This window comes from Sturnus vulgaris, chromosome 16 (assembly GCF_052056855.1).
Source record: "Sturnus vulgaris isolate bStuVul1 chromosome 16, bStuVul1.hap1, whole genome shotgun sequence".
NCBI lineage: Eukaryota > Metazoa > Chordata > Aves > Passeriformes > Sturnidae > Sturnus > Sturnus vulgaris.
The window spans coordinates 526,340-591,812 of NC_142258.1; the positions used below are offsets into that span (position 1 = coordinate 526,340).

Consider the following 65,473-nt stretch of genomic DNA (forward strand, 5'->3'; position numbering starts at 1 on the left):
AGGGCCAAGCCTGATTAAGCCTCAAGTGCCAACAGAAGATGACGAGTCCCTTCCTGACCCTGAGCAGGGGCCACTGCCTACAGGCAGCCCCCTCCGTGCTGCATCCACCCCATCACCCCAGATAGAGCACATTAAACTCTCTGAACAAGCTGCCACGAAGCATGAACTCTACAGCTCCTGGCACAACATTTCCAGCACTCCTCAACCTACTCAGGATCATCCAGAGCTTTTGGGAAATTTGGGTGTAGGACATCTTCCCTTATTTCTAAAGATAGAAAAATGGAACAAGTTTTTCCTAGACAAAGACATTTATTAAAAATTAGTCTGAAATAAATCCCCAAAGATCTTTTCACTGTCCTTGCAGAAATGAAAACCAATTTGAGGTGAGTCCTTGAGCAGGGGCCAGCTGCAGGGAGAGCACAGCTGGCACTCCAGCCCCTCATGGTAGCAAAGCCAGCTGCAGGGAGGGCACAGCTGGCACTCCAGGCCCCTCATGGCTGCGATGCCAGCTGCAGGGAGGGCACAGCTAGCCCTCCAGGCCCCTCATGGCTGCGATGCCAGCTGCAGGGAGGGCACAGCTAGCCCTCCAGGCCCCTCATGGCTGCGATGCCAGCTGCCAGCCTGCGGGGAAGGCTCTTGGCAGCCTGGCGGAACTCGTCAGGCTTGGCCTTCAGCAGAGTCACAATGTTCTGCAGAGTCCGGGAGGGCTGCAGGCCCAGGGCATCCATCACATTGATGAGATAATCTGCAAAATTCAGGAAAAATTCCTATTTAACTTGCAATAGACACTGTGAAATGAAAGTTATCCTTGTTCTTGGTGGCAGAGGGAATCCTGGCACCAGCACTGGCTGGAATGCACCAGAGGCAGGAGCCCTGCAGGGTGACAGCAGCCTGTGTGTGACAGGAGCTGTGCCCAGCACAAAATGCTCACCAATGTCCGTGGTCAGCTGCTTGGTGGAGTGTGCTGTGAGCTGGGGGATCTGCAGGATGACCTCACAGTACGTCTGCATGGTGGCCCTGGCGATGGAGCCCAGCCAGTAATCAGCCACATTGTCCAGCTCGGGCAGCTCATCCCCTGCACAGAGACAGACAGCCCCTGTCAGCTCATCCCCTGCACAGAGACAGACAGCCAGCCCCTGTCAGCTCATCCCCTGCACAGAGACAGACAGCCCCTGTCAGCTCATCCCCTGCACAGAGACAGACAGCCAGCCCCTGTCAGCTCATCCCCTGCACAGAGACAGACAGACAGCCCCTGTCAGCTCATCCCCTGCACAGACAGTCAGACAGACAGACAGCCCCTGTCAGCTCATCCCCTGCACAGCCAGCCAGCCCCTGTCAGCTCTGCACACACACAGACCCCGCCCTGGCTGTGTCTGTACAACACAGAACCATAACTGGTTAATAACGCCTGAACTGCTCCTTCAGGACATCTAGGCAGAGTTTATCAGCTGGTTTTGGAGCAATCAAAGCAGCCCTGTACCCTCCCTGTGCTGCACACCACTGACACGAGCTCCAGACCCAAAACACCTGGGTCACTCTCCAGGTAAGTCACTTCCCAAGGGCTGATGGGTGACCAGTGGGACAGGACACTGCCTGGCACTTCCCAAGGATCCTCTTCCAGGAGCACTTTGCAAGCCACAGCAGTGACAAGGATTCACAAGATTCACAAAGATTGACAAGAGTTTTTTTCCCAGCCCTAAAGGCAGTCTGTGTTCATTAGTGTTCTGAAAATTATCAAGCCACTACAACATGTAAACGCTTGAAGGTGACACAATAATAATGCAAAAGCCTGAACTAAGGAGGGTGTTTTTGGAAGGTTCCAGGAAGACTGCAAATACCAAGCTCTATGCTTTCCTCACTGTCTGTGGAAATAACAACACCATAAAGAGACCAAGCCCAGCACACCATGCCACACTGCCAGCCTGCAGGGAAGGGCATTAGGTGGCTGCTGCAGTTACCTGCAGCAGGATTAGGGACACAGCAGGTAACAGCCCCCTGGAGCATGAACAGGAGCCAAAACCCAACAGAACTCCTGAAACCCCAAGCCATCGTTTAAATGAACACCAAACTCACACAGACCAAGCCAAAGCTACCAGTCTGAATGAAACCAAAAAACATTTTACTCATGATTTAGAGGCTCCTCCTGGGTTTTACCAAAGGATTCTTGGAAGAAACAGAAATAGGAAAGGGATCTCCAACGGTTTTGTCACTGTAACACATCCCACCCGTGTAATGTCAGGATGGGAAAGCTTTCCCCAGGCACTCCAAGCCTTTGGTGTCACCCTACCTTGCTCTGGGGGGTATGGCAGTTTTCCAGCATGTAATGCCAGTTCCAAAGCAGAATCCTCTTGAGTGACAAATGGCTCAAGGTGCAGAGGAAGAGACATAATGTATTGCCCAATCTAGAATAAAAGCACCAAAAGCTGAGTCACTGAACAAATGTGAGGCAGGTCCTTTCCTAGGAAAGAAAGTCACCTGCAGTAAATACAACTGAAAGCAGAGAGCTGAGCCTGACAGCCACTCACTCATGTCCAAATTGGCTCTCGTGCATCATTACACTTGGTACAAGAAACAGTTTTTCACAAGGTCAGAGAAGCAGTCACTGAAACACTCGTGGTAAGAAAGACCTGTACAGAGAACTGCTACTCCAAGCAAATCTTTGCTCTCTGGAGTGTTCCCAGCAATTTGTTTTCTAAAGCAGAGTGACAGCTGAGTTCCCTTACATTGCTGATATATTCCAGAGGGGTCAGGCTGAAGTTTGGCAGGTCATCTGTCAGGGTCTCACCAATGCCACCAGAACTCCAGCCCTGCAAGGCAGAAAGTGCAGGATGAGTTCCTGGTTCCCAGAGCATGAAGCCTGTCAGTATTTCAGAAAGGGGTGACCCAACAACATGAACTGTGACTACCCAAGGGATTCTAAGAAGCAAAACACAGATGGTGAGAAAACTGTTTATCATGTTATCCCTCAGGCCCAAAACACCCACCCTTTTTCTACCCAGCTCCCTGTGGGAAACATGCTCACAAGGGTCAGAAAAGCAGCACCTCAAACAAACACCTGAGCCTTCAAGCACCTGTGCTGCAAAGGCTGTGGGTGAGGGAAGGGGAACTCCCACTGCCTGCAGCTCCTGGGAGAAACGTGGCACCAGACAGAACCATTCTGAGCAAGACACAGAGAAGCAATGGTGACACAAGGGACCCCCCAGGGACCCCCTGGCTGCCCAGCTCAGCCCCAGTGCCCCCAGTGCCCACCTCCATCCTGGGCAGCAGCAGCAGCTGCTGTTTGATGCGCAGGAACACGGAGTCAAAGGCCAGCTGGTGGCACAGCTGGTTCAGGCGGCTCAGGGCTGCTCGGGACGAGGCCAGCAGGTTGTGGTTGCTGGTGCCTTTCTCCTGAAAACACACACAAAAAACATCTGCAGACACTGAAGTGCCACGGAGGGGATGTGGTAAAGTGCCTGCAGAGGTTTTGTGAGGCCGTCCCTGTGCAGCAGAGCTTTGCTCTGGGATGGCACAGCCTGTTTCCCTTGGAATCACCTATTCCAAGACAGAAGCTGCCACTGTTCCCTGAACTGCAGGACAAGGAATCAGCATTGCATTCCAGCCTCCCCTGCCTCTGGCAAAGCTGCCTTTTACTCAAAGGGCACAACTGATGCCCTGGATGGAATTAAGTTCTACCTGAAGAGTACCTGTGGAACTGGGCAGTTTAGTCAAGGTTTAAAGTCAAACACATGACACTGAAGGCAGAAGCACAAAAGTTGCAGGTAAAAGAATCAAAACATTTTGAGGAAATAAAACTCATAAGCTTGAATTCACTATTCCATGTGACCAATGATGGCAAACATAACTTAGATCCATGAGAAGATAGCTAAAGTCATTCTATCCTGTTCACAGATCCATGCATGAATGATCCTGCAGAATTCTGTTTCAGACTGGACAGGGCAGCAGAGTTTAAGTGGCAGAGAAAGCCTCAGAAGGTGTGTGGGCTCCAGAATTTGAGATGGCTCCAGCACCACCTTCCCAATGCCTGCTGTGATAAAATCTCTCTCACCTGAGCTGATAAGGGCATGTTCACAAAACAGAGCCAGGATGTGGGGAGAGATGGAATGAGTCCAGACTTCCTGGGTTTGGACATTTCATCTCTCTGTGTATCAGTGTCTCTGTAGAACACAGCCCAGGGAAAAGCTGCAGCCCAGCATGAAAAGTCATTAGACTAGAGGGGGAATCCAGGTGTCATCTACCCAAAATGGACCCAAGAGCACACTGTAACAGGGGCAGGCTCCCCAGGCACCAGGCTACCTTCAGAGTGTAAAGTGTTTCCATAAGGCTGGCATACTCAGATGGGTTCTCCTTCAAGAGATAATTGTATTCCTGCCAGGGATTTTTTATGGAGCTCTTCTTTTCTGCAGAACTGGTGTCTTGAAAGCCAGAAAAACTGCAAGGGCTGTAGGAGTCTGAGAGATACTTCCCAGCAGCTGACAAAATCCTGAAAACAAGTACACAAAAGTCACCAGCAGAATCTTCTGGACTTGACAGTCCTGTCCTCATGCTGGCCCAAGGACCAGCACTTCCCTTGAGTGGCTTCAAGGGAAAGCATTCACTGACAGACTCCAACTGCAGCCCATCCTCTCATCCACTGTGCCATCAGCAGGTGCTGAGGGCACAGAGGGGTTTGTGCTCTGGGAACAGCAGAGCAGCAGGGCCCCACTGCAGGCTGGGCTCTCCCTAAGCCACACTGAGCATTTCAAGGAAGCCCAGGCTGAGCAGGGCACTGCTCACAACAAGGAGCAGCAAGATCCCTGTGCTGCCTGTGCCTGCACTCCTCAGGTTACAGGGAGCCCATCAGGTCAGGCACACCTTTCCTCATTTCAGCACATGATTCATGCCCCATTTACAAAGGTGAGGATCTTGCCAATGTGATCCAGTGGAAAATTCCCTCCTGAGCCCCATCTGGCAGCCCATTGCTGGCAGACAGGTGTCCAAGGAGAAGGGTCCTTGGGACTGTCTCAGGAACATGACTGGGCAGAACAGTCTATGTCCCACCTGTGACATGTCAAATCACGGGGAAGGGGAATCACTGGTGCCTTTCCCTGCATGGCCCATGCAACCAAAGCACTTTGGGCTTTGTTTTCTTTCAGCTTGGTTCCTTCATTGGCAGCTCATGAATTGAGGTGACCAGTGCTCACCTGTTGGCCAGCTGCTGCTCAAAGTCTCCACACTGATGAAGGAGCTCACCACAAGTGGAAATTATCCTGGGAAAGAACAAGACAAAAACACACAGTGAGATTTGAGGCAGATAATGGCAGACACCCCTCAGAGAACCCATCTCGAAACCTCGCCAAGTAATTATGAAATGCCATAACAAACCACAGCCCACACATCTGTCAAGAGTCACTCTGCTGATTAACTCTGCATCCATTTGATAATACTGATTTTTTGCTATTTCTTGTCATCGTGGAGAAGGCCAGCTCAGTGTCACTGGGAAAAATTCTAAGAGCTGCTAATATCACAAGTGATACGAGGTGCAGCCTTACTCCAGGCAGGGTGGGGAGCCCCACAGCCCTCCCTGTGCCAGGAGCAACCTGAAACCCAGGAGTGAGACTGGTGCTCCCTGCAGCACAGCGAGCTCAGCCCTGTGCTCTGCACTGAGAACTTGTGTAAACTGACCCCAAGCAGTTCCTTTTCAGCTTGGATACAAAAATCAGCTCTGAGCAAGACACACAAAAACCAAACCCTTTACCGGACAGAGCTCTGGAATGCAGTCCAGTCCTCCTGGAACGGGGAATCTGCCACCACATCATCCAGCTTGCATTTCTTTCGTATGGACTGCAGTGTGTTTGTGAAGTCAGATGTGTACCTGCAGGGAGAAAAGGAGCAGAGAGAACAGGCTGGAGAGCAGCACAAAGACATGTCCTGTGATTTGCTCCATCAGACCTCTGCAAGGGCTAAACAAGAACCAGAAATACTAAAAGGAGAACAGACACTATGACTCCACTCCAAAGAGGTGGATGAGCAGAACTGATCAGCCACAGCACACCCAAGCCTAGACCAGAAGACAAGGAGTGTGAAAGATGCTGTGTGGCTGCCTCAGTTTGCTGCCTGTGGATTCCCAGGAGAAGGAAGGAGTAAAGGCATTTTAGTTACCACTACACTGACCATCTCCTAGGAAAGACCAGGAAAAGTTTCTATGGCTCCTGCTACCTCAACATCACTTGGCCCTTACTCCAGGAACATGGTGACAACAATCTCATGAATTTGTTTTCTCAGTTACTCCCCAGATGAGAACATGGATAAAAAGAACATTCTGTATTCTACACACACCCGTTTTTCTTTTTAATAATGCCCATAAGCTGGAGACAGGTACATTGCTCTGTAATTGCCTATAAAGAAGGTGAGATCAGAGACTTGTATTTTCCTCTTTCCCCTTCCCACAGGGCAGTAATACCTGATTCATGCCTTGTGAGCAGCTCTTTCAGTATCATGAAGGAATAAGGAGTAAATCAGTATAGGAATAGGAAAGTGACACTTTAAGACAAGAACTAAGAGTGAACCTCACTCCATGGGGAACCTCACACTTACAGGCAGATCCTGAATGTGAGGTCACTTGTCCCAGTGACTGCATATTCATAGAACCAATAAGGTTGGAAAAGAGCTCAAAGATGATCAAGTTCAACCACCAGACTTGTCTCCCCACTGAGATCTACTTTCATCCGCCTAATCTGCCTTATTTTGTTTTGGGAAACATCTCCTTCAAAAATATTTATTAAAAATGAAGACTTTGCCCAACCAGAATAGAAAATAGCTGGCAAGCCTTTGATTTAGCCATAAAATCTTCCATTTTTCCTCTAGAACACAGCCTGTGGTGGAATGAAGCAGCAAGAGGGATATTGATGGCTCAGGGTAGTCAGAGACCCTTTCTGCTCTCAGCCATTTCCCATAAACTACAAAGTCCTTGGCCACAAGCTGCACACTCACTAGTGACTCGGGATAAATGGAGCAGTACCTAAAGGCACCTTACTTTGAGAACAGGGCCTTGAGGGCCTTCAGCAGCCCACACACCCCCAGGCCATCCGTGAGCTTGAGGCAGTTGTCGACGGCTCCGCCCGCCAGGATGAAGAGTTTGTTCACCGAGTGGTTCAGTTCCTGGACACAATCAATCACTTCCCAATGCTCCTGAATAACAACAGCAACAACAAAGCTGAGCCTGACTCTTCTTCCAGGCAATAGAGAAAACACACCTTGTGCAACACAGTGCCCTCTGCTATGCTCCATTCTTGTCACACTCCTAAGGCAGAACCACCCTGGTGCTTCCACCCTCCTGCCCATGGGCTGCAACAACAGCCAGGCTGCCAAACCCTCTGCTCACAGGGGAAAAACAGCTCTGCCAACAGCAGAATCTCCTACAAATAAAAGGAAATATTACCAAAAAGGAGAGGGGCAAAGAGAGCAGTAACTATGACAAAGACCCCTGTGTTTAGTGGAAGCTTCAGCCCCTCCCTGGACAGCTGAGCCAAGACTGGTACATTACCAAGGGCACTGCACTGATCTGGATGAGCAGATTCTCCTCTTCCAGGTCTCCATACTCGAGCTGATAGGGCTTGTATGGAGCAAACACCACTTCCACCAGCTCCATCACCTTCACCAGGTTCTGCTCCTCTACAAAGAATCAGACGTTTAGTCTACAAAGACATGAATCTGCTACTAAAAGCCTCATTTCAAGCTAGATGCAGTTCTTTCACTAGAGCATGCTGCCTGCACAGGCTTGGAATGCTGCCCAACAGCTTCAATCTCAACTACACAGATTGGGTTTTTTATTTTTTTAGAAACAAGATTATTATCTCTACCTGCTTCCTAAAATCAAGATGTTCTACCTCAACAAGTGCCTCAGGAAAATTAACACTCACTGACCCAAAACAGGGTGACAAAAATCTATCAAACATTCCAACCTACAGCAGAAGAATTGAAACCATCTGAGAAGTGAAACACATTACTCCCACGGCATCAGACAGGGGCAATCCTCATTTATCAGAGAGCCTACTTCACACTTAAAATAATTGACACTAATTCAATTCACTCAGCACTACCGTGCCAGTGCTCATCAAGCAGAGCTGAATGTGAAGCACAGACTCAGCCCTCAGTGCCATGCCTGAGCAGGAGCTGCCAACCCAAACACCAAGCAGGGCTGAATGATTATTGCTCAAATCACAACTGGACACCAGCTGCTCTCACAAAGCTCTGCCAAGCTCAAGCCTGCAGCAAATCAAAGTGACTTTGAATCCTGGGTATCTTGGAAAGACTTTCACATCCTGAGGACAGGAAAGCAATGGAGCAGCCTGTCCAAAGCCAGACATTTTTAAGACCAGACTGAGGAGAATCCCAAGCAGCAGGGTCTGAGCTCACAGCAGATCCTGCCTGGAGCAGGAGACTGGACCAGATCATCTTCCAAGGTCCCTTCCAAATGGAATTATGCTGTGAATCACAGCTGAGCCCTCCCCTCACATACACAGGCAGGAACTGGTTTGACTCTCCTCAGTTGAGTCACCTGGCATTTCCATTCTTGAGATATTTCTTTTCTCAAATATCTTACCCCACACTAAAAGAGATGGAAATAAAGGCTTTGAGGGTTTTTTTTAAACACACTCAGATATCAGTTCAACAGTGGTCTTCCTATTCCATCATCTAGAATCTGGCATTATTTTTCCAAGTTCTTTTTAATAATTTCTATAATGAACCATAAATTATGCTAGAAAATTACTGACGTGTATGCAACCAGACAGACAACAGACACAGTCACACTCCCTGACATTGCCCAGCAATCATAATTTACAGGATCAAGAAAGAATCTGGGTTTAAACAGCTCAAGACAATGTTATGAGGAACCAAACACAGGAAGCACAGCATCAGGAACGCTCCATGAGCTTTAATTTTGGATTTTCCTATAGCCAGCCTTTGAAGTGGCCCCACCAAATTCATAAGGGTCTATAAATAGCCAACAGCTCCAATCTGGTGTAAACCTGTGCAAACACAGCACCTCACTGCTGTGTGGTTTGTGGGATTTACTTAGCAATCATGACCAAAATGACAAATGTCCCAGGGAGGAGAAAGCACTGGGCAGATCTGGAAACACTGGGCATTGTCACTTGATTAAACCCTAAGCCAGCAGCAACAGAAAAACTACAAAATCAAATACAAGCATCCAATGGATGCAGCCTTCAAGCAGGTTCTCTCTTGTTTAGTGAGGTGTGACAGTTCCAGGAAACTCCTCAACTTTTCTGCTTTGTGATCTCTCACAATGGGTCTCACTGCCTCCCTGGAGACATTTCCTCGTCTGGGAGACAGAAGAACCAGTAAAGCTGATAAAAGGAGAAGTGCTAAATGCTATTTACCCTGCAGAGCCAGCGTGCTCAGGACAGGGCTGCTGCAGGAAACTCAGTGTTGTGTCAACAGCTGGGGTGTGAGACACACACAAACACAAAGCTGCAAGTGCCGTGGAACTGGGCACTGCTTAGAAGAGAAAATCCCTCCCTCCACCTAAAACTAAACAAAATGCCACAATGGACTTGACAAAGCACAGGACGACAGCATTCAGTGGCAGAGCCTTACTGAGGTTTGGCAGCATGGCCACCTCCAGCCCCTTGGCGAAGTGCACGGAGGCGTCGTGGAGCTCCAGCAGCTGGGCCAGCCTGGCGTCCTGGGCTGTGCTCTCCATGGCAGTGCTCAGGCACACGGGGATGGACGGCACCAGGGCTCCCAGGGTCTGAATCAACAGCACTGTCACGATCTCATGGGGGTTCTTGAAAACCTGCAGCAGCAGAAGAGCACATGACCTGAGAGAACACGCAGCAGCAGAGGGCAGCTTCCAAACCTGAAACACCTCACAGGGGTGGAAAACACTGAACCCTAGCACACAGCACAGCCTGACTGCAAGGCCAGGGCAGTACTCATTTACTGCTGTGCTTTGAGTACAGGCACCAAGAACCCACAGCACAGGCACAGGTCAGAAACTGAATTCAGAAGAACACAGGCACTACAGTGATTCAAAAAACACCTGGCAGAAGAGGGCATTTGAAACAGAGCACTCAGTTTACACAGGTGTGTTGGGAAACAACACGAATCAGTAAAATATGAAGAAAGAACTATATCACAAAGCAAATCACTGGTCAGATAGGCAGAAGTCAGTAGTGGAAAGGCTGGAAAGCCTGTAATCAGCTGAGAATCAGCCACTCCACTAGCATAAAACTTTTTACAGCCTTCATTGTGACTTTTGCATCTGCTCATTTGCTTTGAAAGCTGAGTTTACCATCAAAAAGGTCCAGAGTTTTTCAGAAAGCAGAAGCAACACAGGAGACTGAGTGACACGAGCTGTGCCCCACGTGCCATTTCTCACAATCCCCAGTTCAAAGAATATCTGCTAAAATGTAACCTGACATCTGACCTGTAAGTCACATCGAATTATTAGGTAGAAAAAAATACATTTCAAGGAAACACTGAGCTCCTCTGCAGCACAGGCCTTGCACTGACACTGGCTTTGTGACATGCAGATAAGAATCTCTTACCCTTCATGGATGAAAAACTCTTCAACAATATGAACTTATTTCTTCATTTCACCAAAGGACAAAAACCTTTTTTGATCCTACATTATTCTTGGCAGGGAAAAGAAGCACACAGACTCCAAGGGGTGACAGCAGAAGCCCTCAGATATCTCACACAGAGCAACATGCATCAGTCCAGTGTGACCTTGAGGGCTTCCTCCAGGCCAAGTGGTAAAGCAATTCAGGCATTTCAAATGTCTTGCAACAGAACACACTTACAACGCCAACAAATGAGTTTTAACTTAAGATACAGATGAAAGTGATAGGGCAGCTTTGATGTCAATAACACAGCAACCTTGCTGCTGGTGGGGCAGCAGGGCAGGAGGCAGTGACTGCACCTGTGCTGCCCACTGCAGCTGGCAGTGCCAGGTCCCCAGCAGGGTGTCATAGAGCTCGCTCAGCTGCCGATGCAGGCTCAGGTCACTCTGGCACAGCTCCTGCCACACGGCCACCAGCTGCACCTGATGGGGAAGAGAGAATTCTGAGAAGGAAACTGGCAGGCCACGGTTTGCTTTTGTTAAGCCAAACCCAGCACTCCCCATCCACAGCACTTCTGCCAAAACATGAGGCTCACCCTTGCTCCCCTCTCCACGTTTCAGCACAGCACATAATTCAGCACCACAGAAGGAAAAGACTTTCAGCATAGAGCTTGAGGCTTCTTAGTGATTCAAAGATTTAATTAACATTGGTATTTTACTCATAAAATGAGATTGCAACTGATACCCCCACATAATAGTTGAAATACTTGGCAAGCCCCAGCCTTGAACTTAATCCTCAAAAGTCACAGTCATGTGAGAAATTTGAAGCTCAGGTTATGGCTACAGAACTGTCTGGAATTCCAACTTTTAATCTTACCTGAAAAGAGTTTACAGAAGTCAGCAGCTGGCACTTTGCAGTAATAAAGTTACTGCTGACATAGCCACATGCACAGAAAGCAAAGCAAAGCCATGAGGCAGAGAGAAATGAAGCAGAACACACAGATCCTGTGTCTGCTGCAGGGAGGGACACAGGCACCCCAATGGAGAATCACTCCTGCAGCACGGGGAGAAAGCAAAGCTGGCCAGAGCCAGCAAGAGAAGTGGAAGAAGGAAATACAGAGAGGAGCAGGAGCCATCCCCCACCACAGCCCAGCTGAGATCCGTGGGGCTGCAGCTCCCTCTGCAGTCAGAGCCCAGCAAGAATTCCCACTTTCATTCCTCGATGTTAAAATGTTAAAACTCTTACCTTGTGACACTTGTAATAATAAGCCAAAAGCTGCGGCATCCGATCAATTTCGGTGAAGACTTTAACAAACATTTTTGCCTGATCTAAACAAAACAAAATAACAGCATCAGCCTCCAAGCTGAGGGCGAGACGTCAGTCTGAGCAAGAAATCCTCTTCTAAGGGAGCAGGCACAATGGACTACACAGAAAGAGACAATCTCTCATTTGCTTATCTTCTCAAACAGGACGAGAACTGCCTGAAACCCCCCTCAAACAAGACCAGGCAGCAGGCACAAGGAATGAATTCAACCAGAACATAGTACTAACACATCCAGTACTAAAGCCAGATAAAGCCAGAGCATTTCCTAGAAGGAAATAATTAGTTTCTAGAAACAAGCCAGCAGTTACAAACCTAAAGCATACCTGACCTCAGCCTTGCTTTCACCTGTCCTCAACATGATCCCTGTGCCTCAGACAGACTCATGGCACAGAGCTTAGAAACACAGGCTCCTCAAAAGTCTGGTGTGTGCCCCAGATCCCTCCAGGACCTCAAGATGCACAAAGGTGAGTGTCAACAACCAGAACAACTACTTTTCGGAAGTGATGACAGCAGCACAGGGAAGGAACAGCACAAAGAACTGTCCAAAAGGACTAATTTTCTAAGGAGAATTTATAAAGCTGCTTTTACAAAGTAGTAGGAAGTCAGAATGCTTCCAAACAAATTTCCTTCCTGATTACACCAACATCACTATGGTAACACTGAAACCATGATAACATGAAAACCTTTCAGAGCTCTTCTGCTTATTTGAGCAGCAACTCCATCTCACACATCCACATGGCCCACAACATCCTGTAATCTTCTTGTTCCCTGTAGTGGCCACAGGTACTCCAAACTGTAGGAAAACCAAAGCAGCCCTGGCCTGCAGGCAGCTGCAGAGCCCAAAACATTCCAGGAGAAGCTCAGGACACCAACTCTCCACCCCAACGGTGTTTTAAAAATAATAAACTCCATGCTGTCAGTAAATGACACCAGGAGCTACTGACCTACAGACTGGGAGTTAAAAGCAGCAACAATCTGAGGGCTGGCCATGGCCTCCAGGCGGTTCTTCAGTGCCTCCAGGTGCACACACTTCTCTGAATAATCTGGTGTGTCCACCAGCATGGCCAGGCTGCTCTGCATGCTCGTCAGCTTGGCTGAGATCAGGGACACGTCCTGCCACAGGGAAAGGCACCCGTTACCCAGGGCAACCTCAGACAGCATCAGCACCAGTCACAAAGGCCAATTGATTCAGTATTTACCTGTGTTTTAAGAGTCTCTTCAATATCTGCACTTAGTGTGCTCCATTTGTCTGCTTCCTGAAGCGACTCGGCAGCCAACTGCATCCTGGACTTCACTTGGTCAATCTCCACCAGCACCTGAAGGAAAAAATACAACTTTACGTTCCCCATTGAAACAAAAATGACTGTCACAGATACTTGGGAGTTACTTGCTGCTTGAATTTTAAAAACAAAAAGGGGTGAAAAGATTATGTTATTACAAGAAGATGGAATGATTTGAAGGAGTAAAAGATGTAAAATCATCTTTCAAAGTTAAATAACAGAAGGTTAGTTTGAATTGTGGCCTTGTCCTTTTAGTATCCACTTTGCCTGAAAATGCTGTGCACTCCAGGCAGAAATCAATGTCCCAGGCAGGCAGCAGCAGCTCTGAACCAACACGTGAGCAGCTGCTCCTCAGGACATGCAGACTGCACAGGTCTGTGCCACACCCACCTTTCCACCATTAACGTTGAAAGAAGTGGTTCTGTCTATCTTAAGTTCACAAGATTATTTCATATGAACAACTCTGTAGCTTTCAGAATTTCACAAGCTGCAGACAAACACTAAGAACTAACCTGCATGGACTGAGCTGTGTCTTCTTCAAACTTCTTTATATCTTCTTTAACAAGGATCATCTGCTCCTTCAGGAATGTTGCCTCCTGTTTCAAGACCTCCACTTCACGGAGGACTCTGGGCATGTTTTGGAGAGCCTGGTGGCTCGTTTCTGCAGAGCACAGAGCAGCCAGTGAGGAGGGCTGAGAGCCCCTGCAGGAACAGCTGGTTTTCAATAATCTTATCTAACCTTTAGGACTTGAAAAAACCCAACGCTAGACAACAAAGCAAAACATCAAACAGCAAATCTTCAGCTGTATCTTTAAACGTTGTGTTTTATCATGGGACCATTTAGGTTTAATGGGATCATCGAGTCCAGCTGTTCCCAACAGTCCAGTCCTGTTCCCTCAGCAGTGCCAGGGTCACCACTTGTCCCCAAGCGCCACATCCACACGGCTTTTTAATCCTTCCAGGGACTCCAGCACTGCCCTAGGCAGCCTGTGCCAGGGCTGGGCAACCCTTGTGTTAAATAAATTTACCCCGTTATCCCATCTAACGCAGCGCTGGCAGGAGCTGCTGTTTCCCAGCATTTAACGCAGAGGTGTTGGTGAACAACTACAAGGGCCAAGAGGATCGCTCTGCCTGGGGCAAGGCCGGGATGGCCCAGGTGGCCTTGGGTGGCCCGCACAGGTGTGCGTGTGACACCCGCAGGTGCGGGGACACACGGGCCGCGCTGGGGCCGAGCAAACCCCGCACCTTCCACGGCGTTGTTCACCTCCTGGATGAAGAGCTGCAGCTTCATCACCAGCGTGGCGGCGTGCGCGTCCACCTTGCCCGGCGCCTCCTCCTGCTGCACGGCGCGGAACGCCGCGTTCACCCAGCCCTTCACCTCGAACTCGTCCGACAGGAACCGCGAGAAATCCATGGCGGAGGGGACACCGGGGGGACACCGGGGGGACGGGCCCGAGCGGCTGCGGCCCAGCCCCGCCGCGAACCCGGAAACGCTCACAGGGGTCGGGGCGGTCTCGGGGCGGTCCCGGGGCGGTCCCGGGGCTGTGTGGGGGCGGTCCCGAAGCGATGCCGGGAGATCTCGGGGGAGTCCCGAAGCGGTTCCTGAAGCCGTCCCGGGGTGGTGCCGGGGCGGTACCGGGACTGTGTGTGGGCGGTCTCGGGGCGGTCCCGAAGCGGCCCCTGAAGCCGTCCCGGGGTGGTGCCGGGGCGGTCTCGGGGCTGTGTGTGGGTGGTGTCGGGGCGGTCCCCGGCCCAGAGCCGGTTCCGCAGGGCTCGTACCCAGCCCGGTCGTTCCCCGCGGCCCCGGCCCTGTGTCTGCCAAGGGTCACGGCCCCCAGCTCAGAGAAATCCATCAGGGTGTGGCCCTTGATGCGCCGTGGGGCTCCTTGGGGAACAGAGACAGAGTCAGCAAAGGAACGGCACATCCATGGCTACAGGTGTGCCTGAAAGGGGAACACCTTGGGACTATTGTCTGTCAACTATAGGCAAGAGAAAATGATGGTCACACACAGTATTTCTCCTGCCCCTGTGACGTCATCGCGGCGGGGTCAAGTGGTCAAGCCCCTGATACGTCACCGCCCGGGCGTCACGTGACTACGCCCCGGTAACGTCACAGCGTCGGCGTCGCCTGGCCACGCCACCGAATACCTTACTGCCCCAGCTCCATGTGGTCGTGCCCCCCTGTGCCGTCATTGCTCCGGTCACTTGATCACACCCCGGTTGCGTCACCGGCCCCGCGGCACGTGGCCACGCCTCCCTCTAAGTCACAATGTTGGCGTCGCATGGCCACGCCCACGTTTACGTCATCGCGTCGGCGTCACCTGGTCGCGTCCTCTTCACTGCCGGAGAGGTCACGTGGCCGGGGGGGCGAGTACACGTGACAGCGGGCCGGTTCCGTGTGACGTCACACGATGCCATCATGGGGGCGTGGCCAGAAGGGGCTGTGGCGGTCCCGGGGCCGTGTCCGGCCCCGAGGCCGTTCCGGGGTCTCTGTGCCCAGCCCGGTCTACCCTGGTGCCTCCGGCCCCGGGCACAGCTCTGCTCCTGCTCACCGCTCCCGGTACCCTCGGCTCCGGGAAAACGAGGCCGGGAGTGCCCCTGTGTCCCTGCAAAAAACTGGCACGGGGAATGCTCGTGTAGATTCGCTTTTGGGGGTTATTTTTGGTTGGGTTTTTTTGTTTTGTTCTGGGTTTTTATTCAAAAAGTGAAGGGGAAGTGGCCCGTGAAGCAGCAGGAGCCGTGTCCATGTTTAGCACGGAGGCTGCGGTGCTCTCCAGCAGCTCCGGTAACGCAGGCTCGGCTCCAGCCTCAGGCTGCAGCAGAAGCAGCCGCTGCCCGCTCCTCCTGCCGGCACGGATCCTCACAAAAGGCTCCTTACAGAGCGCTGGCCAGCACTGCTGGCCCTGGCCCTCCGCACCTGCGGCTAAGGCACCACTGCCGTGTCCGGGCCAGGTGGATTTCAGAGCTCTGGAAATCCAGACACCTCTCCCTCGGCGCTGCAGGGCTGCAAGCCCTGCGTGAACAGCAGGCTGTACCTCAGGCGGATGGGATCCTGCGAGAGAGAGGCACAGACAGGGCACACCATGAATATAAAAATAAACCCCTGGAGTCCTTCGCCCCTCACAGCTTCACTGCAGTGAGTCAGGGCACACCATCACTATAAACCCCAGACTCCTTCACCCCTCACAGCTTCACTGCAGTGAGTCAGGGCACACCATCACTATAAACCCCGGAGTCCTTCACCCCTCAGGCCTCGCTGCAGTCACCTCTGAAAGGGGAAACTTGCAGAAGCTCTGCACAAAAGAAAACCTTGGGTCTTCCTAAGACAGACGAGCAACTGGAAGCCCTGTTCACACCACCCATGGGCACGTTGGCAATCCAGGCCTACAGAGAGACACAGAGTCCCTTACACCAATCCTGGGTCCCGTAATTGTCCACCAGTGCAACAGATCTGCCACCCATCACTTGTGCCCTTGTGTTCCCTCAGCTGCCAACCCCTGCACAGGGAGTGCCTGGAGCTGTCTCTGTGTGCACACAGTCCAGAACTGTGCAGGCCCCTGCAGCAACTGTGCCTCTGGAAAGCTCTTCAAGCAGAAAAAACATCTTCCCAGCACAGTGCACACTGCCCTGTCCCTCCAGTGCATCTCCCCATGATTAAGATTGTCCCCATCTTTCAGGCAAACAGCCAGAGGGAAACAGCAGCACCTTGTGTGGGTTGGCCAGCAGCAGCACCTGGGACACCACTGCAGGTGGGAGGAGAGGGTTGAAGGCTGGCAGCTCAGAACCGGAGGCTGGTTGTAACTTTATTTGCATGGTCTGAAAAAGAAAACAAAAGAAACACTTTTTAGTCCATGCTGGGAAAGGGCTGTGAGCACCACTGAGCCATGGAGCTGGTTAAAGAAGCATCAGCCAGACTCTGTCATTCAGTGAAAAGCACAGCCTGCAGCTGAAGGCAGATATTCCTAAACAGCCAATTCTGTGCTACACGTGCACAGAGAGCAAGAGCCCGACCCAGGAGGCTGAAGCAGCAGCTCTGGACCCTCTCTGGCCATAGCAAGGCCAGGGATACACACTGAAACAGGCACCACTGTACAACAGGCTCTCTGTGCAGAGACAGGCAGCCACACAACTTCCCATGAGCAAGACAAATACTCAGTAAGAAACGGTGAACCTTCTCCTCAGGACATTTCTGAGCATCTCTGCTACTTTGCCCCAGGGTTCTGACCTTTGGGACTGCAGCCTGGAACACTATGTCCTTAATGGGGTGCGCTGAGGTGCTCAGCATGGACAGAACCATCACCAGCACGTCTGGCCTGCCAGGAGCCGGGTCTCTGGAGAAGTGCAGCATGGCCTTGAAACCATTCCTGTCATACACAGTGAGTGGACAGACAGTGCCTGCCAGAGACAAACCGAGAATCAGAATCAAAGCCTGGATTGCTCTCCCATCCGAGGGCAAACAGGAAAGGTGGGATAAGGAATAGCAAAAAGGAAAATGCAGACAAACTTTTACTTCCTTTGGTAAACTCACAGACCAAGTGGCACACGGTCCTGATTTACATCTGCTTCTAAGGCAGAGACAGGAATCTGAATGTCTGCATTTGGGATCTAGCAGCTCAGGTGTGCATCCAACAGAGATGTGGTAAGAAAAGCAAAGTGCCTTTCTTAGAGCACACAAGATTTGTCTCCTTACCATCCACACCTGGCAAATTCACACCTGACTCACCATCAAGCCTTCCCAAATCTGTTGTGACCTTCACTTGAGACTGAAGGCAGATCAGGATGTCTGTGCACCTGTCCCCTTCCAGCAGCAGGGAGAGCCAAGGCTCTGTGGCCCCGGGCTGAGACCCCGGGGTGACACAAACCCAGGAAATGCTCTGGGGACGAGCTGCAGAGCTGGGCCATACAGTGTGAAACCCAAAAGCAGAGATGGAATGAAGAGCTCTGCTCTAGGAAGTGGGGCAACTCCCACTCAAAAGTTTCTTTTAGGACTTTAAGTAGAAAAACTGTTTGAAGCCTTACTGAAGGTGTGAAGGATAGAGTTTAGAAACAGATTACAAAAATCAGCCAGGGCAGGAAACTCCTGAGTAATGAGTAGGGAGGACAAGGACATTGTCATGCTATGATCCCCAGCACCTACTCAGATTCTCAGGTACATTCAGCCCATCACAGAACAGTCATTGCTTGTCTCCAGCCAGCCCACACTGCATGAAGCTGCTTTGGCTTCCTGTCCTGCAAAACTCACAGAAGAGCTCTGGTAAGCAGAGCTGGGGCACAGAACTGCACTTACTTGGTGTGATTGAATTTAAAGGCACAAAAAGGTTTTCTAGAGAAGCATCACAGGGAGCTGGATGCAAAGAGGCAGTAGGCTTCAGCTCATAGCCTGGACTGAGGAGGGCAGGATCTGCCACAGAGTTATTTGGAAGATCTGGAAAGGGTGATTTCATTGGTGATAAATCCCTGGAAAGAAAAGCATGCAGAAAGGTTGTATTAAGTGGAGATACTGCAGGGAATACAGTTCTTCTGCTATGTCTGTATTCCCAATCCCTCATCCCCTTTAGATATAAAGAAACTACAGAATTACATTCTGAGTCCTTGAGGAATTCAAAAACTCTATCATCTGTGGAAGATCTTGCTGTTTCAAAATTCATTAAGGCAGATTTTGGTTCTGTAACTATGGTAAAAGTTAGGTTTAGGGCTTTGGAAGTCTGCTGTCCCTGTGTGCAGCTTCTCTGGAGCCCTAGTCAGGCAGATTAAAATAAATTCCAGCTCAAAGCCATCACAGGAAGCTGCAAATCTTCAGTAAAATTTCTTGTATTACAGCAGACTGTATAAGCATACTGTAATAGTCTCCTGCTCTGAAAATCTGGGGAGATGAATTTGATTTGTGAACTGTTCCAAGCTTCTACTGAATGCCTGGAAACTCTCTTGCCACAGCCTGGAGAAAGCTGAGGAAAGTACTTTTTGAGTGGTTATTATAAAAAGGCCTGACTGTAAGGTTTTTGTTCTTTTAGCTCAACACCACCTTGTTATCAACCAATGGGATTGGTCTCCCCAAATTTCTGATCCTTGGAAGGTCCTGGTGTGCAATTACCCAAACTGCAATTAACAGGTGCACAACTGCAGGAAGAGCCAATGAGTGCATGGATCACTTGCCATCACTCACCAGGGGGAGCTGAAAGGTTTTCCTAAACCACCCTCCTGCAAAATAATTCCTTAGCCCCCAAATCTGACTCTATTATGTAGAGTTTACTTACAAAGAGAATGTCTTAGTCCTGGACAGTGGAGAGAGCTGTTCATGCAGACTCTGGAATTCACTGTTCCCTGCACAGCTGAGCTCCCAGCTCTCCTGTGGTCCCAGGCTTTGAACAGCACTTGCACCTTCCCTAAATCCATTGTGTACAGCAGGCTAGAAAATAAGGTTCATGCTATATAATACCAGCAAAAATAAACCTGTTGTGCTGGAAAGAACTCTGTTTATCAAATACCACTACCTAAAGTGGAAATACTTTAATACAAATTACTCTAAAAAGAGTAATTTGGTTACAAACTGCACCTGAGAGATTAACTGAGAACACAAGGATTCCAGTTGTCTTCAGAACAGAGTGGTACACCAAAAAGGCTGCCAGGGAAAGGCAGACAAGGAAACATCTCTGATTTTTGTCCTTTATACATTATGGACTGCAAAGTGTCTGAGCACCACTCACCTCTGCTAGGCCAAAATCAGGAGCTGGTTTCTGTATGACAGGGGAGTTGCTGAGCCCTAAGAAAGACACCAAAATACCACAGAATAATTGACAGAAAACAAGGGGTTTCCACAGGTTCTTCCTTTGCTGTCTAACACCACTAAAGACACTGCATCCCTGAAAATCCATATCTGGAAGGCTCTGGGGACTGACAGTGAAGTCAGAGTTCTCCTCTCTTTATTAACCACCCCAAACCCAGTAACAAGGGTGAGGCTGAACTGCACCTACAGACCTAAGGACTGAAACTCCTCCTCGAGCAGGCAGGTGGAGGCTGTGCTGCCGTGGCGTTGGGAGGGTGAGGCTGTGTCTGCCAGGGGCTCCGGGGGGGTCTGGGGGCTCTGGGTCAGGGGCTCCAGCTCAGAGAAATCCATCAGGGTGTAGCTCTTGATGCGCTGTGGGGCTGCTTGGGGAACAGAGACAGAGTCAGCAAAGGAGTGGAACATCATCTAATGTACAACCCTCCCGTTTAATTTTTAATTCTTATAGAATTCATGGGTTTTCCCCATTGCTTCTTTCATTTTTTTAATATCCAGTTCCATTTATCAGCAAACCTGCAGTTTGTTTGTAAAGGCAAATACCTTTTTCCATTCATCAATCAGTGGAATCCATTCCATTGTTTCTTTTATCTCTCAGTGCTGGTTTTATCTACCAGCAAACCCACAGCTCGTTTGTAAAGACAAATCCCTCATTCCTTTCAGCTACAGGTGTGCCTGAAAGGGGAACCCCCTTGGGAATATTGTCTGTCAACTATATGCAAGCGGCAGTGCTGGTCACACAACATTTTCCCTGTGTTCCAGTGCTCTCTCCACATTTGTTCTCTGAGCAGCACTGCCCTCCCAAGCCCTGCTCACACCTGGCACTGTGGGTGCTGCTCACCTGCATGGGCAGAGCTGTCCTGGCACTGTGGGTGCTGCTCACCTGCATGGGCAGAGCTGGCAGCTGAAGCTGCTCCATCCCCTCTCTCCTGGCTGGTCACAGGCACAGGCACAGCCTGCCTGCACTGCCCCAGTGCCTGGCACAGCTGGTCACTGGCCTGCAGGATCTCGGCTGGGAAAGCAGAGCACACACAAAACACTCATGTTCCTAAGGAAAGGTCAGGTCGGTTCCAGGCACCCCCCAAAATGCTCTGAGGAAGGGACAGTGCAGCTCAGGAGAGAAGGCAGCAGGGCAGGCTGCCCTCAGCTCCTCACTGGCCTCTCATTCCATTCTGCACACACAGCTGCTGATTCCAGACCCCTCTCTCATTTATCAAGATCACTTTGAAATCTTATCCCATCTCTTCTGCACTTTCTTTTTCTCCACAAGTTTTCCCTGTGCACTTCAGTCTATAATCCAGCACTCCCCAGCTGCAGAGCCATGGCACCTATGGGTGTGAAAGGAAGGTGTGAGGTGCAGTGGAGCTTTTGGGGTTGCTGTTTAGGATGTCTGTCCATTGCTTCAGTCAGATTTGCAAGGCATATGGACAAGAATGAAACGCCAATCATGGAATTCAAAGATTCTGCTTTCATTAAATTAACTCTACCCTAGCTGAAACCAGGACACCTTCCTTGGTATTACACTTAAAAATTCAAAATGTATTCCTCTTTCTGTGTTTATACACAAGGAGAACTTCAATTACTGGAGAGAAAAGGCCTCAAAAGCCTTCAGTTCTCTGAACATCAGAACTCAAAAAAGCTCAGAAAACCACCTCAGCTGAAGAAACAGATTCACTGTTTAACTTTGGGCTCCAAGTGAAAATTAACAGCTTCCTCAGAGATGAGCAGGAGGAGACCAAATACCCTGGGTATGGTTTCATGGTGACAGTGGGGAGTTTGCCCACAGGGTGCCAAGCACCCGAGCTCTCCCCTGGCAGGGAAGGGCACAGCCCTGGCAGAGCTGCAGAGAAGCACCAGGACAGGGCTGGCTCTTACCTAGAGCCTCCTCATCAGCCACTGCCTCCCTGGCCAGGCGGAACAGCAGCGGCCTGAGCTTCTCACAGCGCTGGGACAGAGCCTGGGGAGGAAAGGTTCCACTGCTCAGGAGCCAGGCACATCACACCTCTGCCTCTGCAGTCACTGCAAGGGCTGCTCCCTCTGCAAGAGGGAGGGACAAGAGCATTTCTGCAGGAAAAAGAGCATTTACCTGTAGGGTCTCCTGCTCAGCTGGGGATAATTCCTGTCTCCTGGAGCTCTCCAGTAGCTCCTCCATTTGTCTGACACTCTCAGAGACCTCTCTGATGGTGTTCACTCTTCGGGACACCTGAGCTGACTTTTCTTGTTCCTGTGATGAAAAGTGAAACAAAGGGAGATGATGCACAGACCCAGCCAGTGCACTTGGCTGGAGCACTCTGGGTCACACTATTAATATTTTATTGCAGGTAGAGAAGGCACAAAGCAGCACAGGTGAGAACGTGTCCCCAGCTGCCCCATCAGGCACCCTGGCCATGTGCTGTGGAATGTGGAATATGGAATACATCTCACCACAGGCACGAGTGTGACTTCAAAATTGAGCTGGGAGTTGGTGGCTTCTGCCACACAGAAGGACACACTCAAAACAACCACAGGGCTTTGTTAAACCAAATCTCCTCTGTTAGCAGAGAAGTGGGATGCTCCATTTCCTTCAGATGGAACATGCAAACAGACAGGCCAGGTGTGCACACACACTGCCTGCAGGAAAGGGGCAGATTTGTACAGAAGTGACTTTTTTCCACCAGGGAACTGAGTTTATTTTTGGAAATTTCCAACCACTAGTGCAGTACTACTGCCAAGGTCCCACTGACATGGAAGTGTCCTGCTGTGTGCACATTCACATGTTCCCTCTTCCTGGTAATGGCACATTTTAGGGAAACTAAACAAAATTACCCCATGCTGTAATCTCAGAGTAATTTGGAAAGCCTGAACATGGCCCCTTCTCCAGAGGGTCCCCCGTCCAAAACCAAATGGCCAAGCTCCCTCCCACCCTGCCTGGCTGCAGAGGCTTCTCCTGGGAGCTCCCAGCTCTTCAATCCCAGCATTAAAGGGAGTCCCCACCTCTTTAAGCACGCTCTGGATCAGGCGGTTGGCAGCCTGCAGGTCCTCGGGGTGGCTGCTCCTCAGGAGCCTGGCCAGGAGCTGTCAGGGCAGAGATGGGACAGCAGTGAGCCCTGGGCACTGCACACACCACAGACACCTCCTGCAGAATGGTCCTGCAATCCTGGGGATCTGTCAGCTCCTGTCCCATCATCTAATCCAGTTACATTGCTGCCTGCATGCACTGGCTGCTCAGGATTAGGAACTCTGGCTCTGCAGAACTTCTGTAAGACCTGGAGAAGCCCTCCCTTGGGGAGGTTTCATAGAAACTGATGTTTTTATGTAAAAAAGTCTCACTTTTTCCTAAGGAAATTTATCTGACAAAGCCTCAGAGAGTTCTCTAGCTGTGGCACTGCAGGAAGGATCAGCATTATTCTGAGATGGTCTGAAACAGCAGAAGCTCCCAAAATATTACTGAGCCTCTTTTCTCATCAGCACAAAACAGAGGGTGGGGCATGAACACTAAGGTTTACCTTGGACTTCTCCTCATCTGTGTCAAAAATAGAATTCTGAGGTCTTGGAGAAGGGGGAGGTAAAATTTTGTCTTCTGGCAGTTTGGGATCTTCTTTTACAATCCCTGCAACAGGTAACAGCAGTTGTTCAGTGATGCCCAAGCTGCTGAAACCTCGATGCCCAACAGTGCATGAGGTTTGCAGAGATTTCCGGATTAAAATACCACTGAGGACTACAAAATATAATGGATGAAAAATCCACCCCAGGATCCCTCTGAACTCATCTCTCATAACTCTGGGAGAGTGTTCCAGGGCAAAGATCACTTCTGAGCCCGTGCTGTACTTTTTCCCTGCACACAGTGTGGACAGAGTCTGAGCTGTGGCTCAGGAAGGTTCTTTGGAAAATCCCTTTAAACAGTTCCATCCTTCAGAACCCAACCAGCCTGGGACCTTTGTCCCTTTTCCTTACACACAACATGCTATGAAAAAGCTGAGTCACAAGCTGAGGGAGGCAGATATCTGTGGGGAAAACCATGAGCTTGGGAGGCTAAAAAGGAAACTGAAATAACAGAACTGAACCTTGTTTCTTCAGCATCTGATAAGCATCCTGGATTTTGACTTCCTGAGGAAACCAGACTGTCCAACTGAACATCACTTCTGTGACCCTCGACTTGACTTTTTCTGAAGACCAAATTCCATAGTACTGAAAGCAAGACAGTAAAGAAAGACAAAAAAGCTCAAACCCAAAAAATTGGTTCCAGATCTGGCACAGGGATCCAGCCCAAGGAGTTTATGTGCAGACACCAAGGAAAAATGGACTCCTGTGAGTTTATTCACAGTGCTGTCTGCTGTGTATCTGATTGGGGTTAGGAAACACAAGAAATGCTATGGACACTATGAGAATCACACATATGTTCTATAACAATCAAAATTAAACCACTTCCAATTTCTCAGATAAGTTATTGAATCTAAAACCCAAAGTAAAATATTTTAGTGAAAACAGCACTGTGCTTGACTTTAAACACTCCCCTCAAGTGCTGCAATGCAGTCACACCACTGGCCTCAGCCAGCCCCAGACACAGGAAAACTGAACAAAACCAGAAACCAACTATACTGTCTTTTATCAGCATCTGGGTGTTTTCTCCAATTTCTCTCATTATTGCCCAAGAGCACTCCTTTTATCATAAAAACACAAACCTCCCGAAGACCAGGCATTTCAAACCCATAAAATGATACCTGTCCTCTCAGAGCAGTAAACAGAATTTTCCTCAGTGATATATGCCTTAAAGTCTGTGGTTGCACTGAAATGCTGTAACCAAGCCTGAGACTGAGACAAGGAGTTTTGTTCTTCAGCTGAGCATTTCTTTGAAATCAGCTTTTTGCAGCTCTGCCCTCGGGCTGATGCAATGGAAAATGAAACGTGCACCAGTGGTAAATGTGTGCAGGACCCAGCAGAAGGGGAAATTGATGGGTGCAATGCCAAGAGGGTGTTTCAGGCCCATCCCAATGAACAGGAGCATGGCCAGAAGATCCCACTGCCTCTGATAAAGCAGAGCTGCATTTCTTATCCCAAAACACCCTGTAACCACCATCACCAACCTTTGGGGAAAGCACTTTAATCAGCTCATTCAGAAACCTGAATTTTGCCATTTCACTGTGAAATCTGCCACCACAGTTGTTCACACAGGTCTCCAGCACCTGCAGAAAACAAAATGTTACCAACAGGAACTGAACACACAAGGCTTGGGGAGCTTTCAAAAACTTTTGTCATTATATTACTAAATCTAAGAGCCTTCTGACACTGCATTCACCAACACAACACACTGAGAAAGTCATGCAGCAAGAACATGTTTTATTCCTTCATCCAGCCTTCCTAAGCAGCATATCTCAGACCACCTGCTCTGTTCTACCCATCACTAACAAGTTTTGAGCTGTTTCCTCTGTGGTGGGACACAGCTCACACAGCCAGAGCTGCAGACCACTGAAACACCTCAGCAGAGCAACTTGGGGAGGAACAGAAGCAGTTACCCCCTCCCCTGTGCCCTGGTTTCTGTATTCCTTGTGCAAGGGAAAGTTAAAAGGGAGGGGCATCCACAAGAAAGAGAAAGACATCGACATCTGGGAGAAAAGGAAGAGCGAGCAGAGCTGTCCTGTGTGCACTGCTGCTCTCCCTGCCATTTCCAAGGGGCTGTGTGTGTGTGGGGATGGAAGTACTCACTGTGAGGGCGTGGAGAGCTTCCCCCTCCTGAGGGGACTGGATTTTGTGTGCCAGCAGCCTCAGCGCAGACAACGGGCTGGGGAAGAGCAAAGCAAGTCACACATTTGTTTTTCCCAGGAAAAACAAACGCTGCTGGTTGGGTCTGCACAGCAGAGCAGCTCTGGACTCACAGCAGGACAGCCAGCCCCCCTTCCTTGGCACACTGCTGGCCAGGGACACAAACACACACACAGGGGGTGAACTGGTGACCCCAGAGCTGCCCTCCAGCCGTGCCAGGGGCTGTGCTTTGGGAGGGAGCAGCAGGGACAGGCTGGGGATGTCCCGGGGCAGGCACCAGGAGCTGGCTCTCTGCAGCTGCAGGTGACAGCCAGGGCAGCCTGTGCCGGCTCCTGGGCACGAGCTGGGTGCCAGACTATGAGCCCTGAACTCTAAACACAGAAATCATCATTAAGGTTTGACAGGTCAGTTGCTTAATTAGTCCCTGCTACTTCCCACAGAGCCCAGACTGCCAGCTGGAAGGTGAGGAATTCTAGCAGAGATCCTCCACCCCTCTGGAAGGAAAAGCTGAGGCTGAGCTCCCTGGGGGCTTCCCTGCAAGACCCCACAGCAGGAATCCTTGGGCAGACTCCAGAGGGCACGGCCAGCAGGACCTGCTGCCCGCTGGGTTCCAGCAATTGATGCCAGAACCCATTGCCAGACGTGACCCGCTGTCACACTGCCACACACCTATTCCCAGATCCTATTCCCAACTCATTTCTGCTCCCTGCAGCAGCAGAGCCCAGTGAGCCTCCCCAGCTCCCCATTCCTGCAGAGCCAGAGACAGCCTGGGGAACACAAAGAGCTGTGTGAGCTGTGTCTGTGTGCCTCACCCCTCCGTGCCTGCCTTACCCCTCCGTGTCAGCGTTCACCTGCTCGCAGAACCGCTGGATGCATTCCCAGTTTTCCTCGCAGACACTCGGGTCAGTGGCCTCATCTTACAGAGGGAGAAAAACCAGAGAGGAAGAAGGAAAGCCTGGCCTCAGTGTGTCAGTGAGTGCTCAGGGCAGGAAGCAGCTCAGACCTCACTGTGCCACTGCTCCAGAGCTTTTTGTAGCAGAAAGGGATATCCAGGAAACAGCTGCTACTAAAATCTGCCTAAAAACAGTCCCAAGCACACAAAGTCAAGCACGGCCTGACAACAGCAGATGCTGCTTTTAGCAGGAGGAACTTAAAAACCATTGACAGGCAGCTCTCCTGGGACTGCTGCAAAACTTGTGCTGGAACACAGGCAGTTTACACTCTTACACAGCTAAATTAAGGAAAAAAAGTTGGTTTTTTTTTTGGTTTTATCCACTCTCCAGTCTGTCTCTCAGGCAGCTTTGGGAGGTGAGGATGGAAGGACAGATGGGGAAAAGGACAGATGCAGCAAGAGAGCACCCACATCACTCTGCAAGGGTTCTGTGGGGGCAATGCACCCCCTTCCCCAGGAGATGAAGCTGCTCCAGTGCCCACCCAGTTTGGAAGAGGCAGCAGAGCCAAGCCAGCCCCCAGCCCCAGCCCCACTCACTGAGCCAGCGCTCGAGCTGCCCGCTGCCAGCCATGGGCTCGTCTGCTCCGCCCTGCAGGAAACGGCTCCGTGGGCAACCACGTCAGAGCCCGTGGGCAACCACGTCAGAGTCTGTGCTCTGTCCGTGGGCAACCACGTCAGAGCCCGTGCTCTGTCCATGCTAAGCCCACCTGAGTGCCCATGGTTTGGTTTGTCTGTGCTCAGCCCACCTGAGCGGCCGTGGCATCGAAGTGTTCATGGTGGGTGTGGGCTCAGCACAACTCCCACCAACACCAACACCCCTCTGAGCTCCTCCCCTCAGCAGCGTGCAGAGTATTAGTGAGAATGGAATCCAAGTCACCACATTAATTTAATAATTAAACGGGCATCAGACAAAAGAGGAAAAAACATCCTAATCTCCTGATCAGGGATATTTTTAGCAGAATCACGTGCATGACACAGTGCACAGGGAGGAAACTGCCCTCTGAGCAGCTCCCTCAGCCTGGTAGGACACCAGGGCAGCTAAGAGGGCAGCAGATATAATATACATCTGTTTATATTCATATATATAAATACCTCCCACTGCATTTATTGGGGAACTGTGTTTTGTAGCTGTAGGTACCCTGACCACGAGCCCCTCTCCAAAAAGAATCTGATCTGTTGCTATCAGTTCAGTTACTTTCTGTCCACATGATCTGAATTTAAATGCTGATTCATGTCCTCTTCTCCCACTCTGCAAACCAGGCTCCTTGCACGAGGCGACAGCAGGATGGAGTTGAATCTGGACTTGGTTCCTCTCCCAAACAAAGTGGTTTGTGCTCAGTGCAGGTTTGTGCAGACGCGGGACCAGCACAGGCACCTGCCTGGCCTAAAGCCCAGCTCTGAGCAGAGATGGTCACGCAGGTGCCACCTGCGCCATCCAGGTGAGTGTCACCGCCGTCCTGTGTCAGCTGGACAGTGCTCTGTGGATCCTGCCACACACCTCCTCAGCTCCCAGAGTCACCATCATCTCAGCAACACTCGGGCCTTGCTGCAAACAAGAAGGAGCCATTGAACACGTGGGAACCTCCTCAGCACATGTCTGCCTTGTGGTGACTGAACCAACACAGTGACTGAGGGGGGTCAGCAGCAGCTCAAACAAAGCCTTGGGGTTCTCCTCCTGAAGGCAAATGCCATCCCTGGTCAGAGCGACCTGCAGGATTAGCACCAGAGCACACTGCAGGTGATGTCAGAATTGTTTTTTACCTGCCGCCCGCTGAGCGCCAAGCGGAGGAGCTGCATCATGCTGCTATACTTGGTGTCTCTGGTTTGCCCCTGCAGACTTCTCAGGGCTTTGTTCAACTCCTCCACAGTGAAGGCAGCTGCCTGCCTTGTCATGAGCCTTTAGGAAACAAGGTGTCCTTACACTCTGGGACATGAAAACCACAGGATTCCTATCCCTTACCCCTGCCCTGTGCCAGCGTGCTCCCTCTGCTCACCAGAAGCAGAGCTCATTCGAAAGAGAAAATTTAAACTACAAAGTTATGCCACAGACCTGGAACACCACAGAAAAAGCAGTAATTCTGATTGTTTAAGAATTTTCAGAGATGAGGAGCCTTTACTGGCAGACAGCAGCACGCTTACCCTATGACCAGTTTTCCTATTTCATCTACTTCTGCAGAAATTGTCTGTAGCTGCTGCCGGGACACTGAGGGCCTGACCCACAGGTAAGAGTAATCACTGGACACCAGATCCTTCAGGAAGCTTATGTGACCCTGGGGAAAGAAAGCAAAGCTGGCAGGGCAGAGAGCTGTGCTGTGGAAGAAGGAATTCCTCAGCCTGGAGGATGCTGGCACAGTGCTCTGCCACAACTCGTACTTTTCTCAGCAGGAGAACTCGCTCCACATATTCATTTTCCAGAACATCTGGATCCACCTGCTGGTCCCCATGGACGAGCTCCACCAGCCCCTGCAGCTCCCTAACGAGCTTCTGGCGCAGCCCCTGGTTCTCAATGTGACGGCTGAGGTGAACCCTGTAAGAGCAAAGCCCCGCTTTTGGATTGCTCGGGGTTACATCAGATCACCCCAAACACCCTTCACAGAAACCACAGAACATTCTGAGTTGGAAGAGACCCACAAGGATCACCAAGTCCAACTCTTAAGGGAATAGTCCATCTGGGGACTGAACCCAAGACCTTGGCATTCTTAGCATTGTGCTCTGACCAACTGAGCTAGAACTGTGGAACTGTTAGGAAAGCAACACTAAACCACAGTCAGACATTCTACAAAGAAGCATTTAGCTCTGGTGCCCCACAGGGAACTGATGATGAGGCCACTCTTAGCAGTACAATGTCCTAGCAGCACTTGCAGAAGAACCCTCTGGAAATGTTAACTCTTTTTAGATGTTATTTTCTTAGGTTATAAAATTAAGACTTTAGATCCTCTCAGCTACACCCACCCTCTGTCTAGTCTTTCAGTGTTGCCAACCCCAATGTCCAAGCACAGAATGGGAGCCAAGCCAAGCACTAGAAATAAATTCTCACTGAACTTGGTGCTTACTACATTTTAAAGCTACTCCTAATTTTTTACCTGTTGAATTCTGGGAGTGCTTCCAGGTCCAGGAGAGCAGAATGGGTTGTAATTCTGCCCACTTCAAACTGGGAGATCAGCTCCTCCAAAGTCCTCCCCATCTGGTTCTCTGGAACACAAGCCACAGGGAATCACAGGGCTCTGAACAACGAGCTCTCCTCACTGCACGGGGCTGGGCCAGCAGCACACTGAGCAAAGGTGACACAGGACAGCCACCTGTGCAGTGCCAGCAGCAGCAGGGACATCCCCCAGCAGGCAGGAGGGAACTGGCAGCAGGCACACACGGGATGCTGCTTTGGGGAATTCTGCTTGGCTCCTGTCCCCTCCCTCAGCAGAACACCTCCCCTCAGTCAGTCAAAGAGAGGTCACACTCAGCCAGGAGGCTGCACTGCCCACGGAAGATTTCATTCCCAGGCAGAGTTCTCAGAACACAAATTAATTTGTGACCCCCACAGCAAGAAGCACAAAAGGAGACATTGACTCAACTCCTCGTGGTCTGTCAGGTTAAAGGAAAGGGAGCACAGGTGTCAGACAACACTGCAATTATTAACCACAGAATGCAAGTTCTCCCAAGACTTCACAGAGTTTCTCAGCCTTGAAGTGAGGGTTTTGCCAAGGAGAACCCATTAAGAACCTCACTCAATTTTAAAGGCTGCACAGATTTCCACCAGTCCAGCTCCTTCCACAGGAGCTCTGCAGAAGGTCTGGTGACACCCATTCCCTGACCCCTTCAAACACTGACAAAGTTCTCAGCTATCAAAATAAGCCCAGCCCACTCTACAAAGCCAGCATGAAGTGAGCTGGCAGTGGTGTTACCTGTGAACCCCGAGCCACAGTTGGTGACAATGTCCAGCAGTGCCTCTGGCAGGAAGCCATCCCGAGCAAAGCGCTCCAGGAAAATGTCCCCCTGCCTCTTGGACAGCTTGCCACCGTCCTTGTTCAGCAGCAGCGGGAGGTGCCCAAACTGAGGGGGCTCCCAGCCAAAGGCCTTGTAGAGAAGCAGGTGCTTGGAGGTCGAAGTCAGCCACTCGGTGCCACGCAGGACGTGGGTGATGCCCATGTAGTGGTCATCCACAACGTTTGCCAGGTGGTACGTGGGGAAGCCATCCCCCTTGAGAATCACGGGGTCACCTTCCACATCAGCCACCTCGTGCTTGTTCCAGCCATAGACCAGGTCCTGGAAGGGCTCCACGCCCTTCTCCAGGCGGAAGCGGATGACACAGTCCAGGCCCTGGGACAGCTTCTGGGCCACCTCCGCGGGCGCCAGGTGCCGACAGCGGTTGTCGTATCTTTGGGAAACGACAACAAAGGCCGACACCGTCAGCCATTTTTACACGCCCAAAACTCTAAGCAGACACCCGAATTTTAGCTGTAACCTGCCCACTACGCACTACCAACACCTCATCCCTGGAGGGCAACACGTGCCTTCCCTCCCTAGGGGCAGCGAGGCACAATCCCATTGCTCCGGGGCTTTGAGAAAGGGTACAGCCCTGAGGGCCACAGGGACAGGGATGTACCAGCCCCGAGGGCCACAGGGACAGGACGTACCGCGGGGTCTGCTGGCGGCGCAGAGCGTCCCTGCGCAGCAGCTCCAGGCGCTGGGGGCTGCAGAAGCAGCGGTAGGCAGCCCCGCTGGCCAGCAGTGCTGCGCTGGCCTGCCCGTACAGCTCCAGCCTCAGCGACTGCACGTAGGGCCCGGCGGGGCCGCCACGCCCGGGGCTCTCGTCCGGGGGGATACCTGCAACACAGGCACGGCACCAGGTGAACAGCCGGGCTGCCAAAACAGCCCAAAGGCAGAGTCAAACCCGCCCCCCAGCTGAGCACTGTTAGCCTCTAATAGAAAGGTGAGGTTTCAGTAGGTGAAAAATTAAAAATGTTTCTAAATACCTGCCCAGTTCAACATATCTTCTATTCCTTCTGCAGCTCCGGGCACCACCCGATTCTGATCTGTATCCTCCACTCTTAAAATAAAAGTCCCTCGGTGTTTTTTGGCAAAGATATAATTGTACAAAGCAGTCCTAAGGCCACCTAAATGCAGAAAACCTGTAATCGTGGAGAAATCAGAGGAGGTGGTCACAAGGAAGACCCAGGGGAGAGTTCTAAATATGAGCTGGAAGGGCGGTGGATGCTGCCTGCGATAGCAGCATCGCCAAGGCACCGCAGGAACACAGCTCCGGGGGCACTGGCTGTGAAAATGACGACGACGCCCAGGAACAGAGTCCCTCTGAAATAACCTGAAAATCCCTTATAAGCTGGCACATGCCAGAAACAGCACTGCCACGGTACACCGACAGTGACCCCGCACAACCAGGAGGGCACCGGGACACGCTGGAAGGGCGAGTCCGGGAGCTTCGGCGGGAGCACACAGGGGAAGCAGCAACCTCCCTCACCACATACGCCCCCCGAGAGTCCGAACTGATGTTTTCCAACCCAAAACTCCGCCCCCGCCGCAGCAGAGCCCCAGGGGTGGGGCTGCCGAGGGGTCGGTTACCTGTGGGGCTGGGCCCGAACCGGACCCGCGGTCCCCGCTCAGGGCCGGGGCCGGGGCCGGGGCCGGGGCCGGGGCCGGGGCCGGGGCCGGGGCCGGATCCCAGTCCCGGTCCCGCCGCGCAGCGCAGCGCGCGCAGAACTCGCGCCATCCCGCCACGCGCCCACGTGGCTGCGGCGCCGCTTCCGCCCGGCCGCGGCAGCCAATCCCCGCGCGCGTCACCGCCGGGGGCGGGGCGTCCCTTAAAGGCACCACCGCCCACTTCGTTCTGTCACACGAGGGGACCGCGGCCGCTGCCACGGGCCCGACAGCGCGGGAAGATTCCGGTTCCCGGGACGTTGAGCGGAGGGTTCGGCGCCCCTCCCGCCTCCCGGCGCGGCGCGGCTGGTGCTGCGGGGGCGCGATCTGGGGGTCCCATCGCCCCCACGCTGAGAGGCGGGCGGGGGCGACTACGGGAGCCGGCGCGGCCCAGCAGCGGCGGCGGCGGCGTTTCCCGGCGTGCCCCGCGGCGGATTGTACACAATCATCATGGCTGCCGCCGCTGCCGCCACCGATGGTACGAGCGCGGCCGGGAGCCCGCGGTACCGGGAGGTGCCGGGAGCCGGTGGGGCCGGGAGCCCGCGGGGCCGGGAGTCGCCGGTGCCGGGAGCCGCCGGTGCTCACAGCCCGCGGTGCCGGTGCAGGGGGCGGCGGGCCGGGCCGGGAGGCGCGCTGCGGGCGGCGCTCGGGGGCTGGAGCGGGGCCGGGCCGGGGCGGCGTCCCACGGGCCGGGATCTTCCTGTCCGCTCCCCACAGGTGCCGAGGAGCCGGGCATGGAGGCGGAGGCGCAGGAGCTGCCGCTGGGCTGTGGCGGAGTGGGCGACTCGCCGGCGGCGGGGAGGTCTCCGGAGGGTGAGGAGCGCCGGGAGCCCCCGCAGGCGTCTGTCAGCAACGGCGGCGACGAGGACAGCGGGCGGGAGCTGGTGGAGCTGAAGGTGATCTGGAACAAGAACAAGTACGACGTGAAGTTCTGCCTGGACAGCACGGGAGCCGAGCTGAAGCAGAAGATCCACTCGCTCACAGGTCTGTCGGGGCCGCCGCCGCCTCCCCCGCGCCGCCCTGGCCGCCCTGCCGCCTCCTAATCGCTGTGCTTGTCCCTAGGCCTCCCGCCCGCCATGCAGAAAGTTATGTTCAAGGGACTTCTGCCAGAGGAGAAAACATTGCGGGAAATCAAAGTTACAAATGGAGCGAAAATAATGGTTGTGGGCTCTACCATCAACGATGTGTTAGCAGTAAATACACCCAAAGAAGCTGCTCAACAAGAGGTCAAAGCTGAAGAAAACAAAAAGGAGCCACTTTGCAGACAAAAGGTAAATAATGTATTAATAATTGATGGCGTGGGGGAGCAGTAGGATTTACGTGGTTCTCCTGCAGGCACTTCTGGGTTTTGTTCCTTCTCAGAATAGGTTGGGGGCTCATTTCTGACAGCTCAGTGTTGGAATGACTCTGGGCAGGGGAGTAGCAGAGAACTGCTTAGTCCAGCAGGGACTGGGGCTTTGCAAGACACTGCTTGTGGTGCCAGGCACAGCCAAGCATTTTGATTAAGAAATGGAAACGTTTGATGGATGTTAGTGCAAACACAACCCAGATTAACTCTGTCTAAAACCTAACTAATTTTTATTGGCACAAAATAATTTGATCTCCAAAAACTGCTTAAAACGAGCACCAAGGGATGTGGGTGTTGAATTCTCCTCTCACATTTTTTGAGCACAGTGCACTCTGATTTGATGGTCCTGCAGTGTGGGGAGCTGGTGAACGATTGTCACCTCAAGGTGTTGCCAGCCCTGTACTTTCCTCAAAATAAACTTGGTTAAAATTAAGTAGTGCCTCCATGAAGCACGCTGATGGTTTTCTGTTATTTATCACAGTTCACACTCAGTGTAAGTCCCATCATTTCTTAAAGGTGCTCAGCCAGGTACAAGCTGTGAGTGTGGATTTGAAAGTTTCCACTGCTCTGCTCCATTCTGGTTTGGTGCTGGGTTGCACTGCCAGACATGGAGGGTTTCTGCCATTCACTGGATGTAGTACTTTGGTTTTTAAAGACATGTATCTATGTGTGTGTATATTTGAGAAGGCTGTTATCCTTAGCATTACGTTGGAATTCCATTCATTTTGATAATTTCTTGGGAGTATCTTAGAAAGTGCACAATTAAGTGTGAAATAACTGATGCCCGTGTGATAAATGCCTGTGGACAGCCCTCAGCTGTCTCTCAGTGCCATTGGGATGTGCTCAGGGGGCAGCTGGAGGTACACTGCAAGGCTTCATCATGTTCCTGTGAATTTAATTTCTGTTTTTATGTTGTAGCAACACAGAAAAGTGTTGGATAAAGGAAAACCTGACGATGTGATGCCTTCTGTCAAAGGTGTGCAGGTGCGTGAGTAAGGTCTCGAGACACTCAGAATCAGAAAAGAGACTTCTCTGTGGTCTGAGACCTTTCCCCACTGGTTCAGTCGTTCTTTGCTGTCCTAGCAGAGAGCTGCAAGGATGGATGGTTGTTAGGGTTCAGAAGCTGAGAGCATGCAGCTGCAGTGCCCCAGCCCTGACTGGCTGTGTCTCGTTGCAGGAGCGGCTGCCCACGGTGCCACTGTCCGGCATGTACAACAAGTCAGGGGGCAAAGTCAGACTCACCTTCAAACTCGAGCAAGACCAGCTTTGGATTGGTACAAAAGGTGAGCACCTCTCAGCCTCGGGGATGAACAATTGGCGAATGGGCTGTGACTGAGCTGTGTGACCTAGAAAAGCTTCTGCTCTGACTAAATCGTGTTTAGGGAGTGATGCTGGTATTGCAGCACTTCAAAACACTTTGTTTCCTTTTCTCACCTGCCATTCTCCCAGGTCATTGAGTAGTACTTGATACTCCACATGGGGTCCTGGAGAGCTGGAGTTCAGTGGTGTCAGCAGACTGATGGTCCAAGGTGCTGTAAATGATAGTACTGGGCATTTCTGGCATATCTCAGAGCACTCCATAGGCAGCATGGATTTGATGCAGCAGTACACAGGGGCCCAATGGCTTAGCCAAGACTTGGAAGGAAAATTCAGAACTGGAATAGAAACTGGGAGTGTTGGCATCTCTGGCACTCTCTGTCCTTCCAGCTGAAATCATGTGGGTGTCTTGTCTCAGTAATGCATGACTGTGGTGCTGTGCAGAGGGGTGGGTTTGCAGTCATGAGTGGTGCCAGGAGGAGCTGGGAATGGCATGGGGATAACGTGCCTTGCTGAGGATGTCTGTGTCCTGGTTTTGGCTGGGATAGAGTTTAGTTTTCTTCCCAGGAGCTGTTTTGGGTTCAGGATGGCAGCAGTGCTGATAGCAGTGGATGTTTTGGTTGTTGCTGTGCAGTGCTTCCCTCAGTCAAGGACTGTCTGGTGTCTCGGACTCTGCCTGTGAGGCATGCAAGGAAATGGGAGGGACCTGGCCAGGACAGCTGACCAGAGCTGGCCAAAGGAATATTTCCCACCACAGAGCATCCTGTGCAGTATAAACTGAGAGCAGTTGGCTGGGAGGGACTGGTCACTGAAGGGAGACAGGCTGGACATTGCTCAGCAGTGGGGAGCAGCTTCATTGAGCATCACTGGTTTCTCTGGAGTTCCCTTTTTTATTTCTTTGTTTATCACTATTTTTATGAGCATTAGTAGTAGTAGTGTATTTTACTTTGTTTCAGTCATTAAACTGTTCTTAGCTCAAACCATGAGTTTTTTACTTTTTTCCCTGGTTCTCTTCCCCATCCCAGCAGGGCAGGGGGAGTGAGTGGCTGCATGATGCTTAACTGCTGGGGCTGGGGCTAAGCAGGACCCTGGGACCCCCACCTGCCAGGGAAGCTGTACTCCCTCAGTGTAACTGGGGTGGCCAGTGTAAAGTGATGAACAAGAGGGATGAAGGTGCTTGCTCCCTGTCCCAGTAAAGCAGCCTGATTGGGTGGTGATGCTGCCTCCAGCTGCTGCAGTAGTTCCAAAGTGAGGAGAAATGTCAAAAGTTTTTGACCCTTTCTTTGTAGGACAGACTTGACTGTGAAGATTTTTCTGGCTTTAAAACCTCTCTTGGTGCTAGCTGCAGTGATTTCTCTCCTGGGCAAAGTGATGGAGCAAGGCACTGAGAGAGTTTTTAACTCTATAGGTTGGGCAGGCAGATTTTTCTGTCACTGATCCCAGGTTCTAAATCCATGCTTAGTATTTAGGTGATTAATCTCTTCCATCACCCCCTGGATGAGTTTTCAAGTATAGTTTCTGGGGTATTCTACATAGTGTTGTTTATTGTGAATTTGATTCTTCTTGTGTTTCCTGTAACCTGTTTCCCTACTTCCCCAAGTTAGCAGCAGCTTGCTGCCTGTAGGGAATGGTTGTAATTGCTGGCTGTTCCTGGGAAAAACTCCCTCGTGCTCTGAGAAACCCATGGCAGAGGCCAGCAGCTCAGGGCTGGAGTAAACACATTGGGGTGTTCACACAGCTTGTCACTTGCTGGCCCTGGAGACTTGGAGCTTTACCCCCACGTTTTCACTCTGCAGCCTCCCTGGGCCTCACACCTCACCTTTGTGCAGGTGTTTGTAGCTGAATTTGGTACAGGCAGCTGCTCCCCAGTTGCTCTGGGTCAGTTCCATAGAGGGGTGGATAATGGGATTTGTTGGTGGCATACTCAGAGCAGAAATTTATTTAGGGGATGCTAAACAAGGGCAAAGTGGGGTTTCACCTCATGAATGAAGTCACAGGTCTGAACAGAGTTCACAGTGAGCTCAGTTACAAGGCAGAGAATATTTTTCCTTGTATCACTGAGTTTATCTCCCTGTTGTTGTTTTCTGTAGGTAGGTTTGAGGTGTTTGGGATCACCAATTAAATAGATGGATTTAAATTAATTTAAATTAAACAGATCTACCTCAGGAACTCAGAGTTCAGTTTCTCCTTTGAATAGTATTTTGGGTATTCTCTGTCTTGTATCCAAGAAGATAATTTTCAGCTGATGCTGGATGCTTGAACTGAAAGGCAGGACCTTTGAATTAATTGTCGAGAAAGGAGTGAGGGCAGAGCTGACAGGAACCCCTGGACCCTGTACTTTGTCACTCTTGTCATTGCCTCTGGCCAGCTGATGTCCCTCTGCCGTGTAATTGTGGTCTTTTGGGGCCTTCAGTTTCTCTTACTTGTTTGTTTCCCAGTTTTCTCTTTTCTATTCCCTTCCCTGTGTTTCTCTGCACACTGCCTCAGGGTAAAGCCTGGCCTAAGCTCTCAGAGTTAGGTCAGTGTATCTCTGGCAGCTTTCAGGCTCGCTGTTGAGAGTTCAGTGTAATCCTTGGTAGTCAGTCCTGAATATTCTCATACCTGGACTACATTCCATAGGATGGGCATCCCTGCTGCTCTGAGGGGAGCTGTTAATGGGAAAACATTAATAAAGCCTGGGATTTCTCCTCACTCAGTCTAGGCCCAAATCGTGGCCACTGAAATACTTCATGTGATGCAGGAGAACTGTGTGATGCAGTTTTGGATTCCTTCACACTTCTGGGGTCCAGCTGTGGGGGTGTGTGTGGGGTGTGGTGCTGCAGCCACCACAGCCTGGGCAGCAGGTACCCAAAAACTCACCTGGAGGGGAGACCTGAGGAGGTTTTGGCATTAATGGAAGTGGTGTATGAAATGAATATGAAATGCTGCTTCCCCGCATGTCAGAAATAATACTCTGATCAATTTTAATGTAGAGAGAACAGAAAAGTTACCCATGGGGTCCATTAAAAATGTGGTGAGTGAACCTATTGAAGGCCATGAGGATTATCACATGATGGTGAGTAATGGCTCTATTTAATCATATCCATCTCATTCCTTCATGCAGCACTCACTGCTGAGGCTGCAGGTCAGGGCAGCTGCAGGTGGATGGTGCTTCCAGCCTTTGGAGATGGGGACATGGGCTCCTCTCACATTCCCAATATTTTGGGTCCATCATATTGAATATCTGCAGCTGTGTGGAAATTTGGACTGGTTTCACACAAACATGAAGTGCTTGAGCATTATTTTGTGAGTACTGACACTGTCCCTGCCTGAGACAGTGTTAAACCAGTAAACATACTCACAACTCATGATTTCTTAATGGTAGTGGTATTTTTTGATATCTGGTTTAATTTCTAGATTCTGTGGTATTTATATGAACAACAGGCTTTGATGGAGGTTAAGAAAAAAGGGTTTGATGCTGTAATGTCTTTTCACACCTGTAATTTTATGAACAACTCACATGGGATCTAGCAAACTTATATTTCAGAGGAGAACTGTGCTAATGTACTGAAATTTTGGCTATTTATGTTAATCCACGGAGTTTTTTTAAGATTCTGCTTTTCAAAATACAGTAACTAACTTTTGATGTTGAAGTTTCTTTTCTATAAGAAGTCTGTTTCCTTCTTTAGAGGGAGGAAAGGGAAATGTTTCTCCTTAAAGTCGTGGCCTGCAGGAGGGTGCTGCTCTAGTCTCTGTCCAAATACTTGATTTTTATCACCCATGTGAGAAGGAAGAGGTCCTCTCCAGCACAGGTTGCAGCAAACTTCCCCACAGCAAGGGCAGAGGCTCTGGCACGTCCTGGTGCCCCTCTCCTGGGCATAAGAGAGAAGTTGAGAGTTGGACATTATGTCTAAATATAAAATCCCGTTACTATAAAAACATGGTCATTGTGTTTAGTTCCTGTTTGGCTTCTCAGCTCTGTCCTTTCTTTAGAGACTCTGAGTTATCCTTCAGGTTGTCTACCAGAATCATTTCCTCATGTTCTTGAAACAGGCCAGGAGTTGTGGTTACTGTTGTGACGTTGTAAAAGGGAGGAGCTCCTGGTTTTCTCAGAGCTCTGCAGCTCCTGTTCTCTGCAATGCTCCTTTAATTGCCCACCTTGGAGCTGTGGTGTGCCCCAGTGCTGCAGGCAGCAGCAGGTGGGACAGGCTGGTCTGGTTTGGCAGTGGATGAGCTGTGCCTGTCCACTGGGACCAGCTCTTTGTTCCCATGTGTAAATGTTGTCATTTTTAATTGCAGGCGTTTCAGCTGGGCCCAACAGAAGCATCTTACTACTGGGTCTATTGGGTCCCAACTCAGTATGTGGATGCAATCAAAGACACGGTGCTGGGGAAGTGGCAGTATTTTTGAAAGCACGCTCACCTCTGGCACAGGAAAATGACACAAATCTAAGGACACTGCTGGGAGAGGCCTCCAACATCCCTGGATGTGACAGTCCTGGAACTTATTATTAAAACATGCTAAACGAGGCATGGATGGAAGCCAGAGGTGATGTTCTTTCACCATTAGTTTACTTTTAACTTAAAGATTTCACCATCCCTTTTCTGCAGTCAGCTTCAACCATATTTAAAGCAAATACAATGGAAATCAATAAATCTTGATTCACAAAATATCGTGTGTAATACACTTAAATCTGCTGAGAGTTGATCTTCCAGTTTAGTTTTAAAAAGAAAATATTACAATGTATTATTGAGGATTTTTTTACATGGTTTGAACAAAACCAAATATTTTCATAATCTCTCAGTTATCAGCATTAGGCTTGATTTAGTTACTTGGTCGTGTCTGGGACTTTGAGGAGCAGATTTTTAAGAATAAACTGTAGCAGTGCACAGCGTTGCTGTTTGGTGAAGCCATATCCCACTGGCCCTCCAGGGCAGCCTCCACTCCTTGGTAGCAGAACTAATTCTTTGTTTTAACCCAAAGATGCCCTGCTTGTCTGGGATTTCTCCTGGTCTCTGGCAGCTCCAGGTTGGTGTGTGTAGCAGTTTGGAGCAGGTGAATTCTGCAGGGATGTTTGGTCACAGGTGACCAGTGCTGCCAGCTGTTCCCTCTCATGCCTGGTCAGTGCTTCACCTCCTGCCCTGGGCTGCTGCATTTTGGGAGCATTTTCTTGCTCGTGCTCGTTGCAGTCCAGGATGATTTTGCAGCTGCTGTGTTGGCACTGAGCTGTTGGGCTGGGAACACCCTTGTGCTGCTTGGTGTGAGCAGGGGGACACAGTGACAGTGACATGGATGGAAACACCACAATGCTGCCTGGTGGGAGCAGGGGTACACAGATCTCCCCAAGGGAGGGAACCACAGAGACCTTCCTGCCCTCTCTGGGGTGGGGCAATAAGGAAGACAGAAACTCAGATGCTGCTTAGATTCTTAATAACAGCAGCAATCTTTGGCGAGCTGGATTTGAAAATTTGTAGTGATCTTGAATTCAGTGAATGATACTTTAGATTAACCATCCAGCAAGTGATGTTTTGAAATGTAAACCACCTTCCAGCTTTTCTCCTGTTCCAGTTCACAAGAAGCCCTCACACCTCATTCTGTCAGCAGGAAGGTGCTGCACTGTGGGCTGTGATGCTCTGTGTGCCATCCCAGCCATCCATGTGCCATTTCTCTCAGGGGTTCTGAAAGGAGCCCTCAGCCCCGGGCAGCTGCAAAGCTCACAGTGGTGGCATGTGCAGCCAGAGTGGAGCAGCTCCCACATCCCTGCTCTGTGTTAGCCCTGGGGCTCAGTGCTGCTCCATGCCAGTAGCTCAAACCCATGCAGAAAAAGCCTTTTAGGAACAGTTAATCTGAATGTGCTCCATGTCCACTCTTCCCTCTCCTTGAGGGAAGAGCCCTGTTGAAGCACAGCAGGTGCAAATTCCCAAATGAGTATTTATTTTATTTTATTTTTATTTTACTTGAGAGACTGGAAAACCCATTGGCTTTCTGGTAGGTGTTGAGGTCACATATTTCCCTGTAGCCTCTAGGTAGCAGCTTTTAGTTTGTATTTTCTGTTAGAACAGCCACGCAATATGAGTTTAAAATACGAGTTTCATATCCTACATAGAAACTAGTGATGTGCTTGTTACTCTTGTAGCTTGAGGTATTTCCTTTCAGTTCACAAGCCAGCAGCAGCGTGTCCTGGCAGTGGCTGGGGCCAGAAGAGCCCTGTCAGCTCCCCTGGCAGTCCCTTGGAGCAGTGGGGACAGAGAGGAGCTGGCCTGGCTTTGCTGGTGACAATGTCACAGGTGAAACACAGCCATGACACCTGTGGTTTCCTAGTTGTCACTCCAGGTGTTAAGGCTTAAATTACCAGTTTGTTACCTGGTGGAAGGTGTGGGCACTACAGGATAAAGCACAGGGGTGACATTGGCTCTTTCTGTCGCCTGGGGCCACATTGGCACTTGCCACCTTGCTGGTTCTGTGATGATCAGCTCCCTTTTGTTCCTCAACGTGCTCAGACCTGTCTGTGCATCACGTTCTGTTTCCTTTCCTGTTTTCACCCCCTTGCTCCTGGGGAGGGCACATGCCTGAGTTCCAGCTCCTCCCCAGCTCCTGTGGCTTCTGTGCAGGACACAGCGACGGGTGAGTAAGTGTGGGGCGAGTGGGGACAGGCACTGACCCCTGCTGGGGCACAGGGCAGTGTCACACTGTGCCAGAGGGGCACAGCTGCTCCCTGCTGGGCCAGCTACAGCCCAGCAGCTCAAAAAAGACTCAGCACAAACCCCTTGCTTACATACAAAACAATTTTAAATGTGAAGAAAATACTGGACACTAAAAATGTGATCCTCTTTAGGTGCTTCCTTGCAGGTTAGATTTGATTGGAAAGATGAAATCCTCATTTTTTTGTTTTATGTGCAAAATTTGAATTAAAATACAGGAAAGTGACTTATAAATGCTTCAGTTGGTGTTTGTTGGCTCAACATCACAGGCTTCTTGAGACCTCTTTGAAATTAATATTCTAGCTGAAATTAGCAGGGCTGCTTTTAAGATCTTTTCAGGAATGATGTGGAGTTTTTTATGTTCTGGCATACACCAATTTTTCCAAGGCAGTTATTGACATTAAGAAACACCCTCTTCTTAGTGGGATAGTGCCACAGTTGCCTCACAGCCGTTGCCTGCCTCTCTCTTGCTTTGGGTTTTGCTCTCTGGTCACTGTGACAGTCCCAAGGCAGACTCAGCACAACCAATGGTCCCAGGGAGGAGTTTGGTCCTCAGTGAGACTCTGTGTGAGTAAAGTGTGAGAACACTCAGTGTTTGGAGTTGGTGATAAAGATGATTCTGAGATCTGACATATATTCTGTGGAAGTTAGCAGTAGCAGCTGCACAGATGTGTATCCCAGTTAAATTACAATTTACCAGGGTGCTCTCAGCAGTGACTGATTCCTGCTGGGCGTAGGTGTGATTCCCTGGGAGCATCCTGGGCTGCCTCTCTGTATGAGGTTGCACTGAGTGTTTTCTGGGTTTGCTAATTGCAGATTAAACTATTTGTGAGGCAAATGCAGGTCCCTGCAGGACACACCTGGTGTTTGCTGCTCCCGGAGCCCAGGCAGTGTCCCCTCCTTGCTGCCATCTCGGGATTCCTCCTGCCAGTCCCCCAGCTCCCTGCCTTGTTCCATGACACTGAGTATCACAGCTCACCTGTGTGCCATCCCTTCCTCCTCTCCGTGCCCAGCACTGCAGGTTTCTCCCCTACTTGTCCCCAGTTCAGTATTTTTGCTCTGTTTGTGCACCCCAAGTGTAAGCAGTGCCAGGATCACTGCTTCCTTGGGAATGCAGAAGTGTTGTTGCTCAGCCTGGTTGGGGTTTGAACAGAAACTGTCTTGCATGAAGAGCTTGTGTTACTCACATGGTTTCCTACCAAATGTAAAGTAAATTATTGATTTCCATTAATGACATTGATGAGGAATGTGTAACTACAGTCAGGATGTTCTGGTGATGGAAGAGAGTGATCTGGATTCAAAGGAGATAAGAAACTGTCACCACCACCACATTGCTGGTGCCACACACCCTGCCCAGCTTGCAGTGCTGGCTGGTGCTCACTGCTCCGTGCTCCAAGGGCCAAAGAGGAACAATTCCCTGCTGCTGCACTGCCCAGGTGCCACGGTGGGGTCTGCTCTGCCCCCTGCCCACAGCCACGGTCCTGACCCTGCCTCGGGCACAGCACTCCCTGCTCCCACCCTTGCAGGCCTTGTTTCCAGACTTCCCTTCCTTTCCTTTTCTCCCTTTGTAACTCGGTTTTTCCAGTGGAGCTGTGTTCACCTCAGTTCTGTCCAGCAGCCTCTCCCCACTGTTGCCACGAGGCTGTTGGCATCTTGTTCTCTTTGTGAATGTCCTTGTCACCAGAGGGGAGCGGGGACCAGGAGAGCTGTAGCAAGTCTTGTATGAAACGTGGCCATTTTACCTTCTAGCCAAGGATTCACCTTGGTAGCTCATGGAAGTTCACTCTGTCTTATCCATACTCAAAGCAATTAATTTTTTGGTTTTATATTAAAAAAAAACTTAGATATTTGTGTCCACTGCAGATTTATTTTAAATGGAATATGTGAGTACCATGTATTATGGTATTTTTAAATAATCTATTGCCTATTTTGGGGGGGAGGGAGATGACAAATATTTAGTCTTAGATTTGCACTGCTGGATTTTTTTAAGTGTAACCTTGACTGGTTATCCTGGTGTTTTATTCTGTAAGATTAGTCTTAAGAATTAAAGTTTGATAATTAAGTATTTCTGTGTTTGAGTGTTTCAATATTCTCAATGTACTGAGCTGCTTCCTCCTGCATGAACAGCTGCAAGCAAAGGGTTTGTAGTCAGTTTCTTTGCAGGAAGATGGACACAGATCGAAATTCAGGAGACCCCACACGTGGTGACACATCGAGGCTGTGGGTGCCCATGTCCCACGGTGGGGATTTGGGTTCTGCTGCCCTGTGCCGCTGCACACGCACGGGCTGTGAATTACAGGATGGTTTCTACCTCCCTGCCCAAAGCTGAGATTTAATCTGCTTTTCACCGGGATTATCCCGGTCCTGCGGGGCTGGCCCAGCCCTGGCTGCGGTGTCACGGTCCCCACTCCCATTTAACAGTCCCCGAAATGCTGGGGAGCAGCCCCAGTGCTGGGCGTTCAGCGGCCTCAGGTGTGTCACGCTGAACTCGGCTTGGCCTCCGCCCTCAGAGCGCTGCTCTGCCCGCACCCCAAACCCCACTGACCCAGTTCAGCACCCCCGGTTCGCGCTGCCGTTCTCCCAGCCTGTGCCCGCGGGCAGCTTCCCGTTCGCTCCGGTGCCCAGGTGTGCCCTGGCTGTTCCGTTCAGGCGGGGGGTTCCGGGGCACAGCTCCCGGCACACCGGGCTGGGGCGGCGGCAGGAGCCGGCGGAGCTTCGCCCGCGTTACCGGCGAGAGGAGCGGCCCCGGGCTCGGTGCCCGCGGCCGGGGGGATGCGGGGCTGTGCGCTGCCCGCGGGGGCGGCTCCTCCCGCGGTGCCAGCCACGGGAAGCGGAGGGGACCCGGGGCGGGGATGGCCCGCGGGGTCGGGGCGCGGGTGCGGAGCGCGGGGGGGGCGGAAGCCGCGTCCGGGACCCGCCCCGGCCCCGCTGACTCACGGCGGCCGCGCGGCCCGGCCCGGCCTGGCCTGGCCGGGACATGGGCGGCCCCGGCGAGCCGAGCCCGCGGCGGCTCCGGGGGGCGGCCCGGGGGCTCCGGGGGGCGGCCCGGGGGCTCCAGGGGGCGGCCCGGGGACTGCTGCCGCTGCCGCTGCCGCTGCTGCTGCTGCTGCTGCTGCCGCCGTTCCCGGTACAGGTACGGCCCCGCTGGGAGCGGGGGTGGGACAGCGCTGGGAGACGACAGCGCGGTGGACAGTGCGGGGGACAGTGCGGGGGGACAGCACGGGGGACAGTGCGGGGGGACAGCGCGGTGGACAGTACGGGGGACAGTGCGGGGGGACAGCGCCGGGAGACGACAGCGCGGTGGACAGTGCGGGGGACAGGACGGGGGACAGTGCGGGGAACAGCGCGGAGGACAGCACGGGGACGGTCCGTGCGGGGAACAGCGCGGGGGACAGCACGGGGACGGTCCGTGCGGTGCCCGCGCGGTTCCCGGTGTGAGTCTGTGCTCACGGTGCCCCGCGTGTCCTGCGGGTCCTGGTGCCCCGCGGCCGGGGCAGGTGCGACAGGGACAGGGACAGGAGCCCTCGGGCCGGTGGGTGCGTGCCCGGTGGGTCCGTGGTGCGGGTGACGGGGCCGCGGTGCTGCCGGGGGTCCCATGGGCGGACGCGGGTGGCGTTGGCCGCTGTGCGATGGAGCGCCGGGCTGGCACCGGGGCGAGGGGACCCTGCGGCAGCCGGAGCGGGGGTTGTTCTCCATCCTCATCCCGGCTGTGGCCGGGAGCGGAGCCCCCTTGCCGGGTGCTCTCGGCCCCCTCCTGCCCCGTCCTGCCCGCGGAGCTGCTGCGGTCAGGGTGGTGCCTCGGGAGCCGGATCCAGCTCCTGCAGCTGGTGGCGGTTCAAGTGGATAGGCAGCGTGCCAGGGTGACTTTGGCTTACACGGATGGAGCTGCTGCAGTGAAGGAAGCAGGAGATGCTGGCACCGAGCTCCTGTCTGTGCTCTGTCCCTCTCTATCCATCCTTGGCTGAGCTCGGGGGGAGCCTCGGGAAAGCACGGCTCCTGGGAGCAGCCCAGGGAGCAGCCACATTGCTGGGCTGGGGCTGGGACCAGGGGCAGGGTGGCAGCTCCCAGGATCCAGTGCTCCCAGTTCTGCCCATGGTTGTTTATGGGGAGCAGACCAGGCAGCCTGGCCTTTGCCCAAGTGCCCTGGCACCAAAACACTTGCAGAAGGGATGGAAAAAAACCCAGAACATCGAGGGGGCAGGAGGAGGAGAGCCCTGACAGCTGGGGGGGCTCAGCAGTCTCGGTTTCCCCCGGGCAGGTGGCCACACTGCAAGAGCCCCGTGTCTGCCAGCCTGGCATGTCCCCAGCCAGCAAAAATCCTGCCTGCATGGCCAGAGGGGCTGGAGGAGCCAGAGGGGAGCAGCCCCCTTCCCTGCCTGCTCCACCATGTCCTCTGGGCAAAGCCAGAGCAGGAAAACTCACTCTGACCTCACCTGAAAACTAAGCAAGAAGAAGTGCAAATAAAAGAACTGTGCTGGAGGCATAGAGGTTGGTGTGAGGTGCATTGTGAGGGACGTCCTGTGTGCTCCTGTGCTTTGTTGCAGCTGAAGGAATCTCCTGGCCCTGCCGTGCCACAGCCAGTCTTGTGCTGTCAGGTTCTGCTCTGCAAATGGTCTCAGACTCACGTGTAGGTGCTGGCTGGGCACAGGCTGCTGGCTGGTCCCTGCTCCACAGCCTGGACAGGCCCCCAGGACAGGCTCTGCCAGCTCAGGCTCCCGGAGCAGCGAGGAGACCACAGAGGGGCTGAGCTCCAGGGGTGTCCTTGGGCCTCTCATGCTAATCTGCAGCCAGCCAGGGGCTCAGGCACTGCTGCCAAATCCCTGGCATCAGGGACTGCCAGAGCCATGTGGGTCCCGTGCTGTTTGCCCATCCCTGTTTGCTGACAGGGCGAGGCTGGCATATGTGGCGCTGGCTGAGCTGGCACTCGCTATGCAGACGCCATACGTGGAAGCAGCAGCTCCTCTTCCCAGGTGAATTTGCAATTACTTCCTCAATGTCAGGTAGCTGAAACCTGCAGCTCTGAAGGCCTGGGCAAGCAATCATCCCGTCTCTGGCATGAAAAGTCACCAGACTTGTTTGTTTCTGGAAGGAGCCGATGGTCGGGCTGCTCTTGTCACCTTTAGAAAAGCACCCAGGGTTGTGACTGGGAGCAGCCACTCTGCAGTTCATCCCTCCTGTGGGAAAACTCACTCCAGGGAGAGGAGGGAGAAGGAAAGCTGCTCCAGCCCCAGGATGGCTCTGCTGGGATGTGAGCAGTGCAGGTGGTGCTGGTCACTGAGGGTGCAGCTACCCCAGGAGCTGAGCTGCACAGAGCACCCGGGCTCAGGGATTGTTCCCAAGTCTGGCTGAGCTCTTGAGGATGGTGTGTCTGTCCTAGAGCCTCAAAGGTGGTGCTGTGACTGTCCCAGAAACTCTGCTCTTCATCTCCACACTGGATGGGAACCTCCACGCCGTCAGCAAGAGCACAGGGGACATCAAGTGGACCCTGAAGGACGGTGAGTGGTGACTGGGGGGCATTTGCTTACAGCCTGGCTCCTGGAGCATGCTTGGAGTTTGAGGATGCTCCCCTGGCCTGGCTCTTGCTGGGTGGGCTCTGGGCTGCCAGTGCCTGCAGCCCTGGGGTGTGCTGCCAGCCCCAGCCCCAGGCACAGCTGAGCACAGATCAGCATCTGCCGTTGGTGTCTTTTTTGGCTCTGAAAGGCAAACAGGCTGTGTGGCTGGGCTGGCTGACAGTGCCACCTGGGAAAACACTGGTGTTGTGCTGTCCCACTCACAGGGGCGCTGCTGACGTGGCCTCTCACTCTCTGTTTCAGATCCCATTCTGCAGGTGCCGGTGTATGTGGCAGAGTGAGTGTCATCCCCACAGGCAGCTGGGCAGTGTGGGAGGCTCCCTGAGAGCTGATGGAGCAACAACAGGAAAGGGGAACCACGGAGAAATGAAATGCCCGTGCCATGGCATCACCTTACCCTGACCCTGACGCTGGCACGTGGCACATGGTGATGAGGAGGAGCTGGCCCTTGCTGCAGAGCCAGGGAGCTCTCAGCTCGACTACACACACCAGCATGGAGAGAAATTGAGGGAAATCCCCCTGAAAGCTCAAGGGCAGGCAGGACAGCAGAAGCTCCTTGAGACAGGCAGTGCATCCACCAGCCTGGTGGGTGAGCACTGGGTGGTGGGGAGTCCCAGAACTGACCAGAGTGGGAATTATCTCCTGTCAAATCCAGTGCTGCAGGTGTCCAGGAAAGGTCAAGTCCTAGAGTGACTTACCCTGAGCAAACTGCTAAAGGGGATTCTGTAGTGTGGCCACTCTGTGGCCTTGGAGGTGCTCAGGGCAGGGCGTAGCTCACGTTTTATCCTTCTCTCCTCCTTCCCAGGCCAGCGTTCCTTCCAGACCCCAATGATGGCAGCCTGTATATCCTGGGAGGAAAGAACAAAGAAGGCTTGATGGTCAGTAGGGCTGTGGGCACCCTGTGAGCCCCCGGGGTGCCTGGACTGGAGAGGTGACTCTGGCCCTACACCTGCACACCTGCTGTGTTGCAGAAGCTGCCGTTCACCATCCCAGAGCTGGTGCAGTCGTCGCCGTGCCGCAGCTCGGACGGGGTGCTCTACACTGGTACTGGGGTGCTGGGGTGGGCAGGGGACACTGCTGACCAGGGGCTTCTGGGGCACGGAGGGTGACAGGAGCTCAGCAGGAGCTCCCAGGGACAGGCAGGGCTGTGAGGACTTACAGAGAAGGTATTTTCCTTCTCAGGGAAGAAGCAGGACACCTGGTTCATTGTGGACCCCAAGTCAGGGGAGAAGCAGACCACCCTCTCCACAGAGGCCTGGGATGGTCTGTGCCCATCCAGCCCCTTGCTGTACATCGGCCGGACCCGTAAGCCAGTCCTGTGCCCCCATCGACCACCCGGTGCAGGAATGGGGCACTGGAGGTGACCTCGTGCCCTGCTCCTGTCCCCAGAGTACGTCATCACCATGTATGACACCAAGTCACGGGAGCTGCGCTGGAATGCCACCTTCTCCGAGTACTCAGCCCCGCTCTGTGAGGAGTCCTACCACTACAGTGAGTGGAGCTGCAGCAGCCATGGCACCCAGCTCCCCAGGGCCCACTCCCAGCAGGGCTCTGGGGTGACAGTGCCAGGGTCAGCACCTCTCAGCTGTGCCCCTTGCTGGAGGCACAGAACTGGGGGTGACCAGAGGAGACACAGCCCAGCTGCTGCATCCCTCATCCCTCTTGCTCTCTCCAGAAATGGCCCACTTAGCCTCAAGCGGGGACGGGCTGGTGGTGACCCTGGACAAGGAGAGCGGGGAGGTCCTGTGGGCACAGAACTACGGCTCACCTGTGGTTGGCATCTACCTGTGGCACCAGGACAGCCTGCGCCGCCTCCCCCACCTCAACCTGGCCATGGAGACCCTGCGCTACCTGACCTTCCAGTCACAGGACATCCATGTCCTCAAGTGGAGCTACCAGTCCGTCAAGGACTTCGCTGCCACCAAGACCCAGCTGCTGTATGTGGCTCCTGAGTGGTGGCAGCCCGTGGCATTCGTGGCTGAACTCTGATCCATGATGGATGGAAGGTGATGCTTGTCCTTGTCCCGCAGGCCAGCGCTCTACGTGGGAAAGCACGCAGCCAGTTTCTATGCCGTGACCTCCCTGGTGCATGGCAGCGTGGCACTGGTGGTGAGTGTCCCCACTGCCCTGCCAGGGCTGAGCCACCACGGGCATGTCCGGCCGTGCAGTGCCCCACGAGCTGCCACGTCCCCAGCCCCAGGGCATCACGCTGGCCAGGATCGACGGCCCCACCACAGACGACGTGACCATGAGGGAGTCCGGGGAGTGTGAAATCACACCCAGCACCAACGTCAAGTACCCGCAGGGCAGCATCACCTCACTTCACAACCAGTGGCTCCTCATAGGTGCGGACCCGTGGTGGGCACAGACTGACCCAGTCCTGGCTCCAGACAGTGCCCGCAGGGAACAACCAGAGCTGCTGCTGTGCTTTAGGGGCAATAGCCCAACCTGCTGTGCCTGGTGGGGTGAATGGGATTAAGGTTGAGTCATCTCGGGCTGTGGTGACACTGGCTTGGGACTCCTTTCAGCCTGTCTTTGTCCCCTCCCCAGGAGTGACTGCTGGCATCCCGTGCGGGGGTGGGCAGGAACCCTTTAAATCAGGGCTCACAGTTACCCATGCTGGGGCCCCATGAGAAGCAACCCCCCTACTTCAGGAGAGCCAGGGCTGCTGGCAAGGGATGGATGCTGAAACCAAGAGGTGAACTGAGGATTATCTGTTCCCCTCCTGCCACAGGGCACCATGAGTTGCCTCCCGTGGTCCACACCACGATGCTGCGAGCCTTCCCAGAGAACCTGAGAAAAACCACGGAAACCATCATCCCCAGGGCTCCTCCCAGCAGGACTGTGTTTGATGATGTGAGTGGTGAAGGGTGCTGGGTCACTGAAGGGGCTGTGCTGCTTGGGGTGGGCACTGAGTCCCCAGCATGGGCTAGGACAGGAAGGAAGACCCAAACCCAAGTGCTCTGTGGTCTGTGCCTCTTGTGTCACCCAGCCCTGCGTGTGTGTTGCAGTTCCTGGCCCCGAGCAGCCCAGAGGAGCCACCTTTCCCCAGCGAGAGGCAGATCCAGCCAGACCCCACGCCGGGGGAGCAGCTGGAGGTGTATCCCGAGTCTGGCACCTGGGACCTGCTGATGGCCGGCATCGGCACAGCTCTGCTGGGCGGGGGAATCCTGGTGCTGCTGCTCACAGTGAGTGCTGCTGGTGGAGGGAGGGGGACAGCAGAGCCCCAGCGTGGCTCCAGGTGTGCAGCTGAGTATTCCCGTGGTTTGTGTTCCAGAAACTGCAGCGGCAGCATGCAGCACAGCAGCAGCAGCTGGAGGAGCAGATACAGCTCCTGCAGCAGCAGCAGGAGATGCTGCACCCGGGCCGAGCCTCCAGGGAGGGCATCCCTGAGGAGCCCAGGGAGCTGGAGCTGAGCCAGGGAAGTGCAGCAGAGCTCTCACAGAGCTCCAGCCCCTCAGCCTGCCCGAAGGACCCGGCTAACGGGACACTCAGCCCAGCGCCAGCTGTCCCAGAGGCTGCTGAAGGTGGGTGCAGGGGGAATGGGCAGGCTCTGGGGGCTTCTGCTCAGAGATGCCAGCACCCAGAGCAGGTGCAGGGATGTCCACAGTTGAGAGGGCTGCAGCCCACCCAGGATGGTAGGAGGTGGCAGATCTGCTGCTGAATAAGCATGGGCTACTTAAGAGTAGGGCCCAAGAAATGGCCAGATGAATAGAGAAACAGGTGTCTTCCATAAAGAACTAATGTTCAGACGATGAAGACAGCTGTCTTCTCTTCCTTGCAGATGCAGAACCAGACCTGGTTGTAGTTGGGAAAGTTTCTTTTAACCCCAAAGACGTGCTGGGCCATGGAGCTGGAGGAACCTTTGTCTTCAGGTGGGTGACACTGGGTCCATGCCCCCACTCTGCTCCCATTCTCCCTGGGAGCCACAGTGCCCAGGCTGGTGGCCACTGGTTCAGGGACTTCGGAGAACAACTCACCACCTCCACCTTCTTCTGGTCCTCATCCCACCCATCCTGGGGCTGGTCCTGTGGCCCTCATTAACCAGGCACTGGGTACTCAGGGCAGGTCCCCCTTGTACCCCCTCCCTGTCTGCCTGCACCTGCTCTGCCCCTCACACAGTTCCTAGGCTCTGGCTGAGCCCCTTTTCCAGCACTGAACTCTGTAAAAACTGAGGGATGTCATTTTCCTACCCAACTGAGACCCTCCAGCTCCCAGCTGGCACTGGGGAAGATCTTTTCCCGTCGGTGATGTGACAAGGCTTTGGGGTCACAGCAGAGTGCTCTATGAGGACCCTGTGGGTGAGCCCCAGCACTGCCACACACGGACACACAGGGACTCTGCACAGGGGGCAGTTCGAGGGCCGGAACGTGGCCGTGAAGCGTCTCCTGCCCCAGTGTGTGCACCTGCTGGACCGGGAGGTGCAGCTGCTCCGCGAGTCGGACGAGCACCCCCACGTCGTGCGCTACTTCTGCACGGAGAGGGACCGGCAGTTCCACTACATCGCCATCGAGCTGTGCTCTGCCACCCTGCAGGAGGTGAGCCGGGCACGGGGTGCTGCTGCACCCACCCCGAGCCCTGGGAACACCAGCCTTGGGCACAAACAGCCTCTGCAGGGCTCTTTTCTGTCACCCCCATCACACTGGGGTGAGGTGTCTCTCCAGCCAGCTTTGCCAGTAAATCAGGCTTAGTTCCTCTCCTTCTGTGTGGTTCCAGTACGTGGAGAGCCCCAGCTTTGACCGCCGAGGGCTGGACCCGGTGTCCGTGCTGCGTCAGACCATGTCTGGGCTGGCCCACCTGCACTCCCTCAGCATCGGTGAGGGCCGGCAGTCCCCCTGCAGCCTCTCCTCAGGGGCTGCTGCGGGGTTTGGGCAGCATTTGTTGGGGTTTGAGCAGTAGCTGTAGCCCGTGGGGCTGTGGCAGAGCCCTGTTGGCTCCAGCCCTGCCAGTTGACACCACACACTCTCACTTCCAGTGCACCGTGACCTGAAGCCCTGTAACATCCTCATCTCTGTCCCAAATCGCCACGGGCAGATCCGTGCTGTCATCTCCGACTTCGGCCTCTGCAAGAAGCTCCAGGGGGGACGACAGAGCTTCAGCCTCCGCTCTGGGATCCCCGGCACTGAGGGCTGGATCGCGCCCGAGGTGCTGCAGGAGGCCCCGAAGGAGAACCCTGTCAGTGAGCCATGGCCACCCCCACCCTGGGTGCTCCGTGGGCACATTGTGACAGTGTCCCCCATGCTGGCAGTGGCCTCAGGTCACGCTGCTGGGGTGCACAGTTGAGAGCTCCACGAGCCAGAGCCAGCCCAGACACAGGCACTGTGCTCCTTGCCAGGGCTGTCCCCATGCCCCTGCCCTTGGGGGACAGTGCCCAACTGTGTTCAGCACAGGTGTCTCACTAGGCTCCAGTCTCAGAAATTCGGGGTGGGGAGGTTGGAGCGGCTGTGAGTTGCTGTCAATGTCACACTTCTGCTCTCTTCAGAATTGGGAATCTCATTCCCACTGGGAGCAGCTGCTGTATTGATCTTGATCATGGCAATGCTGGGGGGACAGCAGCAATCCCTGCATATCCTCTGGGCTGTGGAGTCCTGAATTCTGGCCGTGCCTCTGGAATCTCCTTCTCTGTTGGGGACTTGGGGTGATGGGGCTCCCTAACCTCGGGTAGCAGAGCAGGAGCCCCTGTGATGATTTTCCTGCAGCTCTGCAGCCAACGACCAATTGTCACAAAAAAAGGACAGAAAAGTGTGAGGGAAATGTTTCCTCTCCCTCTGCCTGAGGGTCCCACGTGCCCCTGTGTTTTGCAGACCAGTGCTGTGGACATCTTCTCAGCTGGGTGTGTGTTCTACTACGTGTTGTCGGGGGGACAGCACCCCTTTGGGGACAGCCTGCGGCGCCAGGCCAACATTCTGGCAGGCTCCTACCAGCTGAGCTGCCTGCAGGAGGAGGCTCACGGTGAGACCCCTCCCCAGGGGCAGAACACTGCAGAGAGGCTCCTGGTCCTGGTGCAGGGGTGAGCTTTTTGCTGTTTTGTTTCATCCCCAGACAAACTCGTTGCAAGGGAGCTGATTGTGGCCATGATCAGCTCTGAGCCCCAGCGCCGGCCCTCAGCCCGTGTGGTCCTTGTGCATCCCTTTTTCTGGAGTCAGGAGAAGCAGCTGCAGTTCTTCCAGGTGAGCCTGTGCTGTCCCACTGGCAGTGAACACAGGTGTGCACTGAGAAAGGTGCTGGGAACTGCTGCATTTAGGTCAACATGCTCATTGTGGGCTGCTCTTAGGAGGGGTGGGGGGGTCCCTGGTTGTATGTCCCACCTCGTGCAGAGCAAGGGCAGTGCCATACCCACCCTGTCCCCACTCGGGCACACAGGACGTCAGTGACCGTGTGGAGAAGGAGCCAGCCGAGGGACCCATCGTCTCAGCCCTGGAATCGGGGGGACGGGCGGTGGTGAGGACCAACTGGAGGATGCACATCTCCCTCCCACTGCAGATGGGTGAGCATGGGGTGGGGCAGGCTCATCATCCAGTGAAGCAGCTAGGGACTGGGGCTCCAAGGGCTGCTGCTTTTACTGGCCAGCAGGCACCTGCTTGTGCCCAGGAGCTGAAAAGCAGGGCAGGTAAAGGTGGGAGGCCACAGTGGAGCAGGGCTGGGGCTTGCACTGCAGGGGCTGTGGCTGCCCCTTGGCCCAGCTGTGTCCCCCCTCACTCTGTGTCTCTCCTGCTGTCCCCAGACCTGAGGAAGTTCCGCACCTACAAGGGGGGGTCAGTGCGTGACCTGCTGCGAGCCATGAGGAACAAGGTACGGCCACCAGCTGCCCCGTGGCCCTGCCACCTCCACTGTCCCCGTCCTGTCTCACCCGCCCCTCTCTCCTGCAGAAGCACCACTACCACGAGCTGCCGGCCGATGTCCGGGTGGCGTTGGGCTCTGTCCCCGAGGGCTTTGTGCAGTACTTCACCTCCCGCTTCCCCCGGCTGCTGCTGCACACGCACGGGGCCATGCGGCTCTGTGCCCACGAGCGCATCTTCCACTCCTACTACTGCCAGGGCCTGAGGGGCGACGGCGCCTGAGCGGCCACGGTCCTGCCAGGAGGGCACCATGGCTGTCCCGGGCCCTGTCCTTCCATGGCTCCTGCCAGGAGGGCACCATGGCTGTCCCGGGCCCTGTCCTTCCATGGCTCCTGCCAGGAGGGCACCATGGCTGTCCCGGGCCCTGTCCTTCCATGGCTCCTGCCAGGAGGGCACCATGGCTGTCCCGGGCCCTGTCCTTCCATGGCTCCTGCCAGGAGGGCACCATGACTGTCCCGGGCCCTGTCCTTCCATGGCTCCTGCCAGGAGGGCACCATGGCTGTCCCGGGCCCTGTCCTTCCATGGCTCCTGCCAGGAGGGCACCATGGCTGCCCCGGGCCCTGTCCTTCCATGGCTCCTGCCAGGAGGGCACCGTGGCTGTCCCGGGCCCTGTCTTGGTGTCCTTCCTTGGTAGCCTTCCTCAAGGCACCCACCTTTGCAAACACAGTCAGACTCAGGTGTGGAGCATTTGGGTCAGAAAATGACATCTTGGGTGGACACAGTGCTTGGAGAAGAAAGAGGAAAATGTGTTTTCCCAGGGACAGCCACAGCCAGGCCCTGGCACAGCAATGCCCTCAGGCTGGTGTTGGTCCCAGGGGGACATTCACCAGGGACAGGAGGCTTTGTCCTGGATTCTCTCCTGTACCTGGAACTGCAACTCCTTGAGCTGAGACCAGGCCCAGGCCCGTCCAGGCTCTGGAACTGCCCCCTCAGCCCCAGCCAGGGCTGTGCTCAGCCAGGCCTGGCCCAGCAGCCACCCTGGGCTGGGATCTGCCCATGGCAGCCGGGCTGTGAGGGCACAGTCCCCTCAGTGAAGCTGTGACTGTCAGCTGGGCTCACAAGGCCTTCTCCCATCGGGTCCTGTACCTCTGCCAGGCCTGAGCCCCTGAGCAGGTGGCACAGCAGTGCAGAATGTTGTCTCTGAGCACAAAGGAGGGGATTCCTTTCCCCTGGGCTCCTTCCCTCAAAGACAAGCCTCTCCTGCTGCCCAGGGCTGGTAGCCCATGGGTGCTGTGGTTCATGGCAGCCCCATGGGCATGTGTACTCTGCGAGCTAGCCTCCAGCACCAGCTGAGCCCCTGGGCAGCAAACTTTCTCTGGGGAGCAACAATAATTTTGTACAGTCTGATTCCTGTGGGGTATGGGATTTTGTTACACAGGTAACAAGGTTTGTACCAGGTTTCTTTTCAGAATATATTTATATAAAATGTTATAAAAACTAAAAAATAAAAACTAAAAAGGTTTTCCTGCTTAAAAACAAACTGGCCTGAGAGCACCTCTGGTTGCTAGCAGGGAGCAGTGGTAGGAGAACAACACAGGCACGGCCCTGGGCGCCTGCAAGACTGCTGCCTGAGAAGACTTGTGTTGATTCTTTAGCCATAATTAGTTATGGAGCCAAGGAAGAGGCAAGCCTAAGCACAGTACAAGGCTGTCAGTAAGGCTAAGAGGATGCCTCATTCAGAGGGGAAGCCAGAGAGGTGCTTTCCCCCCTCTCAGCAAGGCAAAGGGAAGTGAAACAGCCTGGATGGTGTGTAAAACAATTTTTATTCAAGTTATGCAATATACAAAAGTTGAGGTTTCATGGAGTTTCAGTATTAAAGAGCCAATTGCTCAGTCTCACACTGGGCTTGTTCCATAGCTTACCTGAGCTTCTGCCAGAGGAAACGAAGCCCAGAGCACGGGCACAGCCGTGCACAGATACCTCAGGTGACAGCTCTGCTCTCTCAGGAGCAGGCCCAGGCACCTCAAAACCAGAGGGCCGGGTTGGAGCTGCGCTTTTGGCTTCGGGAAATTAGAATAACAGACTAGGTAGGGAATTAAAAATAGGCTTTGTTAGGAGCGGGAAGCAAGAAACCTTTGGGCACCAGTCAGAGTGAACAACACCCATTCATTCCCACAGCAGCAGGGGCTTCCTTGTGGCAACGAGCCCAGACCCAGGAGCGGGAGCCCAGCATGGCCACGGGAGGGAAGCTCCCAGCCCTGTCCCTGCACAACTGGGCAGTTTGGCACAGATGTTGAGTCCGACAAGAGCGAGGTCTAGGTGGAAGATTTCGTGCGGCCTGAGGCAGACTTGGAGCTGAGGAGTTTCTCCACCATGGTGCGGGCGTAGCGCAGGCGGCTGGCCAGCTCCCGGCAGCAGCCGTGCTCCTCCAGCAGGCTCAGCCGGTACGTGCGGAAGTCCCGTTTCTCATCGATGTATGTGACAGCAGCCATGAGAGGGCACAGGATCACCTTGGTGTGGTCCTGGGGGAGAGAACACACGGTCACTGAGCACTGTGCTGCTCCTTGGGGCAGTGTTTCCTCTGGATGAGCCGTGTGGGCAGCACCCGGGGTGTGTGACAAGGTCCTGCTGCAAAATTCCTTCAGAATGCAGCAAAGGGCAACAGCTGAGTGCAGCCCATCATGAGTGAGGGGAGTCTGGGGACCTCAGATACCAGCACAGAGCTCCCAGTGCTGAGCTCCCTGGGCAAAGCCTTAGCTCAGGTCATTCCCTGCTGCCACCATCCGAGCAGCACCACGTGCAGCCAGAGCCCTGGCCCTGGAGGAGCCTCACCTGGAAGAAGTTGATCTGCACGGTGCCGTTGCTGAGGTGCAGGATGATGGCACTGCGGGTCCGGAACCAGGTGCACAGGTAGGGCAGTCGGGCCAGCTCGTCCCCTTCCCGCGGCGTGATGTTCGCCCCCGCCTTCAGCAAGTGCTCACTCATGTAATTCCGGAAATACTTCAGTAGTGTTATCTGCACAAGGGATGGGCTGTGAGGGGCTGAGAGTGATCCCAGGCACGGGGGGGGCACAGGGACTGCCACCACAGTCCCCGACCCTCCTTATGTCTTTCAGAGCTTGAGGTGTCACTGCAAAAACTTGTGGAAATCCTCAAAGTTAACTCAGACTGTCACACATCAGACTGGCTTTGCTTTGGTATGTGCAAGTCATGTGAGCACTTAAATTTCTGTGAAACTGCTCATAAATGAGCCTCAGGTAGCACTCAGAGCTGCCAGTGTCTGTCCTTGGGACCATGTGTCACCAGCTAGAGGAAGCCTGCAGAGTACCAGTGACCTCCAATTATAAGCGTTTCCTCCTGGAACCCGCCCTGCCATCACAGCCTAAGGCTGGCAGGAGTCTCACCACCCCCCAGCCAGGGCTCCTGTCCCCAGGACTGACCTTCTTGTTGAGGGCAGAGGGGTAGGACCTCACAGTGAAGTAGGACTCAGTGTTGTTCTGCTCGATGTACTGTAGGTTATCCCCATCGTTGTACATGATGAGACGAGTGGAGTCATTGAAGAGAACTCCAACACTGTTGTCACAGAGCTGGTAACCTGCCCAGAAGGGACCCCATGAGGCCTCCAATCTCAGGAGACCACCGGTGGTGGGAAGTACCAAGGCAGATGGTTTGTCACACAGGGACTCCCTAACAGCCACCCCACCAAATCCCTGCCAGGTCTCCTCTTTGGGGAGGTCTGGGTGGCACTTTTCCACCTCTGGATTTGTCATCTCCGTTTTTGCATCAGCTGCTACAGAAACAGCCTCTGCAGCCACCATGGGACCCTGTGCAGGCTGGGAAGAGCTTGGTCACCTCATGCACAGGCACTAATGTCCACCTTAGAGTGGCCAGGGCTGATGGGCAGTGACCACTGCTCTGGATTCCCAGGGTACTTGGTAAGATTCCTGGCAGTGGTCTTGGACTGGTGAATAACTGTCCACACTGGAATATGGTGATTAAAAACCCAGACCTAGGAAATGCCCCAACCCAGGCTTCTCCCAGCCCCCTCAGACACCAGGAAAGCCTGGAGCATTTACCACTTGTAGTATTTACCTAGTCCATATTTATCTGAGTAGTCCACCCATTTGCTAACCCAGAAGATGGGGATGCAGGCTGGGTCCTCAGCTTCTTCTGCAGGAAGAGAAGAGCTTGTTAGGAGACATTTCCTACAGCCTGTGCACCCCTCGAGGCCCGTGGGCTGCCCCAGGCTCACCTTGCCTCACTGCTACTCTCTCGGAGGGCTTGGCTGCGTTGACTGCAGTCAGCTGCTGCAGCATGTCAGCCAAGTGGCAGCTGACAGTATCTCCCACCTCCCGCAGCCCCGCTGCTTCCTCCTTGTCCGGCAAGGGCTCCTGGGCAGGGCTGTCCAGTCCTGGGCCAGAGAGAGAAGAGTGAGAGCTGTGAGCAGGGAGAGGTTTCCAAAGACACCAGACTGACAGCCTACCCTAGATAGAGATAACACCTGACACAGAACAGAGCAGGTTGGAAGGAACCTGGTGGGGCATGTGGTCCCACTTCCCTGCTCCAGCAGGGTGATTCCAGAGCACAGGACGTGTTTAGAAGATTCTGGAATATCTCCAGTGAGGGAGACCCCACACACCCTCTCTAGACAATCTGTTCAGCACTCAGGCACTGCACAGGAAAGGTCTTCCTCCTGTTCTGATGGAACTTCTGGGCATCAGTTTGAGCCCATTACAGAGCTGAAGTGAATGTAGTGCTTTACCCTGGGCAGAGCAAGGACAGCCCCCTCACCCACAAACGCTCTGAGAGTTTCCATAAGGATCAGGAGATGATGTGAGCAGGCACTCTGAAGGTTGTGGGTGCTGCTGGAGGCCAGGCAGGCTCTGCCCAGCCCAGCCTCACCTGGGCACCCACACCTACCTTTATTGAGGGCGGTCAGAGGCTTGCGCCCGCCCAGCTCCATCCCGCTGGGGGCCAGGGAGAAGCGGGGAGCGATGGTGAGGCAGCTGGTGGGCAGGCGGCCAGGGAGGTACCCTGAGGTGAAGAACTCGTCGTTCAGCAGCTCGTCAATGGTCGGGCGTGTGGCAGGGTCAGACCTCAGCATCTTCTGGATGAGGTTTGCAGCCACAGGGTTGATGTGCTGAGGGGACAGGTGGAGATTAGGGACTGGGCAGGGGACAACATGCACTAGTGACAAATGAACAGAGGGTTTACAACCCAGGGAAGCTCCACTTGAGCAGAGCTCCAGTGCTGCATCAGGCACGTAAGGGACAAGCCTGGGGAAGCAGCACAGAGGGGTGGGGGTAGCACAGAGAACTGGCTCCTAACGGCACCCAAAACCTGAGGTCAACTGATATGAGCAACATCAACTCATCAGCAGTGGCATGAGCTGGGGACCTGGCCCAGACCTCATGGACTTGCCCACGTCCATTCATCCCCACATGCCAACAGCCCAGCTCAGATTTTTGCTGGATCAGGGGGCAGGGAGCTGCTGGCTCCCCACGAGGTCCACACCACCCCAGCCCGAACCAGCCCCTGCCCTGCTGTGTGAGAGCCCACAGAGCACCAGACACAGAGGCTGCAGCAGGAGGCTGAGCCAGCAGCACTGAGAGCCAAACAGATCCTCCATGGGAAGCAGCATACCTTGGGAATGGTGTACTCGTTCTTCTTGATCCGGAGGTACGTATCCTTTAGACAAGAAGTCTCAAAAGGCGGTTTCCCCACCAGAAGAGTGTACCTGGGCATTCGCAGACAAAAGGGCGTCAGTTTTGCAAAAGAGACTCACATTGTGCATAGAAGCAACCACGTCCTAAGCACACCCAGGGGCTTTCCTGGCAGAGGGAACACACTTGGCATTAGACACACTGACAGCTATGTGTACTGTGCCTGGATCCTGTCCCCTGGCCAAGGAAGCTGTGATCTAGCACCCTGCAGAGAAAGTTTCAGTTAGGGAAGGTCGGGAGCTACCTGGCAGCAGGACTCAGCACTGTGGGGACAGTGACCTGAAGCTCTGGATCACACTGAAGCTCAGGGGTGTCAAGGAGACCAGAACTACAGGGATTGCCCGTCTCCATGACCTCTGAAAGGCAATTTAACTCACATGATGCAGCCAATGGACCAGATGTCCACCTCGAAGCTGTGCCCCTTCTTGCCCAGCACTTCTGGGGCGATGTAGTTGGGTGTCCCACACAGGGTCTTCTTGCGTTCCCCATCGTACTCTACCTTGGTGGCCAGGCCAAAGTCACCTGGAGGGACAGGGAAGATGGGATATGACCAAGATGTCCTGGCTGGTTGGTCCCTGGGCTGGGGTCCCGGCCACTTACCGATCTTCACCTCCATGTCGTCGCTGAGGAAGAGGTTGCCCAGCTTAAGGTCGCGGTGAATGACTCGGTGGCTGTGCAGGTACTGGCAGCCCAGGATGGTCTGGCGGAGGTAGTACCGCACCTCGGGCTCGCTCAGCGCCTTCCGCCGCTTGTGCAGCTCCAGCAGAGACTGCGGGAGACGGTGGGTCAGTACCGGGACAGGGGGTGCAGGACGCGGGGAAAGGGACAGCCAGCACCCAGGGGACACCGACACCCGCCCCCCAATCCTCACCCTGCGGCGGCAGAGCTCCAGCACCACGTAGACAAAGTCGTCGTCCTCGAAGAAGCCCTGGAAGCCGACGACGTGGCGGTGGGAGAGGCTGCGGTGGATGGCGATCTCCATGGACATCTTCTCCTTCTGGTGCGGCTTCACCAGCAGCGACTTGGGCACCACCTTGCCCGCGAACACCTCCCGGCTCTCGGCCTCGGCCAGCTCGTAGCACCGCGCGAAGCCACCCTTGCCCAGGAACCGCCCGCGCACGAAGCTGCGCTGGGTGCGGGGGTCCACGAGCACCTTGGGCACCTCCTTCCCCGCCGCTGCCGCCGCCGCCCGGGCCGGCTCCGCGCGGAGCGGCTCCACCAGCGCCGCCGGCCGCGCCGCCTTCCCGCCCGGCGCGTTCATGGTGTGGCCGCGCGGAGCTGCGCTGGGGGACCGGCGGGGCCCGGCGCCCTGGACCGAAACAGCGAGAGCCGGGGGAGCGGCAGGGGCCGGGAGAGCACTGGGTGCCGGTGCCTGTGCCGAAGCAGCGGCGGGTCCCGGTGCCGAGGGAGCGGTGGATCCCGGTGCCTGTGCAGCGGCGGGTGTCGGGCCACTGTGCCACAGCAGCGGCGGATGCCGGTGCCGGAGGAGCGGTGGTTCCCGGTGTCCGTACGTAAGCAGCGGCCGGTCCCTGTATCGAAGCAGCGGCAGGTCCCGGTGCAGGAGCGGGTCGCTGTGTCTGTGCAGCGGCGGGTACCGGTGCCTGTGCAGGAGCGGGTCGCTGTGTCTGTGCAGCGGCAGGTCCCAGTGCCTGTGCGGGAGCGGGTGCCGGAGGAGCGGCGGGCCCGGGCTGAGCTCGGCTGGCTCTGTCGGTCCGGCCGCGATTCAAAGGCGGCGCCGGGGCCGTTACCGCGCGCGGCCGCTCCCCATTGGCTGCACGATTTAAAATCCACGCGGCGCGCGGGGCACCATGGGAGCTGAGCGAGACACGCGCGGCGGGGGCGGGGCCGGGCGGGCTCGGACACGCCCCCCCGGGGCGGGCGGGGCCGTGCGCGCGCGTCGGCGGCGGTTGGCTGCGCGAGGCGCGCTCCCGCTGGCGGGCCCCGGTGCGAGCGCGGCCCCGCGGGACCCCCCGCGCGCGGGCACGAGGCGCTCCCTCAGGGACAGTCTCCCGGGATCTGCAGCCGGTGTGGATCCTCCCGGGACAGGCACTGCGGCGGCACCGCCCGCTCCCCGCGGCCCTCATGTCCTGCCGGTTCCCGGCGGGATTCCCGAGGGGGCCCAAGAACGGCGCTTTGGGCTGGTTTTTAAAACGTGGACACCCCCCAGCCCTGCTGCCCCTCGGGTGACAGGGTGGCAGTTCTGGGGGGCTGTCCTTGACCCCACTGCCCCTTGTCCCTCCTCACCCCACAGACACGCTGCCCACAGACCCTGCCCCAGGAGTCTCTCAGCGCTGCCTCCTGGGCCCCACTTGCCAAGAGAAGTGACCGTGGGATGTCCCCATGCCTTAATGAAAAATAACCCAAAACCACACGGAACCAGCAGCAGCACCTCAGCCCAGGCACCTCCCTCTGCTTCCTGGCATGCACGGTCCCAGCGGCTGAGGGAATTAAATTAACATTGTTTGGCCTCCTTTCCCCAGCAGCAGAAGCCGTTTCTTTCAGCCCTGGCTAACAAAGAGCAGATGTTAGTGGCCAGCATATACCGTGCTTTTGCCCAGTGGGTTGAGCCAATGCCCCCAGCTGAGCCTCACCCACAGGCATAGGTCAGGGTGTTCTGGAGAGCCCAGTGCACGGACAGAGCCAGGAGCCCTGCAGGTCACCATAGCCATGGTTCAGGTGTCATTCCTGCCACAGAGCTGGATCATCTCAGCAGATTCTGCTCCCCACAAAGTAGGGACAGTCCCCACTGGCCTGGTGACTGAGAGACCTTCCCATACAGCCCCTCACTCCTCACACCGAGCCATCAGTGCCTGGCCCAGAGGCACAGGCAGGGAGGGGTGTGCCACCCTGAACATCCTTACATCCAGGGGTGTGCTACCCTGAACATCCTCACATCCAGGGGTGTGCCCCCAGGGACCTTGAACATCCTCACATCACCCTGCCCGTCCTGGTCAGCAATGCCGAGCAAAGCGCACAGAGCATCAATGAAGCAACACAGCAACTTGGGGGTAGAAGCGCTCAGTGTTTGAACAAGATTCCTGACAGAAGGCATTCCCCTCCCTGTGGGAGATGCTTCCCCACTCCTGCAGCTCCTCTGGCTATAGGCACAGCCTGCTGTGTCGTTTTACTGCACCACGCTGGATGGAAGGCTGCCTGCAGAGCTGGGGCTGACACTGACTCCATCTTCCCAGAACTGGCAGAGGCGGAGAGGTGAGCCCAGGTCAGAGGGACGCTTCAGAGGCAGGAGGAGAAAGTGGCCAGTGTAAGGAATGTTAACAATGCTGGGTGTTAGGGATCTTCAGTGCTGGCTTGGTTTTAGGCCCTGCCAGAGGCCACCTTAACAGAGACAACAAAAGAGGTTTTAATTAAGGTAGAAGAGTCAGCTCAGACAGCTAGAAGGAAGAGCAAGCCAAGAAACATGTAATTGCAGTGACATATCCCTTCATGCACTACAGCTTTGCTCTCAGTGGCTGTAGAAATCCATCACTCAGATTTTCCAGCTGCCATCCCACTCCCAAACTCACATCCCTTCTCCCACTCCTCTCCCTGCTGCTGTGGCTGCTGATCAAGTGATCCTGGTGAAACACACGATGTGGTGTTGAAACTCTGAGGTGACAACACAGCAACACAGCACAGACACCCCACTCCTGCCAGACACAGCCAGAGACACCCTGGAGCAAAGCAGTGCTCTGAACTCCCGACTTGCAGGAAATCTCACAGGAAGCCCCAAACCTGTCAAGTCTGTGACACAGGAGGCCTCTCTGGCCCCTCAGAGGGAGAAAGCAGCTGTTTCACACTGTTCTACACTTTTTTAATGCACAGGACAGCCAGAATAGCCTGTAGCAGAACAAGGGAATGTGGCTCATGCCCAGTCATAGCAGGAACCTCAATCTAGTTTGATTTGAAGAGTCATGAGTCACTTGAACAACCGAAGAGGCTTTAATTTATGTACAGTAAAAATACAAACCAGTCAGTGGTTTTACATGTGATGTACAGCAGCTACTACACGTTAGTACTCATACAGCTATTTGTTATTAAGGTGTATCAGCATTTGCTACACAGATCAGCTGAGACTCCAGGGCTCCTCATCCACAGCCACACACCTAATACATGTCCTGGCCCCAGCTGCTACACTACAACATGCAGGAGCCCCAGTTTAAAACCTAGAGCAGGACAATGCTAAGCTTTAATAGAGCACAACCAGAGCAGGCAGCCAGTTGTCTGCACTCAGGTACACAAGCATTAGATGCCTCCAACTTTCAGAGCTGCTCTCAACAAGAACTATTCCTGCTCTACTATGTGTACAAAATTAAATCTTCACTCTTTCTAAGAAGTCTGAATGTAATTCTTAAGTTTCATAACACAGAAAAGCACCAAAGAGCTTTCTGCAAACACAGACACTGGGTAATAAATGAGGACAGTTGCAGCATTCTCTCACTTTTAATTACCCACTTTCTGCTGCACGGAATTCTGTGAGTGTCACGGCAATCCTATTTTCAAAGGCCTTTGGCTCTTTACAGTCTGTGATATTCAGGAAGTGGCACTGACCCCAGGAACACTAGCCCTGAGGGGTGAAAGCACAGGACTGAGGTCAGTCTGCCTCAGGAGCTGAAAGCTAAGAAACATCCTGTCAGGCACAGAAAGACAGGAGTCAGTGTCAGCCAAAACTCCTGAAGCCAACAGCAGGATGATGAGCCCCTGGAGAGAATCCCAGGGAGAAAAGGAAGAGGCCATGCACCTTAGCATGCAGGCCCATGGGCAGCAAGTATTGTGCCAAAGGAAAGGCCCAGGTCTAATTAACCCTGGTAAGTGCCCAGAGCACACCCAGAACAGCCCTGCTGGGATGGAGACTGCTCCCAGCAAACCTAAGGCTAGCTTTGGGTTAGGACAGAACTGAGCAGACAGGCTGAGGCTGCAGAGCACGTGTCAGCTCTGCCTCGTTCCCCAGCTGCTGCCCCAAGGCAGGTATTTCAGCTTTCCCAGCTCCAGAACATTCAGTGGCACAATTCAGACAACGTGGAATGGAGTACACTGGATGAGAATACAAAGTTTGGACAGGACACAGCAGCTTTCACGAGGGACTGCTTGGCCAGGTCAGCAGTGCTGAGGGACACACAGAGAAGAGCTCAGGAGAGCACAGGGCTCTGGTCTCACTGCAGAACACCCCTCTGCCCACCCCTAGAATGCTCCTGCGTGCCTGAAACACGGGAAATGGGCTACTAGACCTGAGTGAGTGGCAAGAACTTCTGGTAATAGCTCTTGGTAACGTCAATCATGAGTTCCTGGGTGCATTCCGGGAGCTCCCCAGAGAAGAGTCCTGGAAAACAACAGTATGGCCATCAGTCATCACGTACCACCTATATACCATGCACTAAACAGGCAGTTTCACAAGTTTAAACTGTTACTTTTCAGTGCAGCAAGTGCCTGATACCTTTAATTTTAGGCACTAAATGCTAATGCTCTTGTTATAGAAATCCCATTTAAAATAAGAATATCCACGTTACCTGCACTTTTGTGCAAGGGAAGTTAGAGGGAGCATACCTGGGCAGCCAGAGAAGACAGTGAAGGGTGGAACTACAGTTTCAGGAGGAAGTACTGTGTTGTCTAAGATTTTGCAGCAGTCTTTCAAAACACATCTACGTCCCTAAAACAGAGAACAGGAGAAGTTTATATTTACAACACTATAAACATGAGGTTTTCTTATTATTACTGGTATGTTACCTAAATTTCAAGAAGATTTATTGCTCAAAACATATCCTTTATAAGA

The 65,473-nt window shown here is 53.7% G+C and overlaps 7 protein-coding genes across 15 annotated transcripts in view; 2 read left to right on the forward strand and 5 right to left on the reverse strand.

Annotated features, from left to right (window-relative positions):
- Positions 1–289: 289 nt before the first annotated feature.
- COG7 (component of oligomeric golgi complex 7) lies at positions 290–14,812 on the reverse strand. The gene is made up of 17 exons (XM_014886399.2): positions 14,418–14,812; positions 13,685–13,833; positions 13,092–13,208; positions 12,837–13,005; positions 11,814–11,896; positions 10,928–11,050; positions 9,601–9,799; positions 7,526–7,653; positions 7,016–7,170; positions 5,738–5,854; positions 5,184–5,249; positions 4,297–4,483; positions 3,250–3,390; positions 2,724–2,807; positions 2,288–2,402; positions 932–1,075; positions 290–745 (listed from the first exon to the last, which is right to left on the reverse strand). Exons 1-17 carry the CDS (start codon positions 14,584–14,586, stop codon positions 579–581), a joined length of 2,313 nt encoding a protein of 770 aa, XP_014741885.1. The 5' UTR covers positions 14,587–14,812; the 3' UTR covers positions 290–578.
- A 962-nt stretch (positions 14,813–15,774) lies between these two features.
- GGA2 (golgi associated, gamma adaptin ear containing, ARF binding protein 2) lies at positions 15,775–27,264 on the reverse strand. Of its 9 annotated transcripts, none has more exons than XM_088174157.1 (17): positions 27,179–27,262; positions 26,521–26,605; positions 25,633–25,708; positions 25,014–25,112; positions 23,994–24,117; positions 23,436–23,539; positions 22,924–23,004; positions 22,037–22,174; positions 21,826–21,907; positions 20,792–20,962; positions 20,148–20,315; positions 19,877–19,932; positions 19,427–19,578; positions 18,460–18,629; positions 17,398–17,567; positions 16,878–16,988; positions 15,776–16,224 (listed from the first exon to the last, which is right to left on the reverse strand). In XM_088174157.1, exons 1-17 carry the CDS (start codon positions 27,210–27,212, stop codon positions 16,132–16,134), a joined length of 1,914 nt encoding a protein of 637 aa, XP_088030283.1. In that variant the 5' UTR covers positions 27,213–27,262; the 3' UTR covers positions 15,776–16,131. The 9 variants fall into 9 exon arrangements, with proteins under 9 accessions (XP_088030287.1, XP_088030283.1, XP_088030286.1 ...); XM_088174158.1 differs by having other exon boundaries at positions 15,777–16,224; positions 20,148–20,318; positions 20,834–20,962; positions 27,179–27,261; XM_088174159.1 differs by having other exon boundaries at positions 15,778–16,224; positions 20,834–20,962; positions 27,179–27,259.
- A 244-nt stretch (positions 27,265–27,508) lies between these two features.
- On the reverse strand, positions 27,509–32,363 carry EARS2 (glutamyl-tRNA synthetase 2, mitochondrial). Its single transcript, XM_014886403.2, has 9 exons — positions 32,216–32,363; positions 31,612–31,767; positions 31,273–31,462; positions 30,541–31,013; positions 29,725–29,833; positions 29,015–29,168; positions 28,781–28,911; positions 28,403–28,538; positions 27,509–28,187 (listed from the first exon to the last, which is right to left on the reverse strand). Exons 1-9 carry the CDS (start codon positions 32,361–32,363, stop codon positions 28,104–28,106), a joined length of 1,581 nt encoding a protein of 526 aa, XP_014741889.2. The 3' UTR covers positions 27,509–28,103.
- Positions 32,364–32,507: 144 nt separating this feature from the next.
- On the forward strand, positions 32,508–39,604 carry UBFD1 (ubiquitin family domain containing 1). The gene is made up of 7 exons (XM_014886404.2): positions 32,508–32,768; positions 33,008–33,274; positions 33,353–33,561; positions 34,557–34,622; positions 34,816–34,921; positions 37,928–38,010; positions 39,234–39,604. The coding sequence occupies exons 1-7, from the start codon at positions 32,741–32,743 to the stop codon at positions 39,342–39,344; spliced, it is 870 nt and encodes a 289-aa protein (XP_014741890.1). The 5' UTR covers positions 32,508–32,740; the 3' UTR covers positions 39,345–39,604.
- Positions 39,605–44,612: 5,008 nt separating this feature from the next.
- ERN2 (endoplasmic reticulum to nucleus signaling 2) lies at positions 44,613–55,508 on the forward strand. The gene is made up of 22 exons (XM_014886401.2): positions 44,613–44,768; positions 47,013–47,130; positions 47,449–47,482; positions 48,011–48,083; positions 48,177–48,249; positions 48,388–48,510; positions 48,595–48,696; positions 48,881–49,142; positions 49,236–49,314; positions 49,400–49,550; positions 49,940–50,061; positions 50,217–50,393; positions 50,483–50,732; positions 50,990–51,080; positions 51,554–51,743; positions 51,922–52,021; positions 52,181–52,380; positions 53,010–53,157; positions 53,248–53,375; positions 53,569–53,692; positions 53,930–53,997; positions 54,075–55,508. Exons 1-22 carry the CDS (start codon positions 44,613–44,615, stop codon positions 54,264–54,266), a joined length of 2,961 nt encoding a protein of 986 aa, XP_014741887.2. The 3' UTR covers positions 54,267–55,508.
- A 231-nt stretch (positions 55,509–55,739) lies between these two features.
- On the reverse strand, positions 55,740–61,441 carry PLK1 (polo like kinase 1). The gene is made up of 10 exons (XM_014886402.2): positions 60,578–61,441; positions 60,307–60,475; positions 60,084–60,228; positions 59,627–59,720; positions 58,904–59,123; positions 58,236–58,394; positions 58,076–58,153; positions 57,424–57,578; positions 56,817–56,999; positions 55,740–56,506 (listed from the first exon to the last, which is right to left on the reverse strand). The coding sequence occupies exons 1-10, from the start codon at positions 60,965–60,967 to the stop codon at positions 56,300–56,302; spliced, it is 1,800 nt and encodes a 599-aa protein (XP_014741888.2). The 5' UTR covers positions 60,968–61,441; the 3' UTR covers positions 55,740–56,299.
- A 1,267-nt stretch (positions 61,442–62,708) lies between these two features.
- DCTN5 (dynactin subunit 5) overlaps positions 62,709–65,473 on the reverse strand; it is a 4,573-nt gene continuing 1,808 nt past the window's right edge. Inside the window, exons 5-7 of the mRNA XM_014886406.2 lie at positions 65,248–65,350; positions 64,932–65,023; positions 62,709–63,042 (exon numbers count right to left, since the gene is read on the reverse strand). Of these exons, the coding sequence (XP_014741892.1) occupies positions 63,022–63,042; positions 64,932–65,023; positions 65,248–65,350 (216 nt within the window). The 3' untranslated portion in view covers positions 62,709–63,021. The remainder of the gene's footprint in view (positions 63,043–64,931; positions 65,024–65,247; positions 65,351–65,473) is intronic.

What these genes read in the sequence shown, in the direction of transcription:
- COG7 (XM_014886399.2), bottom strand. Translation starts at nt 14,586, where the DNA reads ATGGATTTCTCGCGGTTCCTGTCGGACGAGTTCGAGGTGAAGGGCTGG. An exon ending in TTTTAACTCCCAGTCTGTAG is followed by an intron (nt 11,897 to 12,836) that starts GTCAGTAGCTCC and finishes TGTTTTGTTTAG; the next exon opens with ATCAGGCAAAAATGTTTGTT. An exon ending in ATTATTACAAGTGTCACAAG is followed by an intron (nt 11,051 to 11,813) that starts GTAAGAGTTTTA and finishes CTTCCCCATCAG; the next exon opens with GTGCAGCTGGTGGCCGTGTG.
- GGA2 (XM_088174157.1), bottom strand. Translation starts at nt 27,212, where the DNA reads ATGGCTGGCAGCGGGCAGCTCGAGCGCTGGCTCA. An exon ending in AGGACTAAGACATTCTCTTT is followed by an intron (nt 18,630 to 19,426) that starts GTAAGTAAACTC and finishes TTTTCTTTCCAG; the next exon opens with GGATTTATCACCAATGAAAT. An exon ending in TCCAGGCTGCAGTCCCAAAG is followed by an intron (nt 16,989 to 17,397) that starts GTCAGAACCCTG and finishes TTTCTTTTTCAG; the next exon opens with ACCATGCAAATAAAGTTACA.
- EARS2 (XM_014886403.2), bottom strand. Translation starts at nt 32,363, where the DNA reads ATGGCGCGAGTTCTGCGCGCGCTGCGCTGCGCGGCGGGACCGGGACTG. An exon ending in CGCCGCCAGCAGACCCCGCG is followed by an intron (nt 31,014 to 31,272) that starts GTACGTCCTGTC and finishes CGTTTCCCAAAG; the next exon opens with ATACGACAACCGCTGTCGGC. An exon ending in CTGTGGCTCGGGGTTCACAG is followed by an intron (nt 29,834 to 30,540) that starts GTAACACCACTG and finishes CTTGTGTTCCAG; the next exon opens with AGAACCAGATGGGGAGGACT.
- UBFD1 (XM_014886404.2), top strand. Translation starts at nt 32,741, where the DNA reads ATGGCTGCCGCCGCTGCCGCCACCGATG. An exon ending in AGCCACTTTGCAGACAAAAG is followed by an intron (nt 33,562 to 34,556) that starts GTAAATAATGTA and finishes TTTATGTTGTAG; the next exon opens with CAACACAGAAAAGTGTTGGA. An exon ending in CTTCTGTCAAAGGTGTGCAG is followed by an intron (nt 34,623 to 34,815) that starts GTGCGTGAGTAA and finishes GTCTCGTTGCAG; the next exon opens with GAGCGGCTGCCCACGGTGCC.
- ERN2 (XM_014886401.2), top strand. Translation starts at nt 44,613, where the DNA reads ATGGGCGGCCCCGGCGAGCCGAGCCCGCGGCGGCTCCGGGGGGCGGCC. An exon ending in AGGCCCCGAAGGAGAACCCT is followed by an intron (nt 52,381 to 53,009) that starts GTCAGTGAGCCA and finishes TGTGTTTTGCAG; the next exon opens with ACCAGTGCTGTGGACATCTT. An exon ending in TGCGAGCCATGAGGAACAAG is followed by an intron (nt 53,998 to 54,074) that starts GTACGGCCACCA and finishes TCTCTCCTGCAG; the next exon opens with AAGCACCACTACCACGAGCT.
- PLK1 (XM_014886402.2), bottom strand. Translation starts at nt 60,967, where the DNA reads ATGAACGCGCCGGGCGGGAAGGCGGCGCGGCCGGCGGCGCTGGTGGAG. An exon ending in TGGAGCTCTGCCGCCGCAGG is followed by an intron (nt 60,476 to 60,577) that starts GTGAGGATTGGG and finishes CGTCTCCCGCAG; the next exon opens with TCTCTGCTGGAGCTGCACAA. An exon ending in TGCAGATCAACTTCTTCCAG is followed by an intron (nt 56,507 to 56,816) that starts GTGAGGCTCCTC and finishes TCTCTCCCCCAG; the next exon opens with GACCACACCAAGGTGATCCT.